Consider the following 72089-nt stretch of genomic DNA (forward strand, 5'->3'; position numbering starts at 1 on the left):
AGATGTTAATGTACACAAATTCCCAACTATTGGGGTGATAGTGCAATTTGCAGCACTTGTCATAAGTAGAAATGTCCACAAATCTTGGTGACGACTGAACACAGGTTCCTGACAGCAAATGACATTAAGCTTTCTCTAGGGAGAGCAATATACTTAAAAGGGGAAGTCAACCCAAATATTTTCTTTACAATACTATGTTGGACCCTCTTCTCAAATTTGACAAGTAGGTAACAAAATTGGCCATTTATTTAGATTAATCAGAGACTAACTTTCGATGCTGCCTAAATTTTGTACACTATGATTTTTTTCACACCAAGTACTGTCACCTCATGGCCACAGGCAGGTGCACAGGTGATAAAGCCCTTAGAAAGACCTTATAACCGTGCTATGAAAATATTGGGGAAAAGGCTGATAAGATCACACCCCGGTCACGATTTGGAAGTGTTGTGTTTTAACAACTACATTACAGTGGCAAATTCTGCTAAAATGTGGAAGAGCTTGAATGGCCAAGCCCCTCAGATTTTTTTTCTGATTTGATGAAACCTTTAAATGTCAGTGGAGTGGCAACTAGGAGTGCAGTTGCTGGGAACTGTAAAATACCCTATAGAAAAACCCCTTTCAGCTTCAGAAAACAGGTGAGCTGTGATTGGTCGTTACCTGAGCAACTGTGATGTCATTTTCAGTCGACGGAAGTGACAAAATGGCCGCTCCCTGAGATGGCCAAAAACAGGTGGATTTTGCTATATTCCATACACATAATATTAATCAGAATGCCTTGTTTCAACTAGTGGGCCTACATAAAACATATGCTTGAAAAAAATGTGTTTGGGTTGGCATTGGAAATTAGCATTAGCTATAAATACTCTGATGCTTTGCATTGGAGATGGAAAAACAGTTCCTCAAGCTGTCTAATGACTGGGTAATTGAAAAAAAGATACACCATAAATACAGATACATTCATACAGACAATGGGGGAACATTGGAGTTTTTCTCAGCACTTTTTAGGTGAGATTAAAAAATAGATTAATTAGATGAATTAATTGTAGATCATAATTAATTGATCTTTTTTTTTTTTTTTAAATCTCTTGACAGCCCTAATATTAAAAAGAATTGTAAAAATGCACTGGGAGCGAGTTAAGCCAGAATTTGGTTAGTATGCTCCGTCCTCCGAGTTCAAGTTAGGAGGCGAGCAGAAGCATTTTGGATCAACTGGAGAATGGAGGAAAACACCACTTTTAGGGTGTCATTGGAGAGGAATTTGCGTTTTAACATGGCTAAAAGCTACAAAAAATGATTTAGCATGATATGGCCACTTTATTAAGCGATGTTCAGCTTTTTCTCGATAGTGAGAACCTAGGGGAAGGAAAAATGCTGAATTTACAAAAATCCCAAATATTGGGGCGATTGTTATATTTTCAGATGTTGAAGTGGGCATGAGTGGAGATGTGCACATGAAGTTTGATGACAATATCACGGTTTTCAGACAGGAAGCATTCAAGGAACAGTGTGTAGAATGTTTAGACTCATTAAAAAAACTATTAATTTCAATAATATGCAAACAATATGTTCTATCACATCAACATGCATTTTTTTATATAATCGTAGGTATAGTATTAGCTAATTATATTACGTGGGGCACGCCTCCTCGACTGCAGACTGTCATGTTTCACTGCCATCTTTCTGCTCTGGATACCCAAAGGAGACAAACTTATCGAACATAATTTAACAAAAAATGCATTTACTTCGTCACTTGAGGGAATACTAGAAGTTGTTTGTGAGAACATTTTGCTTGCACTTCTGGTACGGACATTGGTGGTAGGCTTGCAACGTGTGGTCTCTCTGGGGAACCGTAGTGTGTGAGCTATAAAATTCATGAACTTCAAATTTAGGCCGTTGCATTCTATTAGTTCACCACAAGATAGCACTAAATTCTACACAATGTCCCTTTAAACTTTTATACATTAATTGTTTGACTGCCCCGTCAATGTGGTTTACATGATTAAAAGTTCATTTAAAAGCTTTTAAAAACAGAACTAAAGGCATTTAAAAACAAAGAACAGAAACAGACTTACAATGTTTTGCAGCACTTAGGAGGTTTTAGTTTGTTAAGCTAATATTTAATAGTGAATTGGAATACATTTTCCCAACAAAATGCAGGTTCTTCTGGCACATGAAGTGTCAGCACCTTTCAGCCGCGCACACTTGCTTTAACGAAAATTAGACATTTTGTTGCACGGGTGATCAACTGGGGAAAAAATGCAAAAGAAACAATTAATAGTTATGTCATTACAAATAATGTCAACATAGATGTGCAGCGCAAACAATCGAGAATTGGAGAATCTGTCCTGAACTTTCTTCAGCATGCCGTTAGGCATGACTGTGTCTGTGACTGTGTGCACCGGGTAAATGGACACATCCGGTTGCTAGCTGAGCTAGCTTATTGCTAAGAGTGTGGAGGACAGGCATAGGCAGTCTGCTTTTGTTTCCTATAATTGTACAATGACACGGCCCACCGTCCCGTTTCAACAGCTGGCCCTTCTGTTGAGACTCCGCTACACTGTGGAATCTTATTCTGCTCAAGACGCAACCAAACTGTGAGTAACGGTAGTCTAACCGTATCATGTACAACTTGAAAGACTTGTTTTGCTTTAGGTAATGGTGTTTGATCCATTACATCAAATATGTACTGTAGTGCCAAATATCGAATCGATTCCATTTGTTAATAAGGACAAGGGCAAAACTCGAAATTGCTCGGCGGCAATGCCCCCCAACCAACCCCCAAAAAGTCGTATTGTTGATGTCATGGATCTATGACAAATTTAAACTGAGCTAATTTGGATTTGTTGCTGCTGTGAGTGAGTCAGGCCTTGTGGATGAGAAATAACCGGAGAACCTTTTAAAGTGAATGCTTTGAGTTAATTTGGTTTGCTTTTATACATTCACTATCGAAATCAGATATGTCTTTGAAACCTCGGCATGACACACTTTAAGTCGATATTCAAGAAACCAGTGTTTGCAAAATGAAGAGACGTTACCGTTAGCCTCTTAGCAGCGAGTTGCTACGATGAGAAACAATCACAGGAGGAAATCGTATCTATCGTAAAGATATCACGTCAGAATCATCTTGTTAATATTTCCTTGTTATGCATACATGATTTTTGATGAGGAAGACTGATATGATAAAGATATCTTTGGACTGTATCTTCGTTATTATTTTTTCCCCCTCTTTTTTCTTTTCTTGTTTTGTGTTTTTGGGTGTGTTTTTGTATTTTTTTCACCATTATTATCGATGTACCGTTATTATCGGTGTGAACTTAATTGGGAAGTTGTGAAAAATATAAAAAGTAAACAAATATATATATATATTTGTTCACTCTTGAACTGTTTCACTGCCGACCGTTGTATGTGTATGTGACTCGGTTGATGAGTGGGTGAGTTTGAGTCTATCCAAGTTAACATTGGGACATTGGGTGAGATGGTTTCCAGCCACACCAATGTTCAGGAAGCTTGGAGGTGGGGGGTAGGGGTGGGCGGTATAGTCGCAAAAAAATATATATCTCAACATTTTTTTAAAAAACTCTATAACAATAATTTGACGATATCCTACAACAAATATTTTAAATCTGCACTCGATTCACAGACCATTTGTGGATAGACAGCGTTTGTGAACAACATCTCTTTTAAATTGCAAAATACAGCTTCTGCAAAACATAATGATATTCTATGACAATAGTTAATAATAAAAAACAAAAAAATATGTATAGACTTAGATTTTTGGGAATATTTATGTCATTTAAATGTCTCTGCTGTTATTCCATAATGATATGACATTTTGAGCTGCAGTAAGTTTTGGTGTGCCACAGCCAACTACTAGAGCAATCAGAATGAGAAAAAGGTGTGAACTACAGCAATCAGAATGAAAAAAAATTTATTTGATATGTGACGTGTGACGAAGTGTCACCCAACGAGAGAAAAAATACGTCTTCATGACAACACCATTCTCATACATCGGCCAACGTATTCAGAATAAAGTTGACTAACAAAACTGCAATTTACCGAAAAGTGCATTTTCCCAGTCATTCATCGCTGTGATATGTAGACTTGTGACTTTATTCATGTTTGGGTGTTTCCTGGCGTTACACTAATAAACCGTCGTAGTTTGTGCAACAGCATGCCTCTGGACTACAGGCTAGTTATGAATGATGCGGACTACAAGCGTGTAAACTGAATGTTAACCGATCATCCAGGATGTCACATTTGACTTGGTCACTAAAGTACTGAGTGGCTGTGTGTGCGTGAGTGCGTGCATGCGTTTATATTTGTTGGTTCAACTCGGCGACTGTTTTCTGAGTGTGTGTGCGTGTTAAAGCTTTTGTTTAGCGTGCTTGCGCGGTCGCTAAATTTTCCTCGTAATCCATATGGCTCGTGGTACAGCAAAATTGCTCTTCACGGTGACCGTTTTGGCACATCTAACAATGTTATTCCCACCGACGTCAGTCTTGTCAACTCCAAACCATTTACAGACTACGGACGACGTGGGCTCGCGCCTCGCTCTGAATCCCCGCTCGACACTCCTCCATGAAATGAGGAGGAAACAGCTCCGCTGCACTGCAGACAGTCACGTGACCGGGTCCTGCCCGCTGATTTTGCGAATGATTATCACTTCCTCCTCCTCTGCCGTCAATGCACACTGATTTTTCAGCATTTCCTCCCAACTTTGCGGCCGTCGGCTGACCCGCTTTTCGAGGCAGTATTAATACTCGATAATGTAAAATTATATTACATCGTGAAAGCAAGATTGACAATGATATCGATAACGATATATATCGCTCACCTCTACTTGGGGGCCTGAGTTGATTTGAACCCGGTGCCTCTCCACTGTCATGCAATCCTGGTTCTCTATACTGCCCACTTACAACATCAGATGTGATAAAAGGGTGTCTGAATTTGTCATACAACAAACACAATGCCTTTTTTTCTATTATAGGTCCTAAAACCTAAAACAGGCTTTATAGGTATTCCTCACACCCCATGATTCAGTGGACCATGTCAAAGGCAACTGAATCCAACTGTACTAGTGGATAACTATTGACCCAGAACTGACTACTATGCTTATCATAGAATGAGAAACTGATAAAGAACGAACTTGAGGAAGACTGAAAGATCACAAAAGGGCCATCCTAAAACTAGGTTGGCGAGAACTTGATGATGACCAGTCTGTTCCGGCGTAGCAGTAGTAATGGAGGATCAAGAAGCAGCGGTGGGAGTGATGGACAAGGCGAGCTTAACAACAGCAGACCCAACCGCCAGGTCCGCCGCCTGGAGTTCAACCAGGCAATGGAGGACTTCAAGATCATGTTCCCCACAATGGACTATGAAGTAATAGAGTGTGTGCTACGTTCCAATAACGGCGCTGTGGATGCCACCATTGACCAGCTTCTACAGATGAGCATTGATGGACAGGCTTCAGATGATAGCTCAGACTCTGATGACAGTATACCACCAGAGGTCAGTGCAAAGTGTCCAAGCTCATCAATGCATAATAAATCTTGTTTCTTTCCAGTGAGGTGCATTGACTGTATTTTACTGAATTGTCATGCCTTGTGGAGTGGATGTTGAACACAAGATGACATGGAGAGATTGAATAGGAATAAAATAAGACAGGATTTTAAACTTAAAATTGAACGATACGTGTCATACTTGTTATTTTTTCTTTTTTTACCCTATCAAGATTCTGGAGAGAACGCTTGAACCAGACAGTTCAGATGAGGAACCACCTCCAATTTACTCACCACCAACATATGATATGCACGTTTTTGACAGAAAATACCCAGAAGCCCCTCCAACACCCCCACTAAGGTAAGGCGGGAGCTCTTGGTTCAAAAGTTTCTATTTGCCATAGACATTTGTGCAGCTGCATCTGCTGACCGGCCATTCAATCTCATTATGTAATGTTTAATCTTCAGAAGATTTGCGAGATTTCCTGTCTGATCTGGGAATATTCGTGAGTGAAAATAGGATGTGTGTGATGCGTTGATTTTGCCGTGTGACTTTGTTGGAATGTTTTGCAGGTCTCTAGGGCATAAGCCCAATTAGCAATTTACAAAACAATTACGTACTCAATGCGTGTTCGTTTTATCTTTCAAGAAGGTATCCAAAAACCGTACATCGCATAATCAGTTAAAAGTGTTAGCCAGCGTGCCCTGGTCCGACCAAGCTGGAGAGGATCAGCCCTACAGACAGGGCCAGCCAGGGTGGAGACCAGCCCACATTATGTTTAGATTATGGAGACAGTAAAAAATGTGAGGGCTGCATGTTAGACCGTGCCCCTTTTCTGCCCTCGCCCGTCTCTGATGAGAGCATTCGCGAGGGTGGAAAAGCTGTCCAGATCTGATCATTGTAGGATTCCTGAACTTTAGAAATGGAAAAGAAAACAGACGAGCAAATTCAATCGACTCGTGCTTGTGTGAGTCTTTATTTACAGTGGATACCTTCTTGAAAGATAAAACAAACACGCATTGAGTAAGTAGTTGCTTTGTAAATTGCTAATTGGGCTTATGCCCTCGAGACCTGCAAAACATTCCAACAGCTGCACACCACACTCTTTACCTTCAAATCTTTTATAGCCATGATTTTATTTTATTTTTTTTTTTAAATCAAGTTTTGGAAATCTGCTGACGATTTTAGAATCTTGCTGTGTGAACCAGGCATTAGTGGGTTGTGATAGATGAGGCATGCTGCGTTAAATTATCCCGTTTTACTTAATAGGTCTGGAAATTTTTAATTTTACAATAAATGCCTTTGTTCAACTCTTTATGCCAGTGATGCAGAATGACTAGCAGAACAATGAATTGCTCTTCCACTAGATAGAAGGCGCTTAATTAACCTGTATCCACTTTTTATGCCATTTTGTTCGGTGGTATGCCCGTGCAGTGAGAGATTTTCCAATGTACTGTACTGTAATTTCCAAAACGCACCTGGTTAAAACCCGCAACAACTAAATTTTGCCATAACAAATTTGTACATGCATTGGCCGGTTCGTATTAATGGCCAAGGGTCTCCACGCTATAACATGGGATATTTTTTCAAGTAAGAGATCATATTGGTGGGTTTTTAAAAACTTTTATTTACTCTAGATGCTTTTTTCCCCAAACAATGCCCAATGCAGCTAGCTACAAAGTCCTAGAATCCCTGTCTCGTTGTCACATGATGCAAATTCTCCAACAAGCTTCACCACGCAACATACTGCACTATGATATTATATATACAGTGGGGCCAATAGGTATTGGGCAACTAAAAAAAATGTGCAAGTTCAACAATTTAAAAGTTGAGAGGTTTGTCATTTTCATCATAGGTACACATCAAGCGTCAGAGACAGAATGTAAAAAAAAAAAAAAAAAAACATCCAGTAATTGACATTCTATGATTTTTAAACAATTGATTTGTGAAAATGGGTGGCCAATAAGTATTGGGCATCTAGAAAACAAACAACTCTTCTGTCCCTCACAGACCAATCATTTGCTTTTTAAGAAGTTATTTCGGCCTTCACTCGTTAACAGGATAAATGGCACGTGTTTGAGCTGATTAGATGCATAAGAGACACCTGCACACACCTTCAAACTGCCAGACTCCAGTCTTCACCATGACCAAGACCAGAGCGCTTCCCAAAGACACCAGAGATGAAATTGTACAACTGCACAAAGCTGCGATGATACAAACTACAATTGGTAAACAACTACGAGAAAAGATCAACAGTTGGAAGCATTAGGAGAAAAACACCGACAATCTCCCTCGGAATGGGGCTCCTTGCAAGATCTCACCTCGTGGGGTTCAAATGATCCTGAGAACAGTGAGGAATCAGTCCAGAACTACACGGCGGGAACTGGTCAATGATTTGAAGACAGCTACGATCACCGTTGCAAAGATGACCAGAGCTGGGCATCGGCCCTCCGTCCCCGGTTTCCGCCCTGCATATTCAATCGACCCTCGTGGTCCCGGCCCGTCCTTCGCCGAATACGTAACCTTTACGCCACACGAGCGGACAAAATTGAACTTCTTGGTTTAAACACCACTCGTCGTGTTTGGAGGAAGAAGAAAGCAGAGTTTCATCCCAAGAACACCATACCTACTGTGAAGCATGGGTGGAAACATAATGCTTTGGGGATGCTTTTCTGCAAAAGGAACAGGAAGACTGGCCCGTGTCAATGGCAAGATGAATGGGGCCATGTATTGGGACATTTTGGGTAAAAACCTTCCCTCGGTCAGAGCATTGAAGGTGAAACGCGGCTGGGTATTCCAGCATGATAACGATCCAAAGCACACAGCCAGGAAAACCAAGGAGTGGCTCCATAAAAAGCATATCAAGGTTCTGGAGTGGCCTAGCCAGTCTCCAGACCTCAACCCAATTGAAAACCCGTGGAGGTATTCTAAACTGTGTTGCCTAGCGACAGCCCTCAAATATTACAGCTCTAGAGGAAATCTGTGTAGAGGAGTGGGCCAAAATACTATAAGAACTGTTTGAGCCCTGTCGTTGGCAACCAAGGCTACTTTACAAAGTATTGAAAGTAACCTTTGCTGGCTGCCCAATACTTATTGGCCACCCATTTTCACAAATAAATTGTTTAAAAATCATACAATGTGATTTCCTGTTTAGAAAAAAAAATTATGTGTACCTATGATGAAAATTACAAACTTCTCGTGTGCAAAATACAGGTATAAAGGTACAAAATAATATAAATGAATCTTTTGAACAGGCGCTTTATTACTCCATATAAACTCATTAAGATAAATTGTAATGTTTCAGATAAATTGGTATGGATGTGGGATGACAGGCACTGTAATGCATTTACTGTGACATTGCCCAGAGGTACATGCATTTTGGCTGAGTACTAGAGAGTTTTTGTGCAATTTATTCAATATTAGTTTCCCCCTCTATCCAGCAGTATGTCTACTGGGAAGGATTATAGAAGTAGCAGTCTCAAAAGAGCGTCAATATTTGTTCAACTTGGCTTTCCCTTCAGTTAATTGAATAATACTAATTAATTGGATGGTGAGGAAACCAAATTGTTTTAATACTAATTGTTATCTAAAAGATCTGGATCTGTTATCAATGGAGCAAGCATCCACAATCTTACAAGAGCTAGGAAACGTCTACAATGACCATGAACTTCTGTTGAATCATGTTGTATCACTTTTGAATAAGCATTAGTTAGATGAGAATACACCACGATATGTATCTGAAATAATAAGTTATTTTAAATTATTCCCTTAACGTATACCGTTGGTTATCATATTTTTAATTGTGAACTTGTGCATTTATGTTAGTCTGCATTCTGTTTTTCCCCCTGTAGAGGTGGGCCGGCACTGGGCCTGGGCTGGTGCATAGCCTGTTTTAGGCTTGTGCTGGTTCATTTCCCCTGTGTGTGCGTGTGTGTATCTATGTTTGTGTAGTTGTGTCTTAATAATTTACAAAATTAAGCGATCTTTATTGTTAGTGTATTTTTTATTCTGGTGTAATTTCTTAGAATATCAACTGAATGGTTCGCTTTTATTTGTTTCTTTTTTTGTTTTTTTAATAAAAAGTACCATTTACTTGTCAGCTTTTCAAAATAAACATATTTTGTTTAAAAAGAAGCAGTTTTTTTGTACCGAAAATATAACAAACCGAAGTTTCCCAAAAACCGAACCAAACTGAAATGTGATTTAGCGTACCGTTACACCCCTACACTCTACGATTACAAAATTGGTATAATCGTGAAAAACGATTATTAATATTCAACATACTGTCTGTTTACACAAATAAATCATAGTTGAATTTATACATTTGCACCTTTTTTAGATTTCATAACTATTAATTTTGTTTGGTCCAAAAGGAACTTGCCTACATTTGTCTTTATATTTTATACGTTTAAACATTTTCTTTTTTGTACCAAATAAATAAATGATCGTTTGAATAATCGTGATTTCAATTATTACCAAAACAATCATGATTAAAAAAAAAATTCAAAATCGAGCAGCCCTAGCCTGAAATAACCCTAACCCTAACATATTGACTATTCAGTTGAAGCATGAAATCTTGATGCAACAACTATTTAATTGTTCACATTGTATTTAATTAGTTTGATGATGGCTGTTTTTAATAATGTATAAAACTATATGGCTTTTACTATAATATTCCAAATATTGTTCGGAACACTTTAAAGGGCGCTCATTTTAATTTTAATTTTAAAAAATGAACTTTGGATTGTTATTGGGGGCCATAACCATAGTTTGAATAAATCTAAATACCGGTAATAATAATAATTCACCATATTAATAATTAATTTATTTAAAATTCAGATCACAGCCATGTGATTTGTGATGTGGGGTGTCCACTTCTGAATAGTTGAGTGAGGACCACATGGCTTTTGACCTCACTGAGGTACAAGAGGGTGACCATTTGCAAAGGATGCGGAAATGACCGAAAATAGTCACTTGCCCTATAAAGGGTTAAGAATCTCTCTTGTCTTGCTTTGTCATGTCCCTTCATAGATTTGAGGCCCAGCCACTTCCAGGTCACAAGCAGGGCAAAAGCTTCCGGAATTGGGACCCTCCATTGCTTGGAAATCTCCCAGATGATTTCCTGAGGATCCTGCCTCAGCAATTAGAAAGTATAAAGGTAAGTAAGACAAACCTTGGAACATTTGATATAATTTCCTTATAGAACATGTACAGCCTATCATCAGCTAACTAATATTATGCAAACTTTTGCAATCTATCTGTTGAGAGAAGTGAAATCTCAGGCCAACAAGATGATGTCTTTAGTCTGCATGGCTCTGAGAGTATGAAAATAAGATGGTTGTGGATGAAAATAGCAGTTAGCCATGTTAGTTTTGGCTATTCTAATCACAACCAGTCTTAAACGGAACTGGTAGTGAGGAATGAGGGCATCATTGCGAAGCAAAGCTCCATCTTCTTTGGTCAAATTTTATGTCCAATGATGTGTGCACAACAACTGTGACAAGAACTTTTCGGACACACATGTGTGGGCGAGCACACGGAGGTGGAAAATCTTCAGAGCAGTGGCGCTCCAGCCCGGGAGACCAGCCCCTTGGCCGAGTTGACCGCTTATTAGGGATATCACCATATCCAAATGTCACGATATGATAATATCATGGTATTGTGGGGAGGTTGGCGATATGTAAGAAACCCACAATACTGTATAAAAGCTCACGATATTGAAAAAAAAAAATGCGCTCATGTTAAAAAAAACATCACAATATTCTGTTTTTGTACATAATAACAGCATTCACAAAGATTCAAATAGTACAGTTAGCATTAACATCAATGTATACAAATGACCTACAGTGACCGAACACCTAATATTGAGGTACGTACTTGCTAAGGCACACTCACATTGTGACTCAGGTCAATTTGTGTAGGAACTCAAATGTGTTATGTTCCCCTTCATCTGGCGATTAGCCTGGGTCTTAAACATAGGTGACATCAAATTAAACTGCACTAATAAACTAACCACCAGAGAGTGCTGGAACTGTACAAATGGAAAACAACTTGGGCTTTTAAACACATTTACTGCTATTAATATTGGGACTTGACGACAATGATATATTTTGGCAATTTTAATATCGTGATATTGCCAATATTGTGACATCCCTACCACTCATAGCACCTTTTTACCGGATACGTTTGTGGGGCCACGTGGGCCAAGTCCATCCCTCGTCGGCGATAGCTAACATCTCTCGGTCCCACAGACTGCAATGATATTTATTGTACCACGTAGTTTTTTTTTGTTTTTGTATTACATAGCTGTGTATGTGTTTAAAACTTTATTTGGCTTTGTGCTTGCTCTGTGCATGCGTGTAATGTAGTAAATATATTCCTGCCGACGATTGGCTGTAGCAGATGCACTGCTGCCAAAAGTTCACTTCAGCCTATATGGACAGAATGGGTGAATGAGCAAAATCTTTGCTTCAAACGCCTTGTCAGTCACGCAACCGCACCAGCGCGTGGAATGCGTTCGGTCTGAGGGTAGCATAAGTGTGTTCTTGTGCTTTTATTTTTTTCCCTCAACGCACACATTGCGTCTCGATGACGTATGTGCTAAGTGACTGTTGGTGGCCGCGGTTGTCCCATAATGGTCGTTTCCCCTAATTAAGGTTTGTCCATAATGTGTTTTCTCCTTGTAGTCCAACAAGAGAAAACCTGGCAATCTTGTACAAATATGAACTGCCCTTAAAAGACCATTCATTGGCCCCAGAGTGAGCTCGTTCACAGAAACTTTCATGAAGCAGAAATACACTACGTTCAGTTCACCCAAAATATTTCGTTCATTGAACTCATTACGGTACAACATTGCCTATAGCCTGTCTTTTCCACAGATTACTCAGGCCAATATCTCCCAGTTTGGATCATCACCAGCCTCATCTTCAGTCTCTTTGAGTCACCGGACAGCCCAGTCAAGTTCTCAGTCTGGAGCTGGAGGCACAACTGGTGGTCCAGGTCTGACGGCAGTAGCTACCGAGCAAGACAAGAAACTGAAGCAGTATCTGGAAGACGAGCGCATTGCCCTTTTTCTACAGAACGAGGAGTTCATGAGAGAGCTGCAGCGAAACCGGGAGTTTCTTGTTGCCTTAGAGAGAGGTAGGCTTTTTATAGACGCCATCTCACAAAAGTGGGCACACCACTCACATTTCAGAAACCATTTTCTTGTACTCTTAAGCGACAATTCTATAGAAATTAAACTTGCCTATGATCAAGACACACAGCCATAATTATCTAATAACTGGCAAGACAAGTTGGCTTGGGCATCAAGTGTCAAGAATCAGTTTGGTGCTGGGACTAAGGCTAGGTTCACACCGCAGATTCAGATTTTTTTTTTGTGTGTAAGCGTTCATATTAAATTATGAATGCGACCTCGGTCTTGTCTGCTGTATGAACGCGTCAAAGTGGCCCGCATGCGCAGAAGAAGACACCCGACGTTGTGTTTGCGGAAGTAAATGTAGTCCAGCGTGTCGGGGCATTAATATAGTCAAGCGATTAGGTAGCAGGTAGAAATAAATACAATATTTGAAGGAAATTATGAGGCGAGGCTTTAATGTCTCATTTCATGGAGAAATCACTAACGATGATGTCACGTCTTAACCGTGCGTAAAAAAATGAATCTATCTGAGCCGTGGCTGAATTACTACGATCGCCATAAATGTCCACTTTATGCTTCATGTTTCAAGGTGGATTAAATTAAAGTACAGTGGTACCTCTACTTACGAAATTAATTGGTTCTGGAAGAAATTTCTTAAGTAGAAGTAAAGATCATTTTTCCATGTAAATGCCCTAATCCGTTCCAAGCCCCCCAATATTCAGACATAAATGTTTTATAAAGCATAAAAATGCATGAAAACATGTAACAAATACATGTTACAATTAGATTATTGCACAATAAATGAGAGTTGTGCATTATGTAAAAAAACAAAGAATAGTGTAAGGAATAAAAATGACGGTCGTTTACCTTTTAATTGCTGTCCTCATCGCTTTTTGCCCTCTTTGGTTCATGTTCTCTCTCAGAAGTGGTTTTTGCCTGGCGTTTTGTAAAGAACTGATTTAATAATGTGGTGACTGTTGATACATTACGGTCATATTGTTTGGCGCAATCAACCAAATGCATCCCTTTTTCATACTTTTCTATTATCTCTCGCTTTGTTTGTATGGACCAAAAAAACGATTTTCTTTTTTTTTTTTTTTTTTTTTCTTTTCCTCGTTTCTAATTCACGTAAAACTATCGGAACACCTCATGGCCGGAGGGACGAATGACGAGGACGCTGCATAGACACACATATCACATATCTATCTACCTGTCTATCTGCACACATAGTCACATACGGTAGGACCCTCTTAGCCAATGGGATGCCAGGAAGATGCTAGGCTAGCCAATGTCAGAGCAGCTATGAGTATGTTGCATTCAGGAAACTCCAGAGCTGCGAGTCGCAGCCCATACTTTTACCTTTTGTATCCTGAAATTTCTTTCATAGCTAGAGTGACATCAATGTCGGATGTATGCGACCTGGCCGTTCAGACCATGGACGCATTGGAAAAGATCGGATACGTATCCGATCGAGGACCACATGTGAAAGCGACCCAGGTCGCATTTGAAAACATTGGAATTGAGCCGTTCAGACTGTCATAAAAAAAAATCAGATACAGGTCGCATATGGGCAAAAAAAATCGATCTGGGTCGCATTTGCCTGCGATGTGAACCTAGCCTTACATTCTGATTCTTCCGAATTAGTACTCATTTTAAAATTCCTAGTTTTGATGCCTTATCCATCACCAACACAGAAGAACCAAGAATCAACCGGAATCGATGGATGGATGGAAAAAAAGTAGACTTTTTACTGGCATTATTTTCAGTGTATAACTACCACACAAGCTGTGTAAAGATTAATTTAAAGTATTAAGTTTAAACAATGGAATTTTGAATTCACTCAATTTTATTTCACCAGGTGGTTGCACAAAATAAAGTAATCTGGATCCAGATACATTTAAAGAGACTACACATCTACATAAAAATGTATCTGGATCCAGATTATTTTATTTTGTGCAACCACCTGATGAAATAAAATTGAGTGAATTCAACAAAAACGTTTTTCAGTGTATAGTAGAATGGTTGCTGGAATGTGAGGGCGAAAGATCCAACATGTTTTGATGTACTTTTGCAACACTTAAAACAAGTCAAATCATAATTCTGTCACTTGGCATATGATTAAATTACTTTGAGATGAACGATAATTGAATTTCATCCAAACCTGAAAATGATTATGGAAGACTGCCACTGTGTTTTATATATGAGAACTCAGCATTGCTTACTTTAAAGCATTTGTAAAACACAATTTCTTAATCACAAATCAATAGTAAAAGTACATCTAAAAATAGGTGTCTAAAATGTATATATTAAATGAATGATTGACGAAAATTTAATATATGATGAATAATTCATCATTGTATTGACTTCAAACGTAAACATTTACTACAGGAGTTAATCCACCCGTTTTTAGCCATCTCTGGGGGCGGCCATTTTGTCATTTCTGCCGCCCCCAGAGATGCGAGAAATGGCTAAAAAGGGGAGGATTTTGCTGCTTAACTCATACTCCACAAACTCAATATTAATCAGAATGCCGTGTTTCAACTAGTGGGCCTGCTGGGAACATATTCTTGAAAAAAATATGTTTGGGTTGATTTCCTCTTTAAAAATACATACCGGCAATAATTGATGAAGTTTGCGAAGTAAAAAACAAACAAAAAAAGAATAGAAAATTTCTTTTTTTCTTCTTTCTTTCTTTTTTTTAAAATTTGTTTTAATTTTTTTTTAAATTATTACTAAACACCATGATAAGATCACGTAAATGATCTTTCCCTTTATACTTCTGACACTGGTGTAATTGATTAACATTACAATTTTTTACCTTCAAGGTACTAAAAGCGCTTTATCACCCAATGATGACGTAGCATCAGGAGCAACTTGGGTGTTCAGTATACTGCTAAAGGACACTTCGACATGATCACTCAAGATCGAACCTGCAATCTCCGGGTCGGGAAACAACTACTGTAGCACATGTGCCCATCCGACCACAACATGTTATTTTGTGCGAGGACTCATCCATTTTTGCTTCATAATATCAATGATCATGACTAACATCTGCTCCTTTTTTCTTTTTTTTTTTAAATTTTAGATCGCTTGAAATATGAATCAAAGAAATCAAAGTGCAGTCATTCATCTAGCTCGGAGAATTGCACAGGTAGAAATCATTCACACAGTCAAGCTATCATACTGTGTAATTAACAGAATGCTTGTGTATCCAATGTGATTTCTTGATTGATTGGTTAATTGTCACATGATTATACATGAATCTGCAGTACATGCGGTATGAATACAGTAAGTCTTACTGTTCTCATTGTGCTCTAGAGTCATTCTCTGTACCTTCACCGGAGGCTGTGTCAGAAGATGCACTGTTTAGAGACAAACTCAAACATATGGGCAAATGTAAGTCTCCTAGTTTAAATCCTACATGTTTACTGTTGAATTAACATTCAACCAAATGAATTGTCTTTTTTTCAGCTACAAGAAAGAAGCTTTTTGAAATTGCCAGAACGTTCTCAGAAAAGACAAAGAGAAGAAAGTCAAAAAGGCGAACACTTCTGAAGCATCATCCGTATCCTGAATTTTATCACAGCATATGTGCATGTTTACACATGAACAAAATTGTTGGTTTCCTTCTGTTAACAAAGAACTAACTTGAAAATGAGACTTGAATCTGTAAAACAGCATTTTGAGAAGACACAAAGCTTTTGGGATAATGTCCTTGAAGCAGATAAAACTGGAGCATGCCTTTTTGGCGATACACATCATGTATACAGATGCAAAAATTAAGCGTGCAAAGAAATGTCAAGTCAAGTTTATTAATGTAGCCCTAAAACACAAAAGCCCCAGAGGGCTTCACAGGCCCACAGTTCACATTAATCACTTCCTGTTGCAGACCCCCTTGCTGGGCAAGGAAAAATTGAATTAACCTTTTTCAGGGTGGGGTAAGAATAAACCTTAAAGACTGTATCTCACGGAAAACAGGCAGGCCCTCGAGGGCCGGAATTGCCCAACCCTGCTCTACAAGGTCCCCTGGGGTAGATGGCCATCCGTTTAGCCGCCATTTTGTCCGACCAAATAGTATAAGCGCCTATCGATCAGTCAGTCTATCCTTTTAGCGCTTCCATTAGCACTTCCATGTAAAATACACGAATCAAGCAGCAAACCCACCTGCATTAAACAAAACAATAATCATCGTCAGGTTATAGACGATTACATAGATGAGCGAAAATCCGCTTATGCTTAGTCCGTCTATTTATTTCCTCCCCGTTTATTGTTTATCGTTTGCAAAATGGGCATCAGTCATAGGCGGATAGACGGACCGGTCTGCCGGCTAGGCGGAATACCCAGCTCTGGAATCTAGTGCGCAAGAATGAACAGTCTTTACCTAGTTATCTTTAATTAAACCTTACCAGATTGGGCACTGCTCATTCCACAGCCAATCTCCTTGATGATGTGGAAGGAAATTCCTGTGGTAAGTAAGAAATTGATGTTTGATAGGATTCACTACAAAATGCATTGCCTGTCTTTTTAGGTAATATTGACTGGTAAATGATTAACTCACAACCTGGTAAATGATTAACAATCTGGTCATCATATACCGTTCTATATTTGAATCACTATTCCACAGGACAGGTAATTCACTCAAAATGATTGTTTCTTGAAGTGCTCTGTGTGTGAGTGTTGTTTATGACGTTTGAACATATCGGGCCTTAAACAAGAAGTCAACCCAAACAATGTTCTTTACAGTAATATGTTCTATGCGCCTTCACTAATCTAAACAAGACTTTTTGATTAATATTGCGTTGGTGGAGTTTTAGTTAAGCAACAAAATCCACCTGTTTTTAGCCATCTCAGGGGGTGACCGTTTTGTCACTATTTGTTGACTGAAAATGACATCATAGTTGCTCAAGGTCGTTACCTGAGCCCTGAGCAACCGTGATATCATTTTCTGTCGACAATAAGTAAAAAAATGGCCGCGCCCGGAGACAGACAAAAATGGATCGATTTTACTGCTTAACTCCCAAAACGCAATTTTAATCAAAATGCCTTTTTTAGACTTGTGGGGCCGCAAAGAAAATTCTTGGATTTACTTTTCTTTAACTTAATCCTCAAGAATTTTTTCAGTCATTCTTATCTTTTTATCCGCAGCTATTTACACTCTATATTTGATAGGTGTCAGTCTCTTACTTAGGCCTGTCCCAATAACACATTTTTAGAACAATATTTTTCCCCCAAAATATCATGATAAACGATATCGTTAATGGTTTTTGTTCAGGGGTGCACATAATTGGTACACAGGTACACATGCGCAACAGAAATCACTGAGGAGTACCGTCATTTGCGTCACGACGCGCATTTGCGTACCTCTACACACTAGTGGTGCAGTGCAACGAATCATCTTTGATTGGTAAGAATCAAGCATCGGTTCAGGATGGACACAATCCGCAGAATGGATCTGCGCGTTCACAATAAGGCAATGTGATTAGTTCGCATTCAGCAGAGGAAGTTGAAAACCCTTATGGATCACGTAAGTCGCATGCATGGAACCGTTTCTCAAACATACGCAACGAATGCACTGCCTCCACAAGGTCTAACTTCAAAATAAAGCTTACCAAATAATACATTGAGTCATTAATGCCAGTGCAATAGCCTTAGTGAACCTTTGCTTTGAAGTTGGCCCGCATGGTGGCGTAACGGCTAACTTGACTTCCGCTTTCAACGTATCGGCAGTTTTAACGCTTGCTAGCAACACCAACACAACACAGTCTCGAAATTCTATTCAGTTGCTAATTTAGGACTCGAACAAACCGCTGGTTAATTACGCTGTCATTGTAAGATACGGCACAAGTCTCCGGCGTTAGTGGCTAGCAGCTGTTATCATTAGCTGGTAGTTCAACAGCTGCTCCTTGGCTTAATTCCCTTTTTCTTTAATTTTATTTTTTTAAACTTCTTTTTCTATTTTGTGAACCTAGATTACTTTGTAATGTGCTGTCCATGTTTTAAGAAAGGTGCCTTAAATTGCACTTCAGTTATTCATGATAATTATGAAAAAAAAATAAAAAATACTTTGCCTAATAATTGTAAGAAAACATTCAGCTCAAAATGCCTGGCACTACACTGTACCACTTACAAAATTGCGTTAAATTGTGTTCTTAAATCCTAAACGGCCATATTAGACATTAGGATTTTTTTTTTCTTTTTTAATGGGCAAAAGTGTTTTATAAAATAAATGAAAAAAATTATGTGCATCCCTGCTAATGTGTATTTATTTGTGCATAGAGGAAGAATGTCAATCAAGAAGAGCAGTCACTCAGGAAGAAAATGAGCAACGCAGTGAGCCAGATTCATGGTAAGCTCCTCGCCACTCATCCAACTTGTCCTGCAACTTAGGTTGTTGTGCATCATCTTTGTCTCTCACTGTATAAAGACCTAAGAACAGCATGTTGCATGACTGTATTTATGCTACTCCCAAGAAAAAAAAATGATTGCGTGTTTTAAAGCGATAACGCTAAGAGTTCAGCAATGTTCAGAGGAGGATGTTCATGGGATTTCCAAGAATGTTGTAGATCGCGTGATCTTTTGAAAATGTCAACACTAGAGATTTATAGAAATGGTGCTTCCTATTGATATTGTTTCCTACTTTGTTAAATAATTGTTGATAAAGATGTATATAACATTGAGAAATTAACTTGATCATCTCCCCAAAGATAAACATCATTATTTATTGCTAAAATATAATTAAAGGTTAATGTGAGCAATTTTTTATTTCTCAAAGTGTCTATCAAAAACTGGAGGCCATTCTTATTAATCAGTACCCACGAAGTAAGTCTCAGGTTCAAAAAGGTTGATGACGCATAGTTTAGAGCAGGGGTGTCAAAGTCAAATGGACGGAGGGCCAAATAAAAAATTTTGCGACAAGCCGAGGGCCGTACTGATAGAATGTTCATTGAAATTTTCTGAAATTGAAAGTGTCTAGATTGGATCGGGTCCTTCGCGCCTGCTGCTGTTGTGTTTTTATCTTCGGAGTTACTAAATAAAAAATGAAATAAAGTACATTACTGTTACTTTTGCGAGGCAGCTCGTACGTCACTTCCGCTTATGACCAGAGAAGAAGCCGCTGCCCGTCTTGTGAAACAAGATCAGTGGAACGTTTGCGTTTCTCCTGCCAAACTGGAAACAATTTTCTGGTTGACTCGGTTTGCAAGATTGTATGAACTGTACATAATGTGAAGTAAAACGGAGAGGATCATATGATTGGTATGATGTCTCCAGCTGACTCTATTTTAGAGTGGCAAGGTATGAATGCGGGTGCTCCTGTCAGAGAACACAGGCCCGTATTCCACTTGACACGTCTATCTATTGTGATCTGCAACAACACAGACAAAGAATAACCTAGCAACATCATCCAATGCATATCCATTAATTAACAATATGCCTAAACATTACAATTCACTGTATTAAGCAATTAAACAGCCAAACAATACATACAATACACATTCACACGTTTCATCACTAGAATAGTTAGCATACTAGCCGAAATAATGAACTAGAGTTCATCATGGCATCACTCACGAAAACATATCTAGGCTATTATGTACAGCAGTTACCTGACACGAACCTAAATGATTAAACTCACCTTTTAACATTTACACACAACAACAAACGTGGTGAAACATGGGAAATCTGCAACTACTGAGTTTGCTGGCACAAACAAACTACGAGCTAGCTTTGTCGAAGGAGGAAAAAAAAGAAACCGCCTCTCTCGCTATCAACACTTGGCGCTCGAGGAGCGTTCAATGCCTGCTCACAGTGTGGGACATTTCAGTACTACATCGAAACTCAATGAATTTATCAAATGCCAACAATTACAAATAATAAATCAACGTGAGATTTCTAACATGAAGTATTTCTTAATAAAGTGTGTTTTACTCCAAATAACTTTTCACCACAATCCGATTCTGAAAACCACGAAAAGTGAAGTCTTCAGTCGGCATGTAGACGACCAACGGACGATACTCGCAAAAGTAGCGGTAATGTTCGTTATAACAACAGCCAAGGGGTGGCAACCATAGAAGCAAAGAAATATGTTACAGAAATAGTGTAATGAATTGGGTTATCTGCTCTGTGGTCGAATTTGTGTCTTGCCAAGTTGTGTTGTTTCCGAGGTTAATGAATGCATCGTGCGGCTCGCTTGGTGGGAGGGCATGCGAGCGAGAGGAGCGGAGGACGAACAGGAGAGCTTGACTGAACGGTTTTCTACTGTATTGGCGCCGACTGCGGCCCACATTAGCCGGTTGGACTAATGAAATGTGATAATTAAACTACGTCTGTGTTCTTGGAAGACGCTACAATATATTTTATAGCGTGACGTCATCAGCAGGCGCAAAGGACCCGATCACTTCTGCTACCCACACCGGCTTGCTGCGGGCCGGATCTAATAATAAAGCAATTTCATCCCCCGGGGCCGTAGAAAACCTTCTCGCGGGATGTGGCCCACGGACCATGACTTTGACATATGTGGTTTAGAGGATCAGCCTTTAGGTCCCGCGTATTTCAACTCCATGAATATATAATAACTAGGGATGTTCCAATCAGGTTTTATGACACCGATACCGATCACATGGAACATATTTTTCCATTTATTTATGGTGACTATACTGCGCTGTGACAGTAACGCATCATGCATAAAAAGCTGCGGCATGCGTGCCATACGCCGTCTGCTTGCCTTGATTTATTCAATGCAGTGAGCCTCGTAAACTCACCATAGTCTCCCAATTCCTTGTTCTTCAAATGTCGGATTAAATTGGTTGTGTTGAAACTTTTGGCCATGCTCCCCTCCGCGAGGTACCTTTTCATGGCATATACATTTTATGCGTATTACAAGACGCAAACTCCACACAGCAGACAATGCTACGTCCACACCAACTGGCGGCGCATTTCAATTGGAGTCAATGTAGCTCGCGCGGGCGGGCGCGGTTGCTGCGGCACGGTAAGAATGATGCTTTTGGAGCGGTGGGACGTCGTCGCATATTAAACAAATCAACTTTTTTGCCATTTCGTCTCGGCAGCCAATCAGCATCGGGCATCTACGTCACACACAGCCAAACAGCGTCCTGTTCACTCGGTGGCTTTTTTTTTAAAGATTTTTTTAACTGTTTTTACAATGGCTCTGTTTGGCTGTGTGTGACACACCGCAGAGTACGGGGGACCTTTGAGCTCTGGCTCTGTTTAGCTGTGTGTGAGACCGATGCTGGTGGGCTGCCACGAGGCGGAATGGCAAAACAGTGGACTTTTTTAATACGCAACGATGTCCCACCGCCCCAAAAGTATCATTCATACCGCGCCCGCCCGCGGGAACTACATTGACTCCAATTGAAACGAGCCGCCAGAAAGGCCCCCACCGCAGTTGGTGTGAATGTAGCACCCTCGCCTCCGCAGCGAGCAGAGGGGGAGGGACACAAGACGGCTGTAGGCTGCGAAGAATGAGCTGTGGGTGATCGGATGTTTCGATTGGCAATAAAAGGCTTTGATCGAATATTCCGATTACGTCATTTTTCACGAAAATCGGACGATCATGATCGGTGCCTGATCGATCGGAGCATCCATAATAATAACAACAACAGTACTTGAGCCGCAAGCAGCTATTAAGGGCCTTTGCAACCCTGGCCATGTTGGGGTACTTGCACATTAGAGTACTGGCACGAAGGACAATAACCCTGTAAAATATTATGTTTTTGCTAGGCCTGGTGTGTGTGCAAAGGTTCATGGGTTCTCGCCTAGGTTTAGGCGCTCCAAAACAGCATCGTTTTTCTTGATAAACGGTGTGGAGGCCTGAAAAACATCCAACAAGTGCCTCGCCACCACAACTGCGTGCATCGAAATAAACTTTCAATGACTTTTCATCTTAAACAACTTTAGATGAAACACTCAAAATTTGAAGACAATTGCACACATTTTCTAGGAGTACTTTGTGAAAATAGGACCTCTATAAAGGGCCAAAAATGGCATCAAATTCCAAAGTAAAATCAAAATGGTACACGTGCTCATCCATTATCTGCCGCTAATCTGAGGTCGGGTCGCGGAGGCAGCAGCTTCAGCAAGGAAGCCCAGACTTCCCTCTCCCCAGCCACGTCTTCCAGCTCTTCCGGAGGGATCCCAAGGCATTCCCAGGCAAGCCATAGTCTAGACATAGTCTCTCCAGCGTGTCCTGGGTCGTCCTCGGGGCCTCCTACCCGTGGGACATGCCCGGAACACCTCACCAGGGAGGCGTCCAGGAGGCATCCTAATCAGATGCCCGAGCCATCTCAACTGGCTCCTCTCAACGCGGAGAAGCAGCGGCTCAACTTTGAGTCCCTCCCGGATGGCCGAACTTCTCACTCTATCTCTAAAGGCACTGATACACCAAACCGACATCGGAGGTCGTGAAGCGTCGTGGCGTCTCTAAGCGGCGTCTGATTGGTGTAGTGACCACCGTCGTAGTGTCGTAACCCGTCTCTAATCGTCTGGGGGAGGTGTTTACGCATGTTGAATCTGCATCGCCAGTCGTGACATTTGATCACTATGATTGGCTGTTAGCTAGCAAATCAGCACTTGGAGCACCAACGGGATGTGACAAATGCGGATAAACAGTGAGCATGCCTTCGCTGCCTTAATCTACAGTACAAGAGCGAGGGTTGACAATGCAAGTATTTCACAATACCGTGTCAAGAACGTCAGGGTTTACTTTGCGTGGGAGTTCATCGTGATCGAAGAAGAGAGCTGAATGCATTGTTTACGTTGTTATAATCCGCCCCCGGCCAACAGCTTTCCGGTTAGATTTTTCGAACAATGAGAAATGGTGACTACCGCCACCGATAGTATGGAAGGGTGAATATCTTATGCATGCGCAGAAGGTACTTTAATGGTCAGCGTTGCTGTCCGTCGTACAGGGTGACACAAAAGAAATGATCCTTTAATTGGATCAATGGGCCTTTTTTTTTTTTTTTTTTTTGGGGGGGGTTTACTGAAAAGTGATGCTTTTGAAGATGCAAGGATTCTGCCAGACCAGTGAAAAAAAGCCCTATATTTTGTGGCATCAGTAACAGCCACGAGAGGGCAAGAGTGACGGTTTGAACAGACAAAATGATGCCTCACTCTAAAATGCAAACTATTTAGAAGCAAGGGCTTGAAATTAATTTGCCAAATAGTACCAAATAATATTTTTGGACTGATGAGGCATATTCATCTTTATCCAAGTGATGGAAAGGCTCAAGCTTTGCGAAATAAAGGATGTTCTTATGTTCCCAAAATACAAGCTCACATGTGAAACTCAGTGGGGGGTATTATTAGGGCTTGCACTTGACAACATTGTGAGAGAAGCTTTTTATTTTTCTAATTTGTTTTTGGAGTATGTGTACATGTTTGGACTTCACAGTTACTTACATTTCTATTTTGTAAGTGTGTTTGTGTATATTTATATTGTTGAAGTATGCTGTATTTTATTGGTGTGGGATCAGACATCCAGGGAAAGACTTAATTGACTTTTTTTTTTTTTAATTTCAGATCCTCCCATGCGCCACCATATCATCGTTACCACGTTGACAGTGGCACGACCCATGGGTCGTAGCCTTGAAGCTCTTCCTATCCCACTCCACCCAGCCCCACCCCGATACCAGGCAATGCAAAACTTGCAAAAGACCCTCAATCCTTCTTTCTAAGGAAAAGACCTGGATTCACAACAGATTTGGATTAACTGTCAGTAAATACATTGTTTCTGTGTTATAATAGTTTGTTGGTATACCATTTTAATTGCAAAAGAAAAAATGTATTTGTCTTGACTCTTATTTTTTAACCCGTCCTCGAGACGCCTCCTTAGGGGTTCACTACCCACAGTATAGCAAGGGTATTGTATTGCATTTGTTACTTTTCCCTATATGGTAGAATATTCTATGTTTGTGATTAAGCATCCTCAGGTTGGGCATTTTAAATCCAAGCCATGGAGAGTGGCCTTTTATATACACAACTAAAACATCAAAGTTTTTCCCATAATGGATTTTTTTTCGGGGGGGAATGCAGAAATTATTTTACGCATCCATACATTGCGGCCATTCATGCTGAAACTGCCCAAAAGTCCACAATGAACCACGGCACTATGTTCGTCACTTAAGCATCATAAGGACCAAGAATACGTAGGGTGCTTATGATTTCCCAATTTTTGGAATTCATGCTGCTAAAAAGTCAGAGCGTGAACCATATAGAATTCTTAAGGGAATTTAAAAAAAATTTTTTTTTTTTTATATCTTGTGACATGGTTACACCTGCATACTCCGGTCAACAATCTGTTTTGACAATTACATTGCGATCTCTGTTAACAGACAGATGCATATGAGTGTTCTGTTTGCCATTTAATCAGTTTACTGAACACAACACACAGACATGAACGAAGCAAAAAATAAATGTATATGAAATTGTTTTTATTTTTCTTAATTTTTTTTTAAATAACTCAGTCTGCTTATTTAACCTGAATATTCATCTTCATGCAGTGCTCCTTGAAGCAACACTGGGCAAGAAATCGACCTTGATAAAAAATTTTCACAGTTCTTTTGATGAAACATTGACTTACAAGTACAGTAGTTGAATGGGACACCATACCCTGAGGGGGTCTGTATCGTTTTTACTGGCACAATGCAACTTTGGGGAGGATGGGATCAACCCTGGCACACAAAAAAAAACAAATGTCCTGGATTGCTTTACGGCATACTCAATTCCTCCTTTCGTTATAAGGACGGCTCAGGATTTCACAACACTACGTGCTGGCACGCATGGGAAATGTGGTTGATTTTTGTCAAAACACTGCCGCTTTTGTCCACATGGCGCCGCCATAATCAAAAACTGACATGACAATGTTGCTTTAAATGCATACTAGTTTAGTCTCATCTGGGAGGACAAAAATAGGACAGTCACATGAGTGAATTGACTGACAGCATTATGATTAACTGTGTTGAGAAAGTGATTTGAATGTGTCTTGGGAGAATTTATGGGAAAAATAATCACTAATGCAACCGCGTGGTGACAGGACGCTTATTATGAAATACCCAGAGGTGTCACTGACAGACACCCGATTTGCTGACGAATGGCGGGAATCTTCAAAAAACTGACGGAATACGTACTGACGAAAGTGGGCGTTCATCCATCACCGGAATCTTCACCAACTGCGTCAATACAGACTGAACTGATGAAACTGATCAAATGCTCCATGTGTCTTGCGTGTGTTTGTTCGCAGGGGTGAATATACACAGAGGTTGCTTCAAGCAGACTGCATTGACTATATATGGAAATACATCTGCAGAAACGCTCAGCTTTGACCTATAGCAGATAACATAGCCTGCGAAGTCTTTTTACGCTTCCTGTACAGTAGGTGGCAGTATGCACCAAAGAGCTGAAATCCGCCAATAAACTAAGCGAAGAAGGAGAATATGTCTGACCGACGTGACCGCACCATTATAGATCATGGATAGATTTAGCAGAGACGGGAGCAGGAGAGGCAGGACGTGGTTAAAATAACGATGCCGGAATGGACCGGTGAAATTTACCAACGGTCCTAAAATAGCGATGACAAACTGTATAATTTAGCGATGATTGAAGCGTGGTTAAAATAACTGACAGAGTGATAAACTGTCAATGACAGTTTTGGTTTGGCTTGGAATTATGACGGACAGGTGGCCCGGCCACTGACAAATGACAGACCGGAAAATTCGCTGACGTGCCCATCTCTGAAAACAAATTTTAAAAAATGAATGAATGTGGCTGTGTTCACAAACAATCACAATCAAACTCAGGTTAAATGGGAGTCAGAACAAATCTATCATAGGGCTGAGCGATTTGGAAAAATAGTCTAATTGCAAATTTATGTTTCTCCTCAAAATTGTGTTTGTGTTTTGCGATGGTCCTTTTCTGATGTATTTTTCAACAAACAGGCAATTAATTCATCTTTATTACCACAAAGACTCTCAGGTCTATTATACATTATAGGATAGAATTAGAAACATTCCAGCACCCCTGAATAGACCTTACCAGGGAGGATGAGGAGGGTGATTCCTCTGTAATTGAAACACAGAAGGGGGACTAGAGGAATTAGAGGGATCTCATTGTTCAAACTCTGTAGAAGGCTACTAAAGGATTTCCAAGGCATTTAATATATCATGGACAGTGAAGACGGCCTCAACAAATGGAGAAAATATGGCGCAACAGTGACATTACCAAGAACCGGCAGTACCTCCATAATTGTTAAAGAGGTAACATAACTGGTTAGGGATGCTGCCAAGAAGACGGCAGCAACATTGAAGGAGCTAGAGGAATTTCGGGCAAGTAATTGTTTAGTACACGTGACAACAATCTCCTGTCTTATTTATGTCTGGGATATGTCAGTGTGGCAAGCCAGAAAAGCTTTATCTCATAAAGAAAAAAAATTGACATCTCCCACACGTATGTGAGAAAATATGTTCTGGTCTGACGAAACTAAAGTTGAACTGTTAAGCCTTCATTTTAAAAGATATGTTTGGTTCAAACAACACTGCTCTTACCTCACAATAAATACAGTCAATGTTCCCTTCTCTCTTCTCTCCATCTCAGCGCACACAATGACGCTGGCGCACACCACACACATTCCGATTATTTAGGAGCCCCTTAAATGAGGCTCCTTCGTGCATTTCAGAGGTCAGGTGACTAGAAATGTTTGTGTTTTATTAAATGACATGTCCATTAGTTATGTGTGGACAATGTGGGACCATATTAATACAGCTTGTATTGAGGCTCAGTTATTTTTGTTTGTGCATTTTGTCTTCCTGTTGTATGTATTTTAGCAGAGAATACCTTGTGCTGCAATATTCATTTTTATGAAATGTAAGTTTACATGAATCATGATTTTAGCTGCCCAGCTGTGTTCCTTAACAGGCAGTATTTTGCCCTGTTAAATAAACAGCTGTCTGGAAAGTTGACAAATCGTGCACAATCAAGGATACGTGTAGAGGCAACCGGCATTACTTTAACGTCAAATACACTGTAGGGAGTCTGAAGCAATTATTAGAGCCTCATGCATTTCCCTTCTGCTAAAAGTAATTCACTCTAACTACAACTGAGAAGCTAACAAAAACATTTTCAGAGGCTAAAGAAGTTAAGCTAACAAATTTATAAATTATACAACAGTCAATTGTTAGCAGTTGATCAGTTTTGTATATTTGGGTTTTTTACAGGATCCTTTGCAGATTGACTCACAGGACCCTATTTCGTGAGTTGAGCGCAAAGTGCAGTCTAACTGTACGCATGGGTGGAATTTTCTTTCTTTTGGCATTTTTGTCAATGGTTCGCAGTTATAAATGGGCGTTTGCGCCATAAAGGGAGTTCAATTCAGCAGAGAGAGAGGCACACAGTCTAAATGGCAGAAGCATAACAGAATCGCTGGAATCTGTACAGGAGATTGGTGTGCACAACGTACGTTGATAAGGAACTGCAAGAGGGTCTCCACTTTGCAATGATGTAAAGTTGGCCACTCGGTGAGCGCCTTCAACCCCCAATTTTTACTTTGATTTGTTCCTGCTTGATTGTGACTGTGATGGGTATGGTTCTGGATACGTTTGAATTTTATTTCATGAAACCCTGACTGTGGATGGTATGATAAAGAATGACGCACGCATGCACGGCCACTCCTGGCGACCTCTCAGTGGCTAAGTTTACATGGACACATTTATTTGGATTAAAAGACAAATCGGAATAAAAATGCTTCATGTACACACCCCATTTGGAATATTCTGACAATATTAATATTTCGGAACAAACTGGCAGTGGAAGCAGAACTGGCGAAAGACACGATGGGCAAAAGACTGAACTGAACCTCCATCAGGAGGTGTTAACTCGACATAGCAGCGCAAGCGGGAAAAGTGTGCAAAATAATGCTAATGTTTAAATTAGAAATGGAAGGAGCAATGTTTTGTTGACATGGAAGTCGCTACGGCTTCTTATACTATTTCCGGCATTTATGGTCAATATGCACAAAAATAATTTGTTCCCATGGAAAGTGTGACGCATGAACACGCATGTCCTAATTGGATCAATATTTTTAGTTTCCATGAAAACAGTGCATCCAATCATAGTTTTAATCCAAACTCTGAAATTGTGTCCATGTAAACATAGCTGAGGTGTTGTGTCACCCTGGCCTCCGCACTGAAAAATTTCTTGCTATGCCCTTGAAAATTAATTAATAGATACAACACCTTTACAATACCCCAAGTACCCTTCTATACATGACCAAAATGATACAAATTGTGTGTTGTTCAATTATGACTGATAGTGATGACTACGTAAAATTAAATTCAGAAATAAATGTGTATTCCTGCGCTACAATAGCAAACTAAATGCATCAAAACTACTTTTCATTTTTTCGAATTGAATATTTTTAATATGAAACCGACTAACAGGATAGTGGTCTAAATTTGACCCCAAGCCGCGCCCAACACACCCCTCCCCCGCCCCCTTCCCGTTCCACCCCCCAAAACGGTACTGTACATTATTCTAGGATATTACAGTGCAAAAACACCAGGGAGGGCGCTAATAGTATTGCTATGGAAACTGTGCTGACGTCAATGAAATACCGCCCACTCCTAAACCACCCCCTTCCCTCCCGGATGAAAATAGCTTGATAGCTCGCAGTGTACAGGTTTAGAAGCCATTATAATTCACACTGCGATTTTGAGCGACAACGCTTAGAGGCTTTTATCAGACAGTTGTACGAGTTGTATTGTATTATCACATTTAAAAGGGTAGCTAAGCAGAGAGTCGACGTAATCCAGGGTTTTACTAAGACTGCGTTTTCTACCAAGGAGTGCGGTTTTGAGGCGGAGGGATCTATCTGACGATAACAGAAGCTGAAAGGGGAGAAAAGCCATCGACATCCGCAGGCGTCGAGTTCCTACTTGAATCTTGTTGTTAGCGTCGGTGCTTGGATTTTCTTCTTGGTCCCTGCCCTCATTTAGATGGCAAGCTTCCCAGACTCTATAAACGAAAATGATATAGGTAAGTACAGCTGTCAACGTGTACACTCTTCTTCTCTGTGGGCTGGGACAGGGCTCGACCATTAAAGGCCTTCACGACGACTCATCTATTGTTAACAATCGTAAAAATTTACAAGATTAGACTCATTATGGTGCAATTGTTTTTAAATTGTATATAGAAAGCTGCGTAAAAATTATTGACCACGTTGGTTGATGAATTAGAATTTTTAGTTTCCGCGTTGCAGACGCGTCACGTCCTAGTTCGTGTCAGGAATGTGTGTCCAAAAGTTGTATTGTTTAATTTGCTTTGGTCAGTAAGGCAACGGTCAGGTTTTAAAAAAAATATATACTATTATACCGCATGAAAATATCAATGTGCAGCAGGCAAAGTTTGCATCGGACGTGTCCATCCCCCACACCAGCGTCGGGAGTCATAAGCTCGCCTTTCTCTGTACGTGCTTGTTCCATCGTCGACGTTCCCCTGTTTGCATCAGAAAACAAGCACGTCAAGCAAACTGACACCTTCACTTTAACGATGAACAGTGGTTTGACAGTTGAAAACTATTCTATGACTAATAACAAGCCCGGCTTTTACAATACAACACACTTAATACTTAGAGGTGACTTCCAAGTTAAGAAGCATACCGAAAGGGAGAAAAGTCCTGATTTGTGTTTGGTTTTACTAAACTACTCGAGCTTAAATGAGTGACACCGCCAACGTGCAACAAGACAGTCTACACAAATGTCTTTCAATACAAAAACAGTTTCTTGGCTTTACACTGCCCCGTTTATTACTATATGAACAAACGTTCACTGATTAATTGCTTATTTTTGACAGTTTTTGCATTGTCTCATGAAATGAATTTAAATTCTCTTTTCTAACACATGACAATTGCTTTCAATACTAAGGACTCAGGAGCGTGAATAATTATTATTTTTTATGTTAATTTAAGTACCGGTCGAGGTTTATGACATCTACCTCTGATACTTAAAGGAAGTCAGCAAATTCCTGAGTCGACTTCAGCCCGGGAGAATGTTGGCTTGGTTGGCAAGTACGTGTGAAAGAGGCATGTGTGTTCAAATATTTTTAGCCATATATGGTGTAGCAGGTTTCAGTATTTTTTACACAAATTGTTTGCGTGACCAGTATAAAAAAAGTTTGTTGACCAAAGCCATGCAACCATTTGCAACCTTTCAACATAAAGTTGACTTGCGAGATGAGCAATGTAAGTCTGCTTATATGAGTTACAGTAAATATTTTAAAGGTGGGGCATTGGAGACGGTCCAACAGAGATAGATACAGTACAGATAACATAAACATTGTTGTTATTGCAGAACCCTTTTAGTTGTCCTTTTTTCAAAGTAACTTTTGGTAACTTGCGACCCAACACTACTACCCTTTATTCATTGCAGTACAGTGGTACCTCTACTTATGAAATGAATTGGTTCTGGTAGAAATTTCTAAACTATAAAATTTTATAAGTATAGACGTGTTTTCCATATAATTGCCCTAATCCGTTCCAAGCCCCCCAAAATTCACATATAAATGTTTTATAAAGCATATAAATGCATCAAAACATGTAACAAATATATGTTACAATTAGATTATTGCACAATAAATGAGAGTTGTTCATAATGTAAAAAAACAAAGAATAGAGTAAAGAATAAAAATGATGGTCGTTTACCTTTTAATTGCTGTCCTCATCGCTTTTTGCCCTCTTTGGTTCATGTTCTCTCTCAGAAAGTGGTTTTTGCCTGGCGTTTTGTAAAGAACTGATTTAACCCATTAAGCCCGAGAGTGGATAACCGCGTTTCTACCACTAGAGCTGGGAGCGCTGTTGCGTCTTTCTACCTTTCAAACCGGGAGAGCGGATACGGCACTGTCCCTTTTTTAATCCAAATCTCCGTCTCTTAGCCAACTTGATGTATCAGAATATACACGTGACGGTGTCGCGAGACCGCGGAGAATGTCGTGGAATTTTTTCGAGTTGTAGGCTAATGGCGGACGCCGTCGATCGCCGGGAGCTCTGATTAAAGTAAGTAACAGTAGTGATATATAGAAGACGTGCACGACCAGTGGAACCAGTCAAACGTGATATTATATGGTTTGAAGACAATTACGATATTGACGTCTTTGTAACAGAATAGAGGATGGTAATTACCACTCAATTTTTTTTTTTTATTAAAATAGTGCTTATATATATATATATATATATATATATATATTTATTTATTTATTTATTGTTTTTCATTAATTTATTTATTAATATTATTATTTTTTTTTTTTACAGGTAAGGCGAAGTTAATTGGTGAACTCCTGGTGCCAGTTGCTCCCTTTGACCAGAAGTCTGGGCGTGAAGCTTGGACCGTAGCCTTTGCACCCAATGGTTCTTACTTCGCTTGGTCTCAGGGGCATCGCATTGTCAGGCTTATTCCCTGGCCAAAATGTCTGACCAATTTGTAAGTATCATCTTAAACACTTCTTTGGTGGCAATTTTGTATTATTGTTGTGATTTCTTTCAATAGATAAGGTTTATTGACTTTGAGAGTTTACATAATTTTGTTGAAATTGGACAGTGGTTCATCGCCCAGATCCAATGCATGTGACCGTGATTTGTGATAGTCGTACAATACAGTAGATTTCTTTATCAGTTACTTCAACTAACTGTCTGTACGACTTGGATCTGTTAGTAAAGGCACTAGGACCAAAAATCCCCAGTTTCTGCTTACATAAGCAAACATAATGAGTAATGCTGCCATCAGCAGATTTGTATACATTAGTTATTTTGAATGTTGGGGCAAATTCTGACAAAGCAGAATGCTACTTCAAGGTCTGTATGCGGAATGATTAAAGTGACACTTGGGTGAGTTTAACATTGGAACGTATATAATCGTATATAATAGGTTTGCATGTAAAAATGACATTAGTACTAAAATGCCCACCTCAAAAGACTAGTGACTTCGAGTGATTTAAAGCAGAAGTCAACCCAAGCATATTTTTTTCAAGAATATGTTCCCAGCAGGTCCACTAGTTGAAACACAGCATTCTGATTAATTTTGCGTTTGTGGAATATAAATTAAGCAGCAAAATGCACTCGTTTTCAGCCATCTCTGGGGGTGGCCATTTTGTCTTCTGTCGACTGAAAATGACATCACAACTGCTTACAATGACCAATCACAGCTGACCTGTTCTCTGCATCTGAGCTGTGATTGGTCGTTGTGAGCAGTTGTGATGTCATATTCAGTCGACAGAAGACAAAATGGCCGCCCCCAGGGATAGCTCAAAACGAGTGGATTAACACTTATTCCACAAATGCAATATTTAACAGAATGCCCTGTTTCAACTAGTGGGCTTGCATAAAACATATTCTTGAAAAAAATATATTTACGTTGACTTGACCGCTTTCAGGTCTTTTTTTGTGATTAGGTTTGCGACAAAGTTCCCCGCCCCAAAAAGGGGCGTGGCTTATGTTATGTTTTTGGTCTCAGCGGTCTACGTCACGTAAGGAAAGCATGCTTGGTAATATTGCTCGCTTTGTCAGTTCTGTTGTCTAAAACGGCAACCAATCGCCACCGAAATGCAAATGCACATTACTACTCTTGTCCACTTCAACCTGTGAAAGTATAAAAGTGTGAAAGTATAAAAGTGTTCAAACAATAGTTTGGATTTATTGACATAAAACGTGATCTCATCATGATCCCCTCCACAAAATCAAAAATACAGTGGCGATTGCTCCTCGACTTTCACAGGCTGTAGCGGACAAGAGCATGAATGCGCACACGAACCCTGACTAGTTATATTTCGGACATTTAGCGACGCTAAACTCGTGTCTCAGGAGGGAGAGAGACGGCGACTTGCAGCAGCAGCAGGCAGATTGGAGCTTTACTTCCCCTTCTTCCCTCCCCGGCTAAAGGTAGGATAATGGGACGGCTAATAGCAACAACTAGCTTCAGGCCGTTAAAACAAAAGGCGTTAGCACAACAACATTAGCTCCTTACTGTCTGCCCAGCGTGTGGAGGTGAAGATGAGCCTGTGTCTTCATGTCGCCTTGCAAGCAGTCGCCTTGCAAGCAGTCGCGTGCGGCGTCCCTGCTTGCTTGCTTGCAGCCACCACCTTCTGCCCGAGTGAAGCGGCGTGAGAGTGACGAAAGCCCTCCTCGAACAGCGAACAAAAATTTCTAGCGAGGCTGACTGCACAGCCGAGTGTGACCACATTGGAACGTGCCATTTCGGCTGTTACCTTCCAAATTGGACGGCGCGTTGTAAGTCGAAAAACTGGGGCCATTCGTCATCCAAATAAATGTGCACGTCTACTCATTCCCACTTCAGTCCCTGTAAATATCCTGACTGGTGTTTAATGCCTCACCCATCCTAACCGTGATCAGCAAAAAGCATTTTTTTAAAGCAAAGAAGCAGTGTTTTCTTTTTTTTTTTTTTTTTTTTTTTTAAAGCAAAGAAGCAGTGTGCGCTCGTCCCAGCCTAAATCTATGTAGCTCTGCTGACTTCCACATTTCCTCATTCTCATATAAATCAGTCGCGGAGAGGTTAATCCTTTTGATATGTTGAAAGTGGTCATTAGTAGAGATGTCCACATAAATTTTGGAGCCAATTGATCTCCGTTTTTGGACATTATAAGCAATAAAAGTACAATGATTTCCAATGGAGAGTTTGGAATCGGTTCCTCGCGTGACTGCCGAACAAGGTAGAACGGTAGGGGGCGTGGCCATTGCTCATTATCAAGGGGCGTTATTCATGGAGTTACTTATTTCCTAATTTCTCCAAAATGAATGGATAGAATAGAAAATGGCAACTATTTTCATTTTCCTGATCAAAAAATATATAAAATGAACTTGTTAGTGAAAACGTGGCCATCCCGGCCGGCCCCACCGTCCCTTTAACTGATACAAGACACAAACAGAGAAGGATCTGAAAGCACAATGTTTTTAGGCCTTAGCATGTCAGAGAATTAAGTACATTAAATCAATGCCTTACCTGTAGTTGATGCCTTTTTGGCTCATTGAATATTTAATGTTACATAATTGTTTCTTTCTCAGTTCAGTGGGCCCGGATGGAGAAGGCACTAATCCCTTAAGTCCGCGGCGCTTTTCCCGTCAGAACAGTGATGGAGGCCAGTACATACAGACAGCTGGTGATCCCAGAGAGCACACCATTGACTGCGGCGACATCGTCTGGGGTTTGGCTTTTGGCTCATCTGTGCCTGAGAAGCAGAGCCGTTGTGTTAACATTGAATGGCACCGATTTAAATTCGGCCAGGACCAATTGCTACTGGCAACTGGCCTCAACAATGGTCGTATCAAAATCTGGGATGTTTACACTGGTGAGGATACTTCAAAATAAATATTTTGCGCTGCAAAAAATCCCTTTGCCTGCAATTTGTCAAGGCTGAAGCCAGAGTAAATTAAAAATGTTTGTTTTTCTGCCTTGGCTGTGTTATTAGATACAGTACATTATGTTGTGTATCGTATGAGCGGGAGTTGAGATTTCCATTAATCCTTTGGTTTGATGGCATTTTGCAGGTAAACTGTTGCTGAATCTCATGGATCATTGTGATGTAGTGCGAGACTTAACCTTTGCTCCTGATGGAAGCCTCATGCTGGTCTCTGCATCCAGAGATAAGACCCTCCGTGTGTGGGACCTCAAAGATGATGGTGTGTTTATAGCTCATAATTAAACTATATACTTGTGGATGTCATACTCCGAAAGTTAATCGCCGATGGGAGTGGGGGTGGTAGTCACGCGGTTCGACCACGGTAAATAGCCTATCCGTTCGGGAAAATAAACACATTTTCCTGAAATTCCTCTTAGCCAGCATGCCCCTGCACCCCAACGCTTTTTCTCATTAATTAATGAGCCGCTGCAGTGTGTATACTACCGCTAACAATAGCCATGCAACGCTAATGCGTTTGGCTAATAGCTATCCTTGCAGTCTTTTTCATTGTTTGGTTTATGTACGACGCACGCCAGGAACTTAGACACTGGCGACAGATGCCCGTTTTGAGTGCCATAATTGACAGCGAGCTGGCGTACCCGACCGACAGTATATACATTTGAAAAATAACACAGGTAACTAGCAAACAAAAATATGAAAAGTATCAACTGAAACAATAATCTTGTCTACCCTCAATTTAGTCACAGATTTACTGATTAAGTGTGAAATCTGGTCGTCTTTAATTGAACACAAAGCTGATATGATACGACTTACATTGAATTGTACCTTTTTCTCTGTAATGGTAGACCATTTATTATTCTTCCTGACAGTACATATATTCCACAAACGCAAAATTAATCAGAATGCCGTGTTTCAACTAGTGTTCCTGCTGGGAACATATTCTTGAAAAAAATATGTTTGGGTTGACTTCTGCTTTAAGCAGCAAAATGCAGTCGTTTTTTTAGCCATCTCTGGGGGCGGCCATTTTGTCTCCTGTCGACTGGAAATGACATCACAACTGCTTAGGTAAAGACCAATCACGGCTGAGCTTCAGAAAACAGGTCAGCTGTGATTGGTCATTACCTGAGCCCTAAGCAGTTGTGATGTCATTTTCAGTCGACAGAAGTGGCAAAATGGCCGCCCCAGCGATGGCTAAAAACGGGTGGATTAACACAAACGCAATATTTATCAAAAATGCCTTGTTTCAATTAGTGGGCTTGCATAGAACATATTCTTGAAAAAAATATGTTTGGGTTGACTTCCGCTTTAAGTAAAGCACATTTCAATTCTTACAGTCAACGTCAATCCAAATCATTACTTTCACACCACGGCAAGCAAACAACATGGCCGAGAAGTAATTGTCCACAGTCATGGTTTCATAAAATATAATGCACACATATACAAATCCTGCTCACACACACACAGTACAATCAGGAACAAGCCTAAGTAAAAAGCATCATCTAGAATTGTGCCAAATTAAGAGACTTTTGTCATTGTGCTTTTTAGATATGATTTGAATGAATGAGCATTGATCAGAATATGACTTAGGCATTATTTTAAGAGGCTGACGATATGCAGAATGGCGTCGGCCCTCAGAGACAATTTATCACTCTGATTGGCTGTTAGCTAGCGAATCAGTGCATGAGATGGATGTAGATTATGAGTGTACACAAAAGCAAAGCCCCTGCAAAGAAAATGACTATATTTTATGTTCTACAAAGTGCTTTGTTACAGCTGCAGCTGTTGTGAAAGTACTATATAAATAAAGATGTACTGTTAATTATAATAATAAGCTCAGCAAAATGTTGCTTTTGACTGTGGATGGTTTGATCAAGAATGACGCAGGCACGCACGGCCACCCCTTACTGAAGTGTTGTGTCATCATGGCCACCCTACTGAAAAATCTCTGCCTTATACCACTGAATGTAGCTGTTATGAAATGCGCTATATAAATAAAATTGTATTGTATAAATGTGGATTACCCGAACAGCTAACTGCTATCCTCTTCAATGCTCTTTTTGTACTGTTTCATTGCTTGTTTATGCATCGGTTCTGTGAACATTTGCAACGCTTCATGGTTGAACGGCACTGGAAAGCTGTTTTGAGTGCCGGAATTGGCAGCAAGACCAGTGTAATGGGTCTCTATCCCTCCAACGCAAGATCTCTTATGAACATAGAGATTACGACGGAGAGAGATAGCAGTTTGCTTGAAATCCCTGTGTTATACAAACATATAATTCTCAAGATTTTTTTGGTTTGCTTTTAGTTGATTGTGGGTTTTTTTCTACAAACAAATATGTTGACTCCAGTTTTGAAACTAAATGTTTTTTTGTTGATAATGTGACTTGTTTATTTAGGTAACATGGTGAAAGTTTTGCGGGGTCACCAGAATTGGGTCTTCTGCAGCGCCTTTTCCCCTGACTCGTCCATCCTGTGCTCAGTCGGCAAAGGAAAAGCAGTATGTAAACATGTTCCTCCTCATTTACTTTGAATTGATTTGCTAGCTTATTGTTGTGCTATTGCTTGGGACTAGCCATGCTCAATGAACCTAGAAATGGAATGAAATTCAACCCATCCCAGCACTGCTCACCTATACTCACACGAAAAGCCACTTTGCTCTGTGTCCTAAGTGAAGTGACCTGCATCTAGATTTTGTTTGGATTTGTCTACTGTGGGGAAAATGCTTTTGGTGTACTGAATTTTGCAAAACTCACAATTAACTGTTTGTACACACATCTACCTACATCTAATTCAGTGTTCACTGAAGTGGCGAAAACGAAAGAAACACTCAACTATTTAGCTTTTTTTGAGTTTTTAAAGCAATTTCTGTCATTTATGACTGATTAGCCATGCAGACAAAATCTGTTTTCTATAAATATAACATGCTATCTGTCCATCTTTAAAACATGTCAAATAGCTTATAGACTGCTAGTGGCCACCATAAACAGATCTTTTCAATTCTTAATGAAACAAACAGTAGTAGACATGTAGTTAGTAGTACCTTTGACAGGCTGTGTGTGTCCCTACAGTGTGTGTGTCTTGCTCTCCCTGTCACAGGTGGTGGCAGAGCTCAGTGTGTGATTGGTTTTGAGGGGAGCGCCGCGCTGACATTTTGAGCAGCCGGTGTAAACCGCGGATGCGCATTGCCCAAAGGCCTGCCAGGGGCAACTTGGCCTGCAAGGTCATTCTGTACGTAGGTGCTGCTCCGTGTCTGTCTACCTCTGCTGTCGCAGTTCCTATTTATTTTGATTAATTTCATCTAAAAACTATCATTAAACTGGTCATTAATTATCCCCTCTGTCCCCCCCAACCCCACTTTACACCACTACCTTTTTCCCCTAAATACCCCCCATCCCTTATCTCAGAATAGTAAGTTCACCATCTATCTACACATGCTAAATTCTGTTTTGTCATTTGATTAGATGTTACTCTAGTGGACTTCAGTGTTAGCTATGTAGCCTGCTCTCTCTGTTAGCTGCTGCCAGGATGTTGCAGGTGTTACCATGAGATTGTTGCAGATGAACAGGAAAAATAGTTACTCCTTTAAAAGAAACACACACTTGATATGAATTGTTGCCTTAAAAAAAACTTCATTATCGCGCGTCCTCCATAAAAAGACCATGTATTTACAATTTTTACGTCTGGAGTTTTATGACTGCCACTTGGGAGATGTTTATTCAACTCACATAGAAGTCCATTAAAGTCAACAGTCGTCGTGTTTTACTTACGTAAATTATTGGGAATGAATGCGTTTAAGGGGTGCTCAAAGGGGGCGTTGCCTAGAGGACCATTGGGTTTGCAGCGGGGAGAGGCTTGGACGTGATCCGGTTGTGATTGACAGCAGCAGTGACGAACTTTGAGCTAAATAATTTCCATACTATTATAAGCTAAGATATAAATAAACTCACCTGAAAATCGATATAAAGATGTTCACAAACGCTACTATTCTAATTCAACTCGCTACGGAGGCGTGCACGAGACTGAGCCGCTTGTATATTAGTGGTGCAACGGATCACATAAGTCATGTTTCGGATCGGATCACAGATTTTGAGTCACGGATGGGATAGTTTTTCAGATCAGCAAAAAAAATAAAATAAAAAGATAAATAGAACTTTGCTTCAATTTATAACACTTTTGCCCATTAAAAAAAACATCCAAATGTCTAATATGGCTGATTAGGATTTAAGAACACAATATAAGGCGGGATACATTCCAATTTTACATGTGGTACAGTGTATAAAATTAAGGTGTGCTGCCAGACATTTTGAGCTGTATGTTTTCTTAAAATTATTTAATGAGCAAAAGTGTTTTATAAAATACAGGAAGACATGGTTTTATTTAGCTTCTTTTCATAATGAGAAAGACAAAGTGCAATTTAAGGCATTCCCATCCTTTAACTCACTCACCGCCAGACATTTTCAGACTCTCTTTTTACTCTCTAACGTTTGGAAAAATTTGACAAAAATAAATAAGTTCCTGTGATTGAATGGCTGGACTGTGAAAAGACAAATGAATATCTCAACTGCAGTGAATGAGTGTTGATAACAAAGTAATCTAGGTCCACAATATTGAGTTTTAAAAAAAAGTAAGCCAAGCAACAGCTGCTGAACTACCAGGTGGGCACTTGTTGCTAATGCTAACAGCTAGCTGCTAGCCACTAACGGCGGAGACTTGTGCTGTATCATACAATGACGGCGTAATTAACCAGCGGTTTGTTAGTCCTAAAATTAGCGACTGAATATGATTTCAGGATGGCGTTGTCTTGATGTTGGTGGCAATTATGTAATGTCAATTAAAGCGATAAGGCAAGCCGAAACGTCGAAAACGGAAGTCAAGTTAGCCGTAATGCCACCACACGGGCCAACTTCAAAGTAAAAGTCGACTAAGGCTATTGCATTGGCATCACAGACTCAATGCGTTATTTGGTAAGCTTTATTTTGAAGCTAGCCTTTGCAGAAGCGGTGTGTTCTTTGAGTATGTTTGCAGCTTCCTTGACATCGGCTGAATGACGGTGTTGGGACAAGAGGCAGAAAAAATATCCTGTATCATTCATTTGAGGACTCGTTTCACCCCGAGTTGCCAAAATACTCCCATTCGTGCAACGTTTTCAACTTGATCTGCCGCTGTTGTAGTGAATGCGGACTAATCATGTTGCCTTAATGTGAACGTGCACTTTTTTTTTTTTTGCACCAACCATTCCGCGAATCGTGCCCGGCCTGAACCTTGGTGCTTGACCCGTACCGATCACGGCTCAAAGATGATCCGTAGCACCACTAACATATACCCTACGGCGGCAGAGCGATTACGTCAAGTTCTATGCTAGTCCAATCAGAGGACAGAAAGCCAAATTCACATGCAGTGTAGTGTTTAACCTGAAGATGGCTCCACACAGACAATTTTTGCCCCTAATTCAAGATTTCAATAAACGTGCGCTAAAATGTCGAAAATAATGACCAGGATGTATAGACAGCATTAGTAGACACTTGATTATACAGTTAATCAGCAAAAAAAAGTTTAATTGGGGCTTCAGTCCCCTTTAATTACTGTAAAATGGATTTAAGTTAACCTACCCATTCTGCTCGTTCCAATCATCAACAGTAATAAACAAACCGCTCGTTCAAGCAAACGATGCAACCAAGCTGAGGGCTGAAGTTACATTCCAACTTTTATCATCAGGCATTTCCCCAAAGCCCACGAATACTGGTAAATGCAGGTCATAGCTTTAAAAAAAAGAAAAAAAAAAGTATCATTTTTTTGTGCGAGTGTGTGCATGGGTGTGTGGGTGCTGATGTATACTTTGCCAGAGGTGTCAACCCTTTGGCCATAAAATATTCTTTTCTCTTGCAGTATCTGTCTCTCTCCGTAGGCTTCTGCCGGAGGTGCGAGCCTATTGTAAACAGAGAGAACTAAAACTCTGAAAGGGGAAACCAGTGGAGTAACATTATGTTACCTTAAGTTACTACTTGTTTTATTTTCTCTTTTTTTGTTAAAAGAATAGAAGTAATTATGTAGCAATATGTATCTTATTTAATCATTATTTAAGCAATGTATATAGTTAAAGGATCTTGTAGTTTGATACAACTGACAATATGCTTGGAATGTTAGTCATGTTGTAGTCAGCAAAAATGCCACTTAATGTTTAATAGAATGTCACATTTTTACATGTAGCCTTGCTTTTTGTGTAGCATGTGCACTTTTGTTTGCTTTGAGTTTTTTTAGTTATACGTCCATTGACACAGAGCATCATCTAATTGTCTTTAATTGCTATGAATTTAATTGTTAAACACTTGATGTGCAGATAGTAATGGTAGCCCTATGATAGTGCAACGAAAGCATTCTCATCACTCCGTGGATTTTAACAGACCTTTCTTCACTTAACAGGTGTTCTTATGGAACATGGATAAATACACGTTAATCCGGAAGTTGGAGGGGCACCACAATGACGTGGTGTCTTGTGAGTTTTCACCAGATGGGGCGCTGTTGGCCACTGCCTCCTATGACACGCGGGTCATTGTCTGGGATCACTACAAGGCCACCATCCTTCTCGAGCTGGGGTAAGATAATACTTTTACTTTAGTTTGCTTTTCACTTTGAACACTGCGTGTGCGTAGACACAAACTACAAATTACTGAAACGTTACCATCCAATAATTGAGTGAACAAAGAGTCTCCACACGTGTTGAAAACAGTGAGACCAAGATGAATCATTTTAAAACTTTTTTTGATTTACCTGTTTGCATCAAAATGTAAAAATGTACACTTCCACTCATACTTTGTTACAACTCCCAGGGTTTGTACGGTCTTAAAGTGACACTTGGATGATCTTAACATTGGCACTTGTATTGGTTTGGAATCGGTTCCTCGTGTGACTGCCGAACAAGGTAGAACGGTAGGGGGCGTGGCCATTGTGCTCATTATCAAGGGGCGTTATTCATGGAGTTACTTATTTCCTAATTTCTCCAAAATGAATGGATAAAATAAAAAATGGCAACTCTTTTCATTTTCCTGATCAAAAAATATATAAAATGAACTTGTTAGTGAAAACATGGCCATCCTGGCCCAACCATCCCTTTAATATTGCATTTGTTGCAGCAAAATCAACCCGTTTTTAGCCATCTAACCTGTTTTCTGAAGCTGAGCCATGATTGGTCATTGTCTGAGCCTTGAGCATCTGATACCATTTTCAGTCGTCAGCAAGTGTCAAAATGGCCGCCCCCTGACATGGACAAAAACGGGTAGATTTTACTACTTAACTCATATTAATATCAATCAATCAGAATGCCGTGTTTAGACTAGTGAGACTGCATAGAACATTTTATTGTAAAGAAAATGTTTGGGTTGACTTCCTCTTTAACAAGTTTTAAGTGTGAGTTACAACTGAGTCACTTGGAACTGCAATTAGAAGTAAAATTCTTTATGGATACATTCCTAGATGTAGAAATGAATATTTTGAAATAACTAGCAACTACAACTACAAATGTCTAAATATTTGTGAATTATTTTGCTGTGTTTTATATTCTTTTCATGAAACTAAGTTGATGTTTTTGCAGCCACCAATTTCCTCCCCCATCCCCCATTTTTGCTGGAGGGTCAAATGACCGCTGGGTGCGCTCTGTGAGCTTCAGCCCAGACGGCCGCCACATCGCCAGCATTGCCGATGACAGGTAAGGCATTTGTTGTTTTTTTTTCTCATTGTCTCTTTCAAGAACAGCCACGGTGGCTGCAAATGACATTTAGAGTCTCTGGTTTCTATGGCGTCCCTGCAGAGCACCAAGGCCAGTGCGTAAAGCACGGAATATCGCTTCGCGAGAATCGAGAGATCAAGAATGCATATCCCCTCCCCTGGTTGACCCAGGGTGTGTCTAAAAGGCCGTGGAACCCGGAAGACAGTCTCTCAGAACTTTGTTGCACATTGGCTTGTATGCCACTGGGTTCCGCTTTGCCCTGCGGTTCAAAGTTGTTCGATCTCTTCCTCTGGTTGCCGTCAATGGGATTTGTTTTCCGCCTCCTTGTTTTCCGCCATCGAAATGGCGATAGCTGTCCGAAAAATCACAAATCATTTTTTTCTAAAATCGTTCAGACCTAATCGCTACAATTTTGAGCTGCCTATTAATTGTCAATTCAAAAGTTGGATTGTTGACAATACTATTGTGTTGAACATTGTGCTATGAGATGATGTTTGTTCAAGGATTGTGGCTTATCTTATCTTAAATATAATTCATATAAGTCTACTATGTCAGTGATTGTGTGTAGTACTAGCACCAATAGTAATAATTAGAGATGTAATGATTCACTCAAGCCCCGATTCCATTTTCAGTTCCCGATTTTCGATTCGATTTTAAAAAAGATTGCTACCATGCTTGTCTCTGTGCAATAGTGTGGTTCTGCAGCCATCCACAAACGCAATACACAATGATGTTTGGCGCAAGCGCACAATTTGATCTACATTTTTAAAATGTGCTATGCATCTGGAATGAAAAAAGACATTATTTTCGAGATGAATTTAATCAACTCGATTTTTCAATTTATCGAATCGATTAATCGAGACAAATTGATTTTAAATTGATTTTCGATTAATCGTTACATCCCCAGTACTAATAATTGTGCTTGCTTCTAGTGGTACTTGAAAAGAATCACTGCCCAAATACTGTACAGTATAATTGTATTTAACTTTTTAGTATAACTATCCTATATTTAGTCACAGTGTTGAAACTGCATAATGTCACAGTGACTTGCAATACTACTTTTCATAAACACCTGTATTTTAATGATGGTCATTTTGGTGGTAGTACTTGGAGTACTTATGATTTTTTGGGTGGAACTTAGTGTGAAAGGTTTGAGAACGACTGTTGTCCACTCAGCATTTTCAGTGTTTGCATACAGAAACAGCGCTGCACTTCAAGAATGACGCAGCATGGCAAGAGTAAGCGGACAGAGATTCTGACTGGCCATCTAATCAGCAAAGCTTTTGCCTGCACTCTTTCCTCGCCTAATGGGCTTCTCGTGTTCATGTGATTAGCAATGCACTGCAGAAAAGCTCCACTGTGTGCTGTTTGTTTATTAAAATCTGGAGTCATGAACAGTACTTGAGTGCAACAGTATGTGGCTTTGTTCGGATGAGTCACATGGCTGTCACCATGAGGCTATTTATCAAGCTTACTGCTGGCTGACCAAGCATTGAACTTTTGTTCTGGCGGAAAGCATGGGGAATTCCAAAATATCATACTTGGAAAAATGCTGTGCTTTGTTTCCCGTAGCAGGACACTGCTGGTGATATGTTCCAAGATGCAAGTGATCTAGAAAGTAGAATTATGGACAATCAATGAACAAGGTGGCAAGGTGCAGTCCAGCCTGCGGCTACTTGTAGTCTGGATAGATGTATTATTTGATTGGAGCTCTTGATAAAATGTATGCAAGTGAAGGAAATGATCAAAGAGCCCTCGGTTTATGACGAGTTCCGTTCCGACAGAAGAAGTCGAACAGCGCCGTAGTCCATCATTAACCTTCACTTCTAGAGTAGTAAAGCCGTAAAGTAAATAAGTGTGTGAAAAACACCTCTAGGCCATGAATATAAAACAATAAAGGTGGCAACTGAGTGTGCCATCTCGCGCCACGGTACAGTTGTAGAAAAACACTTTGAGGCCATGATTATAAAACAATAAAGGTGGCAAGTGAGCGTGCCTTCTCGTGCCACGTGATTTCATGCAGCTGCACAGACTAGTTCAGTTCTCAAAGACAAAAGACAATTAGTGCATGATGGCAGACTTCTTTCCTTTGTGAATAAAAGAATATCAGTCAGCAATATTCTGGTGGTAAAAACGTATTGTTTATACCTCTGGACTCTGAACTGTAAATACAAAGATGGATTGTTGAAGATACTCTATCTCTGATGGTCCGTTTTGTGTGTGCGCGCACTAGTCCTTCCCATGTAGTTTTTTTTTTGATTTATTTATTTATTTTTTTAAAACAAACAAGCACTAGATCAATCCGTACAGTGGACCCCTATCTGGTATGGCACCCACAGATTTGTAATTTAAAAAAAGTAAACAATATTTTCACATTAATTTTTGTAGGCCAGATCTCAGGGTGTTCTTTTGGACCCATTTTAAATCCATTTGCTTGTGTCATACCAGCTGCTAGCCAGCACTAAGATAACCTCGGTATTGTGGTATTTTGTAAGAATCCCAAAATTATGATTTGGTGTTGTTTTTTTACGGCCAGTTCGCGAGTCACCACCACTAAAGTAACCCCTACAACTCCTGTAATATAAGATACCTCCTGACCAATTGAATTGAAGTGGTTCTTTTTTTGTTTTGTTCATTGTTTTTTTTTTTTTTTGGGTGTTGTTTTTTTCCAAAATTGCAGTCTTTGCGATTACAACGTGGTTGAATGCCATTTTCTAATGTCCATTTGAATTTGATTAATTACTGAGACTATTTTGTTACGCCCTATTGTATACGCCGTATACAATTACGCCCTATTTTGGTAGACTGGCGCCTCTCCACTCAGTGCAAAGATGGACATAACTTCAAGTCTAGGCTATCATGTTTTGGGCTATGTTGCACCTCTCTGGGCATTCCTGCACACGCAGTTGCCTCACCCCCGACTCATCAGACAATTTGTTGTAGTCGGCACTCGGCGTAAAAATGGCCGCATCGTAATTTTTGTGCCAGCACAATGGTCTGGTTCAGCGTGTTTGTGAGTTTGGTAGACGCGCTACGCGCTACACTGGGCATTCCTGTCACACCTCCCGGCGCATCTACAAATTTTGTTACAGAAAGTAGACTAGGTTTAGATTTTGGACTCTCATAAAGCAGGTCTAACTAGTGGCGAATGTGGCGTCAGGCGTTTTTGGTGTATTTGATCGAGGCGCAGTCAAACAAAAATTCAGCGGGTCACATGCAGAAGACGTACGATCGGGGGTGCAAGGCGATCTCTGCCCACGTCACATGCACGGCTGACTACATCATCCGCAAGGGGAGAGAGCTTGGAGATTGCCCGCCAATGTTTGATACAAATGACGGATGCAGCGAGGATTGGCCTGGAAAAGACAACATCCATCCCGCAATGGCGCGCAAAGGCACAAATGCCCCGTTATGTCCAATTCTGTGTGTACAAAGTCTAGCAAAATACCAAAACAAAGAAAAGTCATGCCATGTGCAAAGTTCGACTGCGCTTTGCACTACACTTGTGCCCGGCATGAAAATAGGTCCCCTAGTGCGCATGTGCTGTCACAAGATTAAAATATGGTCCAGGTAGCCTGACAGTGGTTTCTTCCCTCTCTTTTCTAGACTGGTCCGTTTCTGGAGTATTGAAGAAAGAGCTCCTCAGGCCATCGCCTCTCTCTCTAATGGCCTTTGCTGTGCCTTCTCTCCTGAAGGAAGTGTCCTTGCTGCCGGGTAAGTTGTTGACGCATATTTTTAGACGTAGTAGTGGCTGCTTTTGATATGCTACAACAGGGGTCTTTAATCCTGTTCCCCGAGGTCCGCTGTCCTGCCTGTTTTCCTTCCCTCTGCTGCAATAGACCTGATTCAAATGATCAGATAATCAGCAAGGTCTGCAGAAGCTGGATAACGATCCTGATCATTTGAATCAGGTGGGTTGCAGCAGGGAGGAGATGGGACCTTAAGAAACAGGATTAAAGACCCTGTGCTACAAGATGTGTATAATGTTTTTTTTGTTTTTTTTTGGTTGCAATCTTCAAACTATTCCATGTGATTTTGTAGAACCTGTGACGGCGGCGTGCACTTTTGGGAGTGTCCTCGTAGCACTGCCACCCTGCAGCACTTGTGCAGGATGGCTCTCAGGCGAGTGATGACAACGCAGCAGGTGGAGTCGTTGGCCATTCCCGCGCCGCTCCGCGACTACCTGTCCTATAAAGTCATCTGATTCTCCTCGAGCATCTGCCGGTGTCCGCGCAGCACGCTGGAAAGCTGACAATGAGTCACGTCTCTGTATTTATTTTCAGAGAACTCTGTAACTTTTGTGAAAGTTGAGAGGATGATAATTCCATTTGAATAACGTCATCTCAAATTCTCAGCACATAGTCACAGGGTAGTGTGTTATTTTGTACATATTTATTTTTGTAATGGCTTATCACATGACGGTGTGCTGGGCCCAGCGCACCCTCAACACCTGTAAGGTCAACTTCTTTTCTTGTGCTCGTCTCCTTGGTCAATCATCAGCTTTTGAATTAAACTATAAAGTATTCTGCTTCTCTTTCTGTCTCAGGCGCACTTGAACAGTCTTCATCTTTTCCTCTGACTTGAAATGGCTTTTGCACTTAGTCCAAGGGGCTTTGCTTTGCTGTGATTGTATGGTTTAAATGTCTTTTCCGTTTGCACGTGTGCGAGAACAAGTTGGAACTTCTTTCACACTGGCATCTGAGTCATTTTTTTTTCCTGGCCTTTCTCCGACTCACTTTCCTTGCTGTGTAAGGCATATGAGATGCTAATCGCTGCCAGCCGCGACCAAAGTGTGAAGTTTGACTAGCTGTCCGCATCCCTTTGTTGAAAGTAGTTGCCATTTTCAGGCAATAATTCGGAAAGCCGCGTCAGTAAATCATCTTGAAGGGACAGGCAAAACGAGTCCCCGTTCTGCAATTACACCTCTGATGTGCTGCTTTGCCTGGAATGCTGGTGGCAGTGACTTTTTTTGTTTGAAAATGTCCCTGTAAATGTTTTAAATATTTACCAAGTCTTAAATAGCCCTCATTGGCTTCTTTCAGCAAATGCTTTGCAAACAACAAAATGTGGATGTACTTTTCCTCAGTTCACGTTTTTTTTTTTTTTTTCCTCAATGCATAGTTTGTTGCCTCCCACCTTTTGTGTAAATGACAATCTCATCCAACAAGTGTAGCACATTAACCGTGCAGACTGACTTTCATATGCTAAAATAAGCCTGTATGTGCCCTCCCAGGGCAACATTACGTCTTTCAGACCAGTGTTCGATGACTTCTCATGAAAACAAAGCACCTCTTACACTTAACTGCGAACTTGTGTAAAAGCTTCATACTCAACAATGTGAGGTATGTAATATACATATACAATATCTGTGAACGTATATCAACTTAAATCTTCATTTTGTTTTTCCTCGATAAATATGAAAATAAACGCAAGTAAATGCACGTCTTACAGTTCAAGAGTGAAACTGTGGAACTAAATGCAACGGTTCTGTGCTTATATGAAACAAGCAAGAATTGTGAGAATAACAAATTGGATTTGTAAGGCTCAATGCGATTCTAGTCCCATTAGATGCAAGTTTGCTTGATAACAAACATGCACAAGCCACAGTAATGCTTTAAGATGCTCAATTTGTACTGTATGTCTGTGTGAGGACGTGAAGAAGGGAAAGTGAGCACTCTGAGTTTTGTGTTACTGTAAGCAAATGAGTGCAGAGCAGTTGGCAGGTTCTTCTGAGCAATACGTTCTCAGCAACTGAAGGTTGCATTACCCAACATTAAAGTACTTGTGAACTTTGGGAATGAAAAGACGTCTGAAGTTTGATGCAGTATGAATTGCTAAAGTTATCAACTGAATGTAAGCTCCTGCCATTTCAAGGTAGTGTTTTTTTGTAGTTTGAATAAAGGCTTTTTGACAAATATGTTTTATCAGCCTCATTTTTGGGTTTGCTTTAACACCAGGACACATTACAACACGTTTGTACTTTTGCATCGCAGGGATCACATGAAATCTTAAACACACGATCCTGGTTTGCCTGATCTTGGTGCAGCCTTCGACACCGTTGACCACCACATCCTTGTTGATAGGTTCATGGACTGGGTAGACATTTCAGTGACCGCCCGTCAGTTGTTTGAATCTTATCTGACCAATAGATGGTTCTCTGTGGCTGTTGGCCCTCACCAGTCAGACTCTGTCCCCCTCTTGTGCGGGATGCCCCAAGGTTCTGTTTTTAGCCCTGTCTCTTTGCACACGATACATGCTTCCTCTTAGAGATGTCATCAGCAATTTTGAAGGTGTTTCATACCACATGTACGTGAATGACCTATAGGCCTACTTATATTTCTCGTTTAACCCCGGTAGGACACATGAAACAGATGTGCTGCAGAATTGTCTGACTGTAATTAAGGAATGCTCCGATCGATCGATTGGGCACTGATAATGATCGGCCGATTTTTGTGAAAAATTACGTGATCGGTATATTCGATCAAAGCCTTTTATTGCCGATCAAAACATCCAATCACCCGCAGCTCATGCTTGGCTGCCGCGAGACAAAATGCCCAAATAGTTATAAGCGGCGACGTCCCTCCCTCCAAACGCATCACTCGCGCCGCCCTGCAGGCAAGCGCACCCGCCCGCGCGAGCTACATTGACTCCAATTGAAACGCGCCGCCAGAAAGGCTCCCTAATGCTGCGTTCACATCAAACGCGAATGAAGCATTCCGAGTCGCTTGATTCACAGCATTTTTCAACATCACAATCAAATGGCAGACACACTGTGCTAATGCTAACAATATTTCTGTCTTGGTAAAGTTCAAGAACTGTAAAAAAAAAAAAAAAAAAAAAAAGCCGCCGAGTGAACAAGACGCCATTTGGCTATGTGTGACGCAGTATGCCCGATGCTGATTGGCAGCCGCAGTATGCCCGATGCAGATTGGCTGCCGCAAGGCGGAGTGGCGAGAAAAGTTAATTTGATTATATAACGCAGCCGCGCCTCGGCTGCGATCAGAGGGGAGGGACGCAACACAAGGCTGCGAAGCATGAGCTGCGGTGATCAGATGTTTTGATCAGCAATAAAAGACTGATGTAAACACTAAACAGAAGCTTTGTGGGTAAAGTATTGTCAGGGCTAATTCGTGTTGGCAACAGAGTCCGAAAGTTACGGCGCATTTCACCACATATAGTCAATACTATGCAAACCTGCCTTTCATGACAGCACGATGGGGATGCCAGATCATTTAAACTATAGAAAGCAAGCGATATAAATTAATGTAAAACAATAAATAATAAGCAGAACATTCATAACTTATGAAGAGCTCGATGCCACATTATGTGGAGACAGCCTATTTTTTTCCATTTATATTTCTTCTGAGATCTTGCTGCAGCGAGGAGCAGTTTGTCTTTGACTACTGCAGAGTAAAATTCTGAGCAAGACATGTCATGTCAAGCTCACAACGAGCTCACCTTTAATCAGTTCAGCAGAACATTTGTTTCGAACATTTATCCACTTATTCTTCATAAAAGAGATCATGTAAACACGTTTTTACTGTATATACTTATAATTAAAGTAGTATATCAACTGCCTGTACAGTAAAATGATGCATATCTGTTTGAACTTGTAATTAATGTAAGTCTGTGTGTGAATTGTTTCATTATTCATCAATGTATTACATATCTACAGAAGTGGGTAGAGTAGCCAAAAATTGTACTCAAGTAAAACTACTGTTACTTCAGAATAATATAACTCAAGTAGAAGTAAAAAGTAGTCATGCAAATAATTACTTGAGTAAAAGTAACAAAGCACTTGGTGAAAAACTACTTAAGTACTGAGTAACTGTAGCAACGTCTCATTTACTTTTTTTTTCTTTTAAAACAACCATTCAATCAGACAAAAATACAAAATAATTATCTTCAGGCAAATTAAAGTCCATCAAATCAATAAAATGAATTACATTTAATTAAAGAATAGCTTAAAATAATCTTAAGGTAAATTAAAGTACTTTAATAAACAATAAAATAATAATAGTATAAATTAAAGAAATAAATTAAGCACAAGTAGCACAAAATGTCAGCCCCCGGCCTGTACTTTTTTTTTTTTTTATCAGGCTCTGTAGGCAGGCAGAACAACAAGGTAGCCCTTGAACTCGTATAAACTGTGTGTGTGTGTGCGTGTGTGTGTGTGTGCATCCGAAAACAACTCTTTAACGCAAGTGGAGTAAAAGTACAGTTTCTTCTTCACAAATCTACTCAAGTAAAAGTAAAAAGTATAGTGATTTAAAACTATTCCTAGAAGTACAAAATTTCCCAAAACTTACTCAAGTAAATGTAACGGAGTAAATGTAACTCGTTACTACCCACCTCTGCATATCTATTTAACATACTTATCAGTCTTATTTATGTACTTATTTATTCCACCCCAAAATTATGTGTTTGTCCATACAATGCTGACATTCATTGCACATTCCCATTTTAACCTTAATTAGAGGTTAAAAAAAAACATAATTCTTTACACACCATATTTAGCTCTGGCATTACCTGCTGCACAACAAATTTGTCTCGGGTCAAATTCTCACACTTTTTCGATTTTAAAGTACTTTTATTAGTTTATAAATGTGTTAATGGTCTTGGGCCATCTTATTTATCTGATTTGCTTTTATCATACCCTTTTATTTATTCCAAGGGTGAGGACCAAAATGCATGGCGAGGCTGCATTCAGCCATTTTGGTCCTCACCTTTGGAATAGCCTGCCAGAGGATGTCAGGTCTGCAGAGGCTGTTGATATTTTTAAGAGGAAGCTCAAGACACACCTTTTTAGTTTGGCTTTCAACAACTTTTAAATAATTTATCTTTTCTTTTGATTGAAGACAATTCTATATTTTGCTTTGAATGTTTTAAAGCACTTTGAGTTGCATTTTTATGTATGAAAAGTGCTATATAAATAAAATGTGATTGATTGATTGATTGACCTATATGTGTTGTTTTCTGCTTTCCAGTCCTCTCTGTATTTTTGCTACCAATAGCTTGTGCAGACATGGCAGAATTGGAGGGCGGCTGCAGCTTGCGACAGTACCTCGACCAATAAGATATGCGGATTCTGTATCGTCATACTCGTGTATGAATGTGCTGTCAGCTCATTGGTCACAGAGCAGGGGATGTCCTATTTACCTAAAGTTGTTATACAAAGGGAACTGTTGTTCATTAATCCATCGACATTTTACAGACTATTTTTGACTCTCACGATATTCGGGACAAAGTACGTCCCTTTACAACTCAATACGGGATGCACACTTGCATTTCTAAATACGGGACGATTCCGTTTTTCAAGGGATGGTTGGTAACCCGAGTTTATGCCCGTGGTGGACATCGAAGCAGGAAGCGCGCGCTTGCTGTCTCTCTTGCTCTCTCTAGCGAACGGAGTGATGCGTAAATGAACTGGGAAATATCAGTACTCAACACAAAAGCGACATATGTGCCACTCATCGGCATCACATAACAATAAAACCCATAATTAAGTTTGTTGCAATATACCACGTTATAGTGCAAAAAAAAAAAAAAAAAAGGTCCTTCCTTATGCCTTATTTCATATCCTTCCTTTTTTTGGTACAGGTGCATACCACATTTTGATTGTGTAGATCAATTTACTACTTTTAAATTATGCATACTAGTGAAGAAAAACAAAACCTTTTCGATAAAGTTTAAATTAAGACAAAATTAAAAACCAATACAAGTGTTTATTTTAGTTTTCATTAGCACAGATGATAAGCAGTACTGTTTAGAAAAGGATGGATTGATTGATTTATTTTGAGCCCGTGACCCTCGTGCGGAAAAGTGGTTCAGCAAACAGATGATTTATTTAGATTATATAAATGTTGATTTTTAAAAATGTTCTTCGACTCATATGCTCCATTAAAACTTCCAATGGCAGCTCTGTGTTCTGAAAGAGAGCACTTGATTATTAAGTTATAACTTTCCAGCAGTCAGCTTGTAAAGAGTCATATGATGGTTGAACTTGTTTTACTTGTGCTAGGCACTGATGCCAAGGTTGGAGCACCGTGCCAATCGCCCGTATATGGAGCAATTTGTCTGTTATCATCACATGCTTACACGTGAAAGCGATTTCAACAAGTAGAGGAAATGAGTCAAGTTGTGTTCGCAGCCTAAGGTCAGCATGGGTAGAGCAGTAAGCAAGGCAAAGGTCCAGCCAGCAGTCATGACTGTGTTCAATCGGTTCCCCCATGGCCCGCCACACCCCCTTTAATGCTTTTTACTTTCTATCTAATAATCAGTGTTGGGGGTAACGCATTACAAAAGTAATGTGGTACAGTAATAAATTACATTTAGGCAGTAACAAAGTAATATAACAAATTAGTTACCCTTTAAATTTTGGTAATACTACTACTGAGTCTCTTAAGGCTTCGGTACCACGACAAACATTTAATAACATAAATTAAACATTAGAGAAATGAATTGCCCTACTTAGGATGTAAGCTTACAATCAATATTTCTTTATTCACAGGTAACTGTAGTGTCGCAAAACTGCTTGGATTGGCCATACCTTCTCTCTTCCAAATGTTTTGTTTGTTTAGACATGATGATCAGCATTCTTCATTGCTGAGAAGTTATTGTTTGTGACACCTGTCATGGTTTCATAAAATAAAATGCAAAACATATGCAGTACCTACTCAAAATACAATCAGGAATAAACCCAAGTAAAAATCTGCGAATAAATTGCGATGAAATTGTGTGTAAATTAATTTTAGAATGTTGATAATTTAATTTATGGTTTACAAGTCTCTGATTATTTTTTTACTGGACAAAATATCAGTTCCGGTATTTATATTAGCAAATAAACCTTATTGATACAAATATTGATGGAAGGTAGAGATGTCCCACCATAGAGTCAAAACATTTAATAGTACAGTCACACTATACACCGGTAGTTCAATATCCTCATTACAAGTTAACTTTACCAGCTACAGTATGGTAGCAGATTTTGCATTTTCCTTTTAAAGTGTCAAAAACATTATTAAATAAATTAATCCCCGATTGAAATAAAAAAGTAACTGAAACTTGAGTGACTCATTACTCTATAAAGACAGTAATATTGTAAAGAAACATAACTTTTGCATGCAAGTAACTCGTAATATGTATTATATTACATTTTGGAAGTAACTTGCCCAACACTGCTAATTGTAGAAGAAGTGTATACATGCAGCATACACACTGCAGGGCGAATCTAATTTTTTTCCACAGAAAGATAAAGGAGCAGCTGACGAGAAATGTGTGGGAGAGGATTATGGACAAGAATGGGGACAAGTTAAACCATACAACTCTTATGCAATACAACTTTATTTATTTAGTGCATTTCGCAACAACTTTCAAACATTGACTGATTTACTAACTGAAATTGCAAGCTAACACACTGATCCAGTTTCATATCAAACAATGTCAGATACCACTATCTATTGTTTGTTGTGTACAAAGTACATGACAGTGTCCAGGGCATTCTGTCCCAGGGATGAAACGGTCCGTCCATTTTTGGGACGGAGGATGGGGGACGACATGTTTTAAAAAAGGGATGGAATAATAGGGCGGCATCGCAATCAAGTGGCCGGCACTGTGTTGAAGCTAATGCAAACAATATTGCCATCTTGGTAAAGTTCAACAGCTGTAAAAAACTAAAGAAAGAGAGTCAAAACATACCATGTATAACAAGCTCCTCGCTCACGCTTCTCCAAGCCTGCTCTCTTTTTTTCTTGTCCTGGTAGTGGTAACTGGCCGTGTCATATAGCTCGGAATGTCCACAATCCACGACAATAATCTTTTACTCCAGTAAAGTCTTTTACATCCAGTTTACTCCAGGAGCGGATCCATGGGTGACAGATTGCCCACCCAGTGGGATTCATGAAAAAAAAAAAACTTTTAAGTTGTTAGTAAATTTTTATTCTTTTTGAATTGGTGTTTTGTTGTGAATTTTATTTTATTGAATATTAAGAATGGCATAATTGTGGCTGTCTACGGAATATCCGAACTTCATATTATTCAGTTTGTCGTTTTATATGAATATACGATGTGTCAGGACTGGAGGATTGTGCTCAGTGAAAGAAATATTCAGGCCCACCCTGATTTTTCCAGGACCATCAATTAGCCACGTTCTGGCCCCGCCCCTGGTTTACTCTACTCAGTTCATTTGTTTTAGCCGCACCGAATGGACGAATGGGCGGATTTTCTGTGCTTCGCTCCACGTCCCACTGCTCCAAACGCATCACCCGCGCCGCCCCGCTTCAAAACCACACCCGCCCGCTACATTGACTTCAATCGAATTGCGCCGCCGGATTCAATTGAACATTCCCATGTAGCAGCACCAAAACTTCTCCTGCGCGATTTGTTTCTCCACACACGGACAAATGGTGTTCCAGTCCAGAAGCGGAGGGGAAACCTGCGGGCCAATCAGCAACCGAAGGGCTGACCAATGGAAGCACTCCCTTGACCGGGTGTCTCCGCCCATCCGTTCAGAGACTGACCTATTTCATATCTGCTGCATTGTCATATCAAAAATGATCACTATTAAATAAAGCAGTTTCATTACAGTTCTCGACTCGCACACTTCGTCTCCTCACACACGTACGTGTGCTGGCAAGCGGTCCGTCAAACCGTTAACCCAAAAGTGGGTGCCCATAAGGTAAGCGGATTTAAATAGTAAATTAGCCAGCTAATGTGCTTTAAATAAACTTCTGCCATTAGCATCTCCCCCACGGCGTCATGCACAGACGCTTTTTTTGTTTTTTGCTGGGTGGGGCGGATGTAAGGACGGAACCACTTTAAAAGGACAGAGGTCGGAGGACGATAAACTTTAGGTCGCGGACGGAGGATGGACCGGCAAAAAAGGGTCAAGTGCCCAGCTCTGCCAGTGTCGTGTGACAATTGGATATTGGTTCTGTCCCACTGGTGTAACCAAACAACTTTTCAACTGGGTGTCCTTATGAGGTCAAGCAACTGGAAGCAGCTCTTCTTGGAAACAAATAACTTTACAGAACACATGTTGCAAGTTGTGTAACCCTTGGCTGGTTATATTAGACTCTTGAATCGGTGAGTTCATGAAAAAGAGAAGCATGTAATGAAACATTTGGTGGAGCGCTGTAATGTCATATGATTACAAAATCCACACTTCTACATCTCATATGATGAAATTGCCAATATGGTCAAGTTGCCAGTGTGCGGCAATGCCACTTAATTATTGTAACATGCTGTACAGTAGATAATGTACAAAGTGATTTAGCCCCTTACTGCTCTAACACCATATTACTGACCTACATACATTGAATTTGAATATATGTGGGCGTATAGTTCACTTTAATATTCTCCTCTTTTAGTCTGTGGACGACTTGAGATTTATAGACCTGCTAGTGCCCCCTGGAGGCATTTTCAGTCACTTACTACCTTAACAATGATTCAGTCACTGAATGTTTCTTGTGGATTACTTTTTGTAAATTGTCCATCCATTTTCTTTACCAGTTGTCCTCATTAGAGACACAGATGAACTGGAGCCTACGCCAGCTGACCTTAGGCCAGAGGTTGGGTACAGTCTGGACTGATCGCCAGCCAATCTAGGGCATGTACCGGTATAAACAAACAATCATTTACAATCACATTCACACCTAATGGACAATTCTAATTTTTCAATTACTGAACATACATGTTTTTGGAATGTGTGTGTGTGTGTGGGAGGGGGGCGGTCAGAGAGGACTCACTCAAACACAAGTAGAACATGCAAACCACACAAATGAAGGTCAGAGCTGAGAGTAAACCCAAAACCTCAAAAACTGTGAGGCAAACGGGTATGCCTACATGTTAACCGCGAGGCCATTGTGATGTCTGAATACGGTTCGATTTAGCTACACTTGATTTCTATAGAGACAATTGAAAAAAAATTACTACTTATTCGTAGCCTACAAGTTTGCTCTCTGCACAATGTACAATCAATAATTATTCAATTCCCCAAAACATATGATAATGTGAGACTCTTGTGTCACTTGCCATTTGCTCCGCCGGAACTTTATCCCAAGAGTAGGAACTCTTGCAGAAACTTGGCTAGTTTAAACCACAGAAACTACAATATAGGCCCAACAAATACTATACCAGGGGTGGCCAAGTCCTATCCTCAAGAGCTACAATCCAGCCTGTTTTAGGTTTATCCCTACGGCAACACACCTGTTTCAAATCATCAGCTCATCAGCAAGAGTTGCAAAAGCCTGATAATGAGCCTGATGATTTGAACAGTTGTGTTGCCGTAGGGATAAACCTAAAACAGGCTGGATTGTGGCTCTTGAGGACCAGACTTGGCCAACTCTGTACTATACTATTGAAATGCTTTCAATTTTTCATGAGGTGCTTTCATCAAAGGCTACACAGACCTGAGAATATTTACTGTTGAGAGGGTGAAAATTGAGCGATTTGGAACATTTTAAACCAAGTATGAAAATAATCAATGATCACAAAATCTTAATTTGATAGCCGATTAGTAGATTCATCTTTGAACCTATAGTCGATTTATTTTTTCTTTTATGACTCACATGGTTTGCAATGATATCTACTTATCTTCTTTCTAGACAAGGGTATTTTAAAAGCTGAACTAATTCAATTTGGACTTGACAGAATTGAACTTCTCTGACGAGATGTCAACGCAGCAATCACCTGCCTCCACTACATGCCGTGCTGCACCAAGATGATCTGAACCTGTCCAGCAGCGTCCACCTTTTCTGCCGTCAATGTCTTTGTTCCCCGCTTACAATCCCAACTATGTTTTCAAAGATGGCTGGAACAATCATCCAATGAGCACTAAGTGAAATGATACCGCTAACCAATTGTGGCAACTAGGACTGCAGCACAATTTACAGGAGTCTAATGATTGCGTAAGTCCTTTTGAACTTTGGTAAACAAAACATGCAGTTTTTCAGGCAACATAATGAATTATTACACATCACCTACAGGGTTTGCACATCCCCATGATTAACTGGGAAAGTAGTGGCCTTGTGTCCAGCTTTTTTGTCCATGTCCCGGAGATTGACTGCCCTTTGAGACCCAAGGAACTGGCTGGACTTCATGCTTCTGTGGACCCAAAAAAGCCGTCCACACGCTTGGGAATAGACAAATATTTAGCAGCAGTGCACACGCACAGTATTGTATGTGTAAGGCCCAGGGCTCCAGACATATCTTATTTATTCGAGGCATAGGCATAACCGGAAATTTTAGTAGTGCAAGTCGAAAAATTAGTGGCCACATGAATCACAAATTGATATGCAAAATCTATATTTACAAGTGCACCCATCTAAACTATTCTACCTAAAAATGGATGGAAGTGTGAAGCAAGAGTTAGTCCCTGAAAAAAACAATCAACAATTTAAAATCACAAATCAGCAAATAAATATTGGTTACCAATGAAGATATATATTATATTTAATTCCGACTTAAATTTCAAGGACAAAAATGCCTCCATTTAGGGGCATTCTTGAGCCCTGGTAAGGTCATCTGAAGTTTGTCTAATCCCATCGAAAAAATATGATATAATCCTTTTGCAACTACTTTTGATCACGGGCCAAATGTGGATTGCGATGACTGAAAATCATGCAAAGGTTGTGTAAAGTTGCAGTTCTTTTTAAGGTGAAAGTCAACCCAAACATATTTTTTTTCAAGAATATGTTCTATGCAAGCACACTAATTGAAACAAGGCATTCTGATAAATATTCCGTTTGTGGAATAAGAGTTAATCCACTCGTTGACTGAAAATGACTTCAAAATTGCTCAGGGCTCAGGACCAATCACGGCTGACCTGTTTTCTTTAGCTGAGCCGAGATTGGTCGTTACCTGAGCCCTGAACAGTTGTGATGTCATCTCAGTCGACAGAAGTGACAAAATGGCCGCCTCCAGAGATGGCTATAAAGGGGTGGATTTTGCAGTTTAACTCATATTCCACAAACAGAATATTAATCAGAATGGCATGGTTCAACTAGTGGGCCTGTACAGAATATATTTTTTGAAAAAAAAACGTTTGGGTTGACTTCCACTTTAAATGATTACAAAATTCTGTATAATTTCTGTAATGGCCAGGCAATCTTAAATTCTGACAAATGTTTAAAATGGCTTAACTAAGCATGGCCGGAGGTGTATTTTAGTCCAGCCCACTATCGGCCCTCGTGCGTGTGACGTGCTCACGTGGTGGCCAAAATTCATCTCAGCCTACTCAGGGTAAGGCTTATTTTTAGGTGTACGGCTTATTTTTAGGCTTCTTTCGACTCCCGCATCGGCGCGAGCGACAACTGCTGTTATAGGGATTGTGGCATTGCCCCACCCCCCCGGCCCCTCTTGTAACGGTATGCCCCAGCTGCAGGTGGGAGTACGTGGCGTGACAATGAGGAAATACAAACACGCTTGAGCGCAGGCTGCTGTCTCACATGTTGGATGACAGTTTCCCACACAGAGACAGAAGGACCACGCAGCCCGTTGCTGCAAAGTAAGCCTAAGCAAGCTACTCACCCACGTTGCCCCTTAGCCGCCACCTTCCAGATCGTTTTCGCAATAAAATTAAACGCATTAAATGCAAAACTTCTTGTGTCCACGAGTATATTGCTGACTCAACTCAACTGACGTTGGCACATGAAGGTGGAGTTCATGCACTTCTTTTGGCGTTCACTACTTCCGGAAATACGACATAGCAAACTTGCTGTATATAGGGGTTTCTTGGTATACGTTTATTTTGAAGGGTGGGAAGGAGAGGAAGTGGAAAATAAATAAGTAACTTGTTGACTGCCATTTCTGGCGGTCTGTTGAACCCAAATAATTATACAATACGAAAAAAACAACCCCGGGGCTCGCAATGGAAGTAAGCATGTGCAGTGGTAAGGAGTAAAGTACTGTAACGAACTGAGTTATCTTTGTTGTGGTTGAATTCGTGTTTTGCAGAGTTATGTTGTTTCCGAGCCTGTTGAATGCGTCGCGCGGCTCGCTGGATGGGAGGGGGTCCGGGCGGGAGAGGAGGAGCGGAGGACGAAGGAGAGAGAGAGAGTGTGTGACTGGGTGGATTGAATGGTTGTTGTACTTGTGTTGGCGTCGGCTACGGCCCACAGTAGCCGGTTGAATTAATAAAAACGCGTTCATTGAACTACGACTGATGGCGTATCATTGGGAGACGCCACAGTACTATGTGGCGCATTTTGAAGCGTGTTTGAAACGTTTCCACAGCGGGTTTGAATAGTAAATTATCCAGCTAATGATCCTTAAAAAGCCTCTGCCGGCCGTTAGCGTCTCTCCCGCAGCAACGTCAATCACGGACGCTTTTTTTTTTCTTTGGGCCGGGGGGCGGAACGGGGCGGGGCCGACAATGTTTATGAATATGGCCGGAGGGTCTTGGCCGGAAGGGTACCCAAGTCAAGGGTGGAGGGTCGCAGCCAGACCGGCAAAAAATGGTCAAGTGCCCAGCTCTGGTGGTTTGGATAATGGATGGATGATACAAATTGCCATCCATACAGGTACAAATCCCCACAAGTACAAATTAAATTTTTCTTCAAGTACAATTTTTTTTTCCACAACTACAAGTCGTTTTTCTTACCAAGGAGAATTTGGTTTTTCACACATACAAGTTGTCGTTTCTACAGGTACAAATTTTTCTTTTTTTACAAGTACAATTTTTTTTTTCCCAGGTACAAAAAATTATTTCACATGCCTTCAAATTGTTTTCTCTATGAATAGATTTTTTTACCATTTCCTTGTTACAAGTACAAATTTCCTTGGTACAAGTACAAGTTACTTTTGCACCAAATTTACCTCTATACGAAAGGAGCACTCACATCCTATACCTTGCCACTAGGGGTGTTTTTTTTTTTTTTTTTTTTTTTCAAAAAACTCGATAACGGTAATTTGATGATATTCTACAAAATATATTTTAAATCTGCACTTGCTTCACAGACAGACCAATTGTGGATAGACAGCGTTTGTGAACGTCTCAATTAAAGACAGAACAGCTTCTGCAAAACATAATGATATTCTACGACAATATGTAACAATAAAGTACAAAAAATGATGTATAGACTTACATTGATTTTTGGGAATATGCTAATGGCAGAGGCTTTTTAAGGATCTCTAATTTATTATTCAAACCCTCTGTGGAAACGCTTCAAACACGCTTCAAAATGCGCCACATAGTACTGTAGCGTCTCCCAATGATACGCCATCAGTCGTAATTCAATGACCGCGTTTTTATTAATTCAACCGGCTACTGTGGGCCGGAGCCGACGCCAACACAAGTACAACAACCATTCAATCCACCCAGTCACACACTCTCTCTCCTTCGTCCTCCGCTCCTCCTCTCTCGCCTGCACCCCCTCCCATCCAGCAAGCCGCGTGACGCATTCAACAGGCTCGGAAACAACATAACTCTTCAAAACACGAATGCCACAATCCCTATAACAGCAGTGTCCGCTCGCGCCGACGCGGGAGTAGAAAGAAGCTTAAAAATAAGCCTTTCACAGAGTAGGCTGAGATGAATTTTGGTCACATCGCGAGCACGGCACACGCACGAGGGCCGAGAGTGGGCCGGACTAAAATACACCTAAAATAACCGGCCCGGCCCAGGGACGTACTGCCCAGCCCTGGTTTTATTCTTTGATCTTTTTCTCCTCGCAAGTTAACCAGGTCGACCTCAGAATTGCTCGAAAGACTTTGTAGACCTTCCTGATGTTAAAATATGATATTTGTGATTTTTCGTTAAAAGCTGTCACCTTGGCAACGGGCAGTTCACAAATAAAACCACGCTGATTTTGACGGCCTAAAAATGCATGAAATCTCACGAAACTTTGCACACACATCAGGCCTGGTGAAATCTTTTTTTTTTTGTTTTACGTCGCAATTGTTTAAAAAATGGCTCCCTAGCACCCCCTAGAATTTTTTAAAAACTAGAGGATGCAATTTCTGGAGAAATTGCGTGTGAAGGCGAAGGAAGCTGAATGAAAATTAAGAAATGCGTTGGAATGAAGTTGAATGAAGTTGAATGTAGATGAATGAAGTTGAATGATATTGAATTAAGTTGAATGATACTGAATTAAGTCGAATGATACTGAATGAAGTTGAATGGTACTGAATTAAGTGGAATGAAGTTGAATGAAATTGAATGAAAACGATTGAATTGAAATGAAGTAGAATTAAGTGCAATGAAGGTGAATGATACTGAATGAAGTTGAATGACCTCGATGAAAAACTTTGGAATGCGTTGAAATGATACTGAATGTAATTGAATGAAGTTGAATGACCTCAAATGATATAGAATATCCTGGAATGAGGAGGACATAAACAAATCAGAAGGGAAGAAATAAAAGAGGAAGTAAGGAAAAAATAAAAGAAGGAAGTCAGGAAAAAAAGAAGGTAAACAAGGATGGAATGGCTGGGGATTGAACCCACAACCTGTGGTTGGGAAACCACCACTCTACCACTGAGCCAATGTGAGAATGTGAGTTGAATGAGCTGAATGTTGTCAATTTGAAATTTGAATGGTGTAAATGTTGAATGTGCCATTACCGAATGTGACGGGTACTTGGGGGTCATTTTGTGGTCATTTGGGGTAACTTCCGGGTCACGTGGGTCATTTTCGGGCCATTTCCGAGTCATTTGAGTCACTTCCGGTCCATTTTTGGGTCATTTGGGTTACTTCCGGTTCATTTCTGGGTCATTTAAGTCATTTCCGGTTCATTTCCGAGTCATTTGAGTCACTTCTGGTTCATTCTAGGGTCATTTGGGTCACTTCTGAGTCACTAGGGGTCACTGCCCAAGATGGCCTCCGCACTGGGGAGACCTCGGGATGAGTATTCTCAGTCTGGCTAATGTCCCTGTCCAAGATGGCCGCCGCACTGGGGAGACCTCGGGGTGAGTATCCCCAGTCTGGCTAATGTCCCTTCCCAAGATGGCTGCCGAACTGGCTGGGGAGACCTCGGGGTGAGTGTCCCCAGTCTGGCTAATGTCCCTGTCCAAGATGGCCCCCGCACTGGGGAGACCTCGGGGTGAGTATCCCAGTCTGGCTAATTTCCCTGTCCAAGATGGCCTCCGCACTGGGGAGACCTCGGGATGAGTATTCTCAGTCTGGCTAATGTCCCTGTCCAAGATGGCCGCCGCACTGGGGAGACCTCGGGGTGAGTATCCCCAGTCTAGCTAATGTCCCTGTCCAAGATGGCCGCCGAACTCGGGAGACATCGGGGTGAGTATCCCAGTCTAGCTAATGTCCCTGCCCAAGATGGCCGCTGCACTGGGGCGACCTCGGGGTGAGTATCCCCAGTCCAGGTAATGTCCCTGTCCAAAATAGCCGCTGCACTGGGGCGACCTCGGGGTGAGTATCCCCAGTCCAGCTAATGTCCCTGTCCAAAATGGCCGCTGCACTGGGGCGAACTCGGGGTGAGTATCCCCAGTCTAGCTAATGTCCCTTCCCAAGATGGCTGCTGAACCGGCTGGGGAGACCTCGGGGTGAGTGTCCCCAGTCTGGCTAATGACCCTGACCAAGATGGCCGCCGCATTCCGTAAACATCTAGGTGAGTATCCCAGTCTAGCTAATGTCCCTGTCCAAGATGGCCGCCGAACTCGGGAGACATTGGGGTGAGTATCCCAGTCTAGACCCAATATCCCCCGTGAGCTGAGGAGGAAGAGACGGGGATCTCGTGCGGGGGTTAAACGCCGGGAAAGGAGGAGACGATACCATCCCGTCCTCCCGTCTGTTATCATGGGGAATGTTAGATCGCTCCCCAACAAGATGGACGAGCTAGCGGCGCTTACCCGGCACGAGAGGGACTTCCGGGAGGCTAGCCTGATGCTATTCACGGAGTCGTGGCTAACAACGCTAACGCCGAACGCGGTCGTAGAATTGGACGGCTTCCAAATCATACGCGCGGACAGGACGCTGGAGAGTGGAAAGAGGAAAGGAGGAGGGCTGGCTGTGTTTGTGAACGATAGATGGTGTAATCCTGGGCACATCACGATTAAGGAGCAGCTTTGCAGCAGGGATATTGAGCTGCTAGCTGTTGGCATGAGGCCATTCTACATCCCGCGAGAGTTTAGTCACGTGATCGCGGTGACCGTCTACGTCCCACCAGCTGCCAGCAGCGACACAGCCTGTGATGTCTTGACTGCAGCAGTGAGCAGGCTACAAACACAGCACCCAAATGCCCTGGTACTCATCTCTGGTGACTTCAATCATGCCTCCCCTTCCTCCTCTCTGCCTTCATTCACACAGTATGTCACCTGCCACACCAGAGACAATAAAACACTGGACCTTTTCTATGCCAACACCAAGGAGGCATACACATCACTGCCCCTCCCCCCGCTGGGCAAAGCTGATCACAACCTGGTGGCTCTCCAGTCTGTGTACAAACCTCTGGTCCGCAGGCAGCCAGCTGTGACCCGCACGGTTCAGAGATGGTCTGGAGAGGCCGAGGAGGCCTTAAAGGACTGCTTCAGCACAACTGTGTGGGAAGTATTCAGCGATGCTCACGGGGAAGACATTAGTAGTCTAACGGACACTGTTACAGACTATATAAATTTCTGCATGGAGAACACCATACCCACCAGGACAGTAAGGTGTTTCTCCAACAACAAACCCTGGATCACACCAGACATAAAAGCTCTCCTGAAGGAGAAGAGGAGGGCTTTTGGGTCAGGCAACATAGAGGAGCGGAGGACTGTGCAGCGCCAGCTGAGGAGGAGGATCAGAGAGGGGAAAAGGTCCTACAGGAAGAGGATGGAGGAGCAGCTGCTGCAGAATAACGCCAGGGGAGTCTGGAGGGGCCTGAAGACCATCTCAGGCCACGGACAACCCAAGACCCGGACTGGGGGGGACCTGCAGTGGGCAAATGAGCTGAATCTCTTTTTCAATAGGTTCGATCAGATGCCTGCCTCCACTCAGTCTCTCCTGCTGCAGTCTCCACCTACTCCTCCTGCTGGGCGTGTCACCCCCTCCCCTCTTTTCTCCACAGTCTCCAGCTCCCAGCTACACCAGATAGCCACCACTCCTTCCTGTCCAGCCTTGGCCTTCACAACATCTCAGGTGAGGAACCAGCTGAAGAAGATGAAGGCGAGGAAGGCAGCGGGTCCAGATGGCATCAGCCCCCAGCTCCTCAAATCCTGCGCAGACCAGCTGTGTGGAATTGTCCAGCACATGTTCAACCTGAGCCTGAAGCTGGGCAGGGTCCCCCAGCTATGGAAAACATCCTGCCTGGTCCCGGTGCCAAAGACCCCCCACCCGAAGGAGCTCAACAGCTTCAGACCAGTGGCGCTGACGTCTCACCTGATGAAGACCCTGGAGAGACTGGTCCTTGTCCACCTGCGGCCCCTGGCGAGCTACTCAATGGACCCACTCCAGTTCGCATACCAGCCTGGCATCAGTGTGGATGATGCCATCATCTACCTCCTCCACACTTCACTCTCCCACCTGGAGAAGGCGGGGAGCACTGTGAGGATCATGTTCTTTGATTTCTCCAGTGCTTTCAACACCATCCAGCCCACCCTACTGGGAGACATGCTGGAGCGGGCGGGGGTGGCGCACCACCTCACCACATGGATCCAGGACTACCTCACAAGCCGGCCACAGTATGTGAGGACACAGGACTGTGTGTCTGACGTGCTCCTCTGCAGCACGGGGGCCCCACAGGGAACTGTCTTGGCTCCCTTCCTGTTCACCCTCTACACCTCGGACTTCAACTACAACACCCCTACCTGTCACCTGCAGAAGTTCTCTGACGACTCTGCGATTGTCGGCCTCATCACAGGCGGTGATGATCGGGAGTACAGAGAACTTACTCAGGGTTTTGTGGACTGGTGCCAGCAGAACCGCCTCCTGATCAATGCGGGGAAATCCAAAGAAATGGTGGTGGATTTCGGTAGGCGCCAGCACTCTTCACCTGCACCAGTGAATATCCGGGGAACAGATGTTGAGAGAGTCTCAACTTACAAGTACCTGGGTGTTCATCTGAACAATAAACTGGACTGGTGCGACAACACAGACGCCCTCTATAGGAAGAGTCAGAGCAGACTCTTCCTACTCAGGAGACTGAGGTCTTTTGGGGTTCAGGGGACACTCCTCAGGAACTTTTATGACTCGGTGGTTGCATCGGTCATCTTCCAGGGAGTGGTCACCTGGGCAGGCGGCGTCTCGGCCCGGGACAAGAAGCGGCTGGACAAACTGGTCAAGAGGGCTGGCTCTGTCCTGGGCTGCTCCCTGGACTCTGTGGACTCGGTGGGGGACAGGAGAATGTTGGCCAAGCTGTCATCAATGCTGGGCAACCCGGACCACCCCCTCCAGGGCACCCTAACAGCACTCCACAGCACCTTCAGTGACAGACTGTTACACCCTCGCAGTGCAAAGGAGAGATTCCGCCGTTCCTTCTTGCCTGCTGCTGTCAGACTCTTTAACAAGAACATTGTGTAGTCTCTACAAACTGGCGGTCATTAGTGCAATTGTGCAGTAATGCACCTGAGCTCATATCGTGCAATACCCAATATTCCCCACTACTGTAATACCGTGCAATACTCAACATTCCCCACTACTGTTAGTCTAGTTTTATTTTTATCCAATGCTGTTCCTTACATTTCACTACAGCACTGCAGCACTGTCACTTAGAGTATTTTTTCCTCTGTACTATGTACAGGCCGAAATGAGTGTTCCTCATATTTTTTATGTAGATGTAGGTTGGTGTGTATACACATGTGTATATACACATGTTACTGCGTATATCTACATAGGTTTGATTCTAAATGTTTGCCGTCAATGTTATACATTAATGGCCACATTATGCCGCCGCCCCTGTGTGACCTATATCTTTGCTACTGTAACAATGAAAATTTCCCCACTGTGGGATCAATAAAGGCATTCTTATCTTATCTTATCTTATCTTAGCTAATGTCCCTGCCCAAGATGGTCGCCGCACTGGGGCGACCTCGGGGTGAGTATCCCCAGTCTAGCTAATGTCATTGCCCAAGATGGCCGCCGCACTGTGGAAACCTCGGGGTGAGTATCCCAGTCCAGCTAATGTCCCTGCCCAAGATGGCCGCCGCACTGGGGCGACCTCGGGGTGAGTATCCCCAGTCCAGCTAATGTCCGTGTCCAAAATGGCCGCTGCACTGGGGAGACCTTGGGGTGAGTATCCCCAGTCTAGCTAATGTCCCTGTCCAAGATGGCCTCCGCACTGGGGAGACTTCGGGGTGAGTATCCCCAGTCTAGCTAATGTCATTGCTCAAGATGGCCGCCGCTCTGTGGAAACCTCGGTGTGAGTATCCCCAGTCTAGCTAATGTCCCTTCCCAAGATGGCCGCCGCACTGGGGAGACCTCAGGGTGAGTATCCCCAGTCTAGCTAATGTCCCTGCCCAAGATGTCCGCCGCACTGGGGAGACCTCGTGGTGAGTATCCCCAGTCTAGCTAATGTCCCTTCCGGCCGCCGCACTGGTGAGACCTCGGGGTGAGTATCCCCAGTCTAGCTAATGTCCCTGCCCAAGATGGCCACCGCACTGGGGAGACCTCGGGGTGAGTATCCCCAGTCGAGCTAATGTCCCTGTCCAAGATGGCCGCCGCACTGGGGAGACCTCGGGGTTAGTATCCCCAGTCTAGCTAATGTCCCTGTCCAAGATGGCCGCCGCATTCCGGACACATCGGAGTGAGTATCCCAGTCTAGCTAATGTCCCTGCCCAAGATGGCCGCTGCACTGGGGAGGCCTCGGGGTTAGTATCTCCAGTCTAGCTCATGTCACTATCCAAGATGGCGGCAGCACTGGGGAGACCAAGGGGCAATAACACCGGTCCACTGGAAATGAATGGTGAAATTGTGTGGCTTTTTTAAGGGTGAATGAGTTGAATATGTGGGAAGTAGGAATTTTGGGGGTGTTGAAAAGCTGAATGTGAGCTGAATGAGTTGAATGACTTGAATTTGTGGAAATTCGAATGGTGTAAATGCGAAAAGTTAAATCTGCCAATGGAAATGAATGGTGAATAGTTGAATTTTTGTGGGTTTTTAAAGGGTGAATGAGTTTAATCTGTGGGAAATAGGAATTTGGGGTGTGTTGAAAAGCTTGAGTCAAATGGGATGATTGTTGCGAATTTCAAATTGGAATGATGTAAATGTGAATTGTTGAATATGGCAATGTGAATGAATGGTGGAATTTTGTGGGGTTTTTATGGGTAAATAAGTTGAATTTTGTTAAGTAGGAATTGTGGGTGTGTTGAATAGCTTTTCCAATGTGAGTTGAACCTTGTGAATTTGAAATTGGAATGGTGGAAATGGGGAAATGTTGAAAGTGCCATTGGAAATGAATGGGTTTTTTGGGGGTGAAAAATGGGAAATATTAGGGAAACGGTAAATTTGGGGAACGTAAAAAAATACTACCCCGGAAGGCATGAATTTTCTGAATGTTTTGAAACTTGAATGAAGTGAATCGGGTGAAAAATGTGGAAGGAGGAATAATAATAAACTGTAGGAATAAAATATGTGTGAAGGCGAAGGCCCCGGTTGTACGTTTCACCTATATCTACAAAAATTTGGTGGTATATCTAACAGGTCAAGACCTACAAAAAAGTCTCTTGGAGCCATGTGCTAAACCTAACAGGAAGTCCGCCATTTTGAATTTACTTTACAATTCGGCATCACATTGACTATAAAAGCAGCTGTAATGTGATCCACATCATAATCCATCCATCCATTATCTGTACCGCTTATCCTCACAAGGGTCGCGGGGCGTGCTGGAGCCTATCCCAGCTGTCTTTGGGCAGGAGGGACACCCTGAATTGGTTGCCAGCCAATCGCAGGGCACACAGAGACAAGCATCCGCACTCACAATCACACCTAGGGGCAATTTAGAGTATCCAATCAACTTACCATGCATGTTTTTGGAATGTGGGAGGAAACCGGAGTACCCGGAGAAAACCCACGCAGGCACGGGGAGAACATGCAAACTCCACACAGGGAGGCCGGAGCTGGGATCGAACCCACGACCTCTGAACTGTGAGGCGGACGTGCTAACCAGTCGACCACCGTGCCGCCCCACATCATAATATCTTGTCAAAATTTCACACATTTGATGACAGTCTACACTTGATGACATCTACGAACTAACTTTTCAACGTAGTGGGAGCGCCACCTACTGGCTGAATTAATGTTTTATTCTTGCATGTTTTTCTCGTGGCAGGTTAGCCAGATCTCCCTCATATTTGCTGGGAAGAGTGTTAAGGCCTTAATGATGTTAAAACACAAAGTTTGAGATTTTTCGCAATAAGTTGTTGCCATAGTAACGCCCAGTTTGCCAATAAAACAATGCTGATTTTGAGAACGTAAACATGCACGAAAACTCATGAAACTTTGCACACATACAAGGCCTGGTAAATTAATCAATAATTAATTATTCAATTGTGCAATCTTTAAAAGATAGCTCGCTACAGCCCCCTAGAAAATTGTTAAAAAGCCTCGTTTGTACGCTTCACCTTCATCTATGAAAATGTGATACATAAATCAGAGAGAGACATAAAATAAAGCTTGTTGCCATATGCTAAACTAAACCTAAGAGGAAGTCTGCCTTTTTGAATTTACTTTCATCAAAGTTTGCACTCACCTTGACTACAAAAGCTGCTGTAACTTGGTCCACGTGATTAATTTGATTATTCATTCCCGATGTGCGAGCATCCCAATGTGCCAGTACCCCAACGTTGCCAGGGCAGCGAGGACCCTTTATAGCTGCTTGCAGCTCTAGTTTTGTTTCCAATTCTAAACTAGTGCGTTGCTTATGAAATCCATGCAGTCCATCCATATTTCAGAAATTTAATAAAAAGTTTTAACACATGGGAGTATGCTCGTGGGGGACAATGTGGGACGCATCTGACGCTCGCGACGGACACCAAAAATGCATATGGCACAGCTTTCCAACTGTTCAGTAACATATAATATTGCTGTAAATGTAACAAAACTGTAACAAAATAACAACCATTGATCTACAAATAAAAACACAGAACACCGAATTGCGGTTGAAATATTCTGCATTTAGAAAAATACAACACAAACTGGTAGTAAGGAGGTCAATCTTGGAGACAATAATTACCGATAGAAGCTCACAAAAAGACTCGTGATATCTTGAGGTATATGAGCTTTAACAATAGTCACACACACAGTTGAACCTTGAACCATGTCAAATCTCAAGTCAACATGTAGAGCATAAAGTGCAGTACTACAACTGCTGTAATTCAAATTATTCTCAAACTAGACAGCTACAGCAAAGTTGGTCTTGACTTGTATTTCACTTTTGATAAGCTCCACTGAGCAACGGTTCCTCTGGTCAGTCCATGCAGTAGTCATGAGGGAAAACACTCTCTCTCTTGGAGCATTGGTGATGGGGATGCTGACGATGAAGGATGCAACAGCAGTCAGATTTTGTGTGTTTGTGCCTTTAAGCGATATGGACCACTTCTTCAGAACAGGAGCCATTTTTTCCACTATTTCCTGCTGGCGTGGCAGAGTCACACAGTATTCGTCATACAGGTCATCCATGTCCAGTTTCCGTCTGATCTGTAGGGACTTCACCACATCACTGAGCTGGGAGAATGTGAACCTGCTCTTCAGTGCCAAGCATGCAACATTCATCTGGTAGTTCTTCTCTGTGAAGTCATACCACTTTTCCAGATAGGTGAGTGCAGCATTGTAGAAGTTGGAGAGATCTTTTTTGATAATTGCTGACTCTGGGTCTGGGAACTCCTGGAGGAATTCACTTTCACTGTCCTCCATTCCAAAAAAGGAATCAGTGTGTCGCTGTTTGAGCTTCATCTTGAGAGTAAACATGTCATATAGCTCGCAGACAGTCCCATCCTGTCCCTCCAACTGCAGAACAACTACATGGAACATCTTCAGCACATTTTTTAGGAAAGCCAGGTAGACCTGTATCTGAAGAAGTTGCCCCTCACCATCCTGATCCTTTTTAATCAGTTGCCACAGTGCATTTGGGCACTGATTCTCTCCCAGTGATAAAAAGTAGCTCTCGATAGCTGCCCAGCTCTCATGTAGCCTCTTGACAGCAGGCCACAGGCTCAGCCATCTCGTGGGTACATGTCTCCTAACAGCATGATACTCCTCCTCCACAAAGGCAAACACTGACTTCAATGCTTCTATACGGTGTGCAGATACAGAAAAGTGACTGAATATTTTGTTCACTACAGACTCAATGTCAATGTTCAGTCTGTCTCCTGCATTCTTTCCACAGTTGTGTACTACATGGGCTATGCAGTTTGCTTTGACAATGACACTGTTGTCTGCCTTTAGTTTCTGGTACATACATTATTTTTCCCATAATTAACACTCTCATTATCAACAGTGTATGCTGAAATCATGTCCAAATCCAGGCCATTTTCTTTTAACTTGATAGTATTCTGGTGGTGTATTGTGGCAGATGTCTCATCACTATCCTCATAAAAGTCAATTACCTTGCTTTTCAAACCCAGCTCTGGTGTCCAGTATCTCAGAGACAATGGGAAGACCTTTGTTGTGCCATGATTAGAAGTATCTGAAGCCACTGAGAAGAACGGAGTTTGGGCTTTTTTGTCACTTTGGTGTTGAACCACTGGTGTTTGTAGCTCCCTTAGACAACTCTCCGCACTAGCAGGTGCAAGAACATCAGTAACTATGGATGCGGATTTTGTAAGACCACATACCATTTGCTTTGCAATATCAGAGTCTGGAAATATAACTGATAAGAGCTTATTACCACAATCCTCTGACCTGGACGACAGGGAGTGTTGAACAGTGTGGTAAACACTTGTTACTTCAGCAGCTGTTACCTTGTCTGTGTTGGAATCTTGTTGTGGTTTTAATAGGAATGTATCCATAGAACGTGAAGCCTCCTTTTGAATTGCACGTTTTTTGTGAGTCTCACATTGCTTGTGGCGTTTCACATCGTATTCACCTCCGCTTTTAACAGAGAAGACACTCCGATAAAGTTCGCAGAAAGCTTTATCTGACTCGTCTTTCACTACTTTCACCCACGGATCATAAGTTTCCCAGACCTTGTTGTAACTGCATTTTCTTTTCTTAGCAGTCTTCTTGCTTTCCTCAGAGTCCTCCATTTTCATTAATTCATCACAAATTTCTGTAAAGCGTCGCTAAAATGCTTGCTATCGCCGCGTGGTTCGCTGTTTGTTTTTGGTTGCCGTATCTTTAAACAACATTGACTTCCCTGCATGTGGGCCCGGCTGTTTGATTGACAGCATACCCCTGCCTATCAGAGTCTCCGACTCCCCGCACAAAGACAGTCA

The 72089-nt window shown here is 41.4% G+C and overlaps 2 protein-coding genes across 3 annotated transcripts; both read left to right on the top strand.

The window, feature by feature from the left end:
* The first annotated feature begins 2252 nt into the window (after nt 1-2252).
* On the top strand, nt 2253-25085 carry cuedc1b (CUE domain containing 1b). 2 transcript variants are annotated; one of them, XM_086035044.1, is made up of 11 exons: nt 2264-2594; nt 4988-5508; nt 5732-5859; nt 10531-10657; nt 12378-12639; nt 15723-15788; nt 15956-16033; nt 16109-16202; nt 17047-17105; nt 18914-18983; nt 24176-25085. In XM_086035044.1, coding segments are annotated over exons 2-11 (1188 nt in total). In that variant the 5' UTR covers nt 2264-2594; nt 4988-5205; the 3' UTR covers nt 24177-25085. The 2 variants fall into 2 exon arrangements, with proteins under 2 accessions (XP_085891171.1, XP_085891170.1); XM_086035045.1 differs by lacking the exon at nt 15723-15788 and having other exon boundaries at nt 2253-2594.
* Nucleotides 25086-29257: 4172 nt separating this feature from the next.
* wsb1 (WD repeat and SOCS box containing 1) lies at nt 29258-48706 on the top strand. The gene is made up of 9 exons (XM_086035043.1): nt 29258-29680; nt 31950-32118; nt 34713-34996; nt 35196-35327; nt 37465-37565; nt 41489-41661; nt 42657-42770; nt 46398-46505; nt 46833-48706. The coding sequence occupies exons 1-9, from the start codon at nt 29641-29643 to the stop codon at nt 46993-46995; spliced, it is 1284 nt and encodes a 427-aa protein (XP_085891169.1). The 5' UTR covers nt 29258-29640; the 3' UTR covers nt 46996-48706.
* Nucleotides 48707-72089: the final 23383 nt, after the last annotated feature.

The sequence above is a fragment of the Filicampus tigris genome, chromosome 7, assembly GCF_054856515.1.
Source record: "Filicampus tigris isolate MCC_2025a chromosome 7, RoL_Ftig_1.0, whole genome shotgun sequence".
Lineage (NCBI taxonomy): Eukaryota > Metazoa > Chordata > Actinopteri > Syngnathiformes > Syngnathidae > Filicampus > Filicampus tigris.

Bases quoted from the DNA above. Each gene is read 5' to 3' on its own strand.
- cuedc1b (XM_086035044.1), top strand. From the start codon at position 5,206: ATGATGACCAGTCTGTTCCGGCGTAGCAGTAGTAATGGAGGATCAAGA. The intron at 5,860-10,530 runs GTAAGGCGGGAG...GTCCCTTCATAG, and splicing joins CCTCCAACACCCCCACTAAG to ATTTGAGGCCCAGCCACTTC. The intron at 16,034-16,108 runs GTAAGTCTCCTA...TCTTTTTTTCAG, and splicing joins ACTCAAACATATGGGCAAAT to CTACAAGAAAGAAGCTTTTT.
- wsb1 (XM_086035043.1), top strand. From the start codon at position 29,641: ATGGCAAGCTTCCCAGACTCTATAAACGAAAATGATATAG. The intron at 34,997-35,195 runs GTGAGGATACTT...GGCATTTTGCAG, and splicing joins AATCTGGGATGTTTACACTG to GTAAACTGTTGCTGAATCTC. The intron at 42,771-46,397 runs GTAAGGCATTTG...TCTCTTTTCTAG, and splicing joins GCCAGCATTGCCGATGACAG to ACTGGTCCGTTTCTGGAGTA.